The sequence below is a fragment of the Hibiscus syriacus genome, unplaced genomic scaffold, assembly GCF_006381635.1.
Source record: "Hibiscus syriacus cultivar Baekdansim isolate YM2019G1 unplaced genomic scaffold, ASM638163v2 tig00111095_pilon, whole genome shotgun sequence".
Taxonomy (NCBI): domain Eukaryota; kingdom Viridiplantae; phylum Streptophyta; class Magnoliopsida; order Malvales; family Malvaceae; genus Hibiscus; species Hibiscus syriacus.
Window position 1 is genome coordinate 9,535,215 of NW_024062980.1, and position 72,089 is coordinate 9,607,303.

Here is a 72,089-nt window from a genome sequence, read left to right on the forward strand (position 1 = left end):
TAAAAGGCACCATAAGAGATATGGACTGGGAAATATCCCAGTATGTCTTTTATGAAGATTTAGGGTTGTGAAGCTTATCTAAACATCAGATTTCTATAAAACTCAAACTTAAATCTCATAAGTGTATATTTGTTGGATATCCTAAATAAACTAAGGGTTACTATTTCTTCAACCCTAACGAGAACAAAGTGTTTGTTGCTCGAACAGGAGTTTTTCTAGAAAGAGAATTTCTCTCAAAGAAAGAGAATGGTAGAAATATTGAACTTGGAGAAGTTAAAGAACAAAAGATAAATGAACCTGAAGTTGAGCATGTTTCACAAGTTGTTGAGGAGCATTCAATAGATTTAGAAACACAACCACTGCATAGATCCACAAGAGAACATCGTGCACCTGAGAGATTTGGATTTCTCGTTATGACACATGGAGATGTTCTTCTTATGGATCAAGATGAGCCCAGGACTTATCAAGAGGCAGTGTCTAGCCCAGACTCTGAGAAATGGCCTGAACCCATGAGATCTGAGATGGATTCCATGTCAGTAAACCAAGTATGGACTTTGGTTGAACTACCTGAAGGGGTCAAACCTATAGGGTGTAAATGGGTTTTCAAGAAGAAAATCGACATGAATGGTAATGTATAAACATACAAGGGGCGATTAGTCACTAAAGGTTTTCAACAAGTTCATGGCGTAAAATATGACGAAACATTCTCCCCTGTAGCTATGTTTAAGTCCATCCGGATCTTACTCGCAATAGTTACATTCCATGATTATAAAATCTGGAAAATGAACGTCAAAACCACTTTCCTTAATGAAAAACTTGACGAGGATTTGTATATGACACAACTAGAAGGTTTTTTCATTCCAGGAAATGTTGGAAAGGTTTGTAAGCTATAGCGGTATATTTATGGACTAAAGCAAGCTTCTCGAAGTTGGAATCTTCATTTCAACGATGCAATCAAAGAGTTTGGTTTTATCTGAAATGAAGATGAGCCTTGTGTTTATAAGAAGGCTAGTGGGAGCATTGTTTCTTTCCTAATCTTATATGTAGACGACATACTCATCATAGGAAATGATATACCTACTTTACAGTCTGTTAAGACTTGGTTAGGTAGTTGTTTTTCTATGAAAGATTTAGGCGAGGCAGCGTATATCTTAGGAGTCAAGATATATAGAGATAGATCAAGATGACTTCTATGTCTGAGTCAAAGTACATATATAGACAAAGTACTGAAAAGGTTCAGTATGGAAGATTCCAAGAAAGGATTTTTGCCTATGAGACATGGCATTTCTCTTTCGAAGGAAATGTGTCCTTCAACTCAACAAGAAAGAGAATGGATGAATAAGATTCCATATGCTTCGGCTATTGGTTCTATCATTTATGCCATGATATGTACTCGACCAGATGTATCGTACGCTTTAAGCACGACGAGTAGGTATCAAGCGAACCCTAGTGAAAATCATCGGGTTGCGGTTAAAAATATCCTTAAGTACTTTATAAGAACTAAGGATAAATTTCTTGTCTATGGAGGGGAGGAAGAGCTTAGTATAAAAGGTTATACTAATGCCAGCTTCCAAACTGACAAGGATGACTCACAATCGCAATCGGGTTTTGTGTTTTTTCTTAATGGAGGTGCTGTGAGCTGGAAAAGTTCGAAGCAAGACACAGTAGTTGATTCTACAACAGAGGCTGAATACATTGCAGCCAGTGAAGCAGCAAAAGAGGTTCTTTGGATCAAGAAGCTCATATTGGAATTAGGGGTTGTTCCCAGCATATCAGATACTGTAGAACACCATTATGATAATAATAGAGCAATTGCACAAGCAAATGAACCCAGATCTCATCAACGATCCAAACATATTCTTAGGCGCTTTCATCTTATTCGAGAGATCATAGATCCAGGAGATGTGGAAATATGCAGAGTACACACGAATGACAACAATGTTGATCCCTTGACGAAGCCTCTTACACAGTAGAGGCGTGATCATCACACTGAGTAGATATGTGAGTGATTGGTCTTAGTGCTAGTGGGAGATTGTTAGAGTATGCTCAAAGACCAATCATATGATGATTGTAATAATATATTTATTTACTGATTTTATTGAATAAAGGCATTGCCACTATTATTTTCAGTTATGTGCTTGTGTTTGACATAAACTGAAAGATAATAAAGTCCATATAATAACATTATTAAAAGATCCATAGTCAACTATTATTCTGGGCATGGACAATAATAATACGCTTAAGACTAACATGTTATTGATTGATGACAAGGAGTTGTCATTGACATAGAAATGTCAGAATTGATACATTATTATATTGTTAGAGAACAATGTATTGGATTGACCCATCATGAGCATATGTCTTGGATTATTATGTAATGGTCATAACATTGCTCATGGTGATGACTATATGTATGATCCTCAGACTTAAGATCAATGTCATCCCAACATATATTGTTGTATTTTTGATACAGTTAAAAATGCCCCGTAACTGGTTGCACTATGAAGACTGTTATTGAATGTATTTCGATATATATAGTGGGGCGTATATGGTTAAGATAGGATTTGTCCTTCCTACATAATAGGAAATATATCACATGCCACTTGATTGAGAGAGACTAGAAATGCATGGCCATGCCTGAATAAGTTAATATGTGATATCATAAATTATTCGTTAATTATATTCTACTCTAGATATCAAGAAACAATAGATGGGCTATACAAGTGTGACTATTCTAAGACTTGTGTCTATTCTAGATATAAAGGACAAAAGAATGTAATACATAAAAGAGTTAATCACGAAGATGATATGTCGAATCATAATTTCTTGTAACTTAGGTTACAAAGATATATTGCTAGATGTCACTCATTGTATGTAATATTAGAATTGTTCTAATAATTACTGCTAACGTTACAAGAACCTACAGGCTCACACCCTAGGATTGGATTGAGCAAAAATGAAAAATTTGTTGTATGTTACTAAAATATATCTAGAGTTAAGATATTTATATTTGATATACATATGATTTTAATTATCCCGAATATAGTAAGTAAGCATTAAAAGAATGTAATTTAGATTACAACTCTTTTAATGGGTATATATAATTCAGAATAATTAAATAAGTTATTTTTAAAATAAACATTAAATATTATTATTCATATTATAAGTCTTTAATGTATATTTAATTGAATTAATTAAATAATAGTTTATTTATTAATTCGAAATAACTTCAAAAACCCTAAGATGTTAGGGTAATGGATATAAAAGGGTGTGTTAGGTCTAGCAGCCATTTTTTTTAAAAACACACACAGATAAACCTTCAATCGTTTCCTCTCAAAATAGTTTTGGGGAAAACAAATATTGCTCTCAATCGAGTGAACTGAGTAGAAGCCGAGACGTGATTTCGTGGAGGCTTACGATTCGAACCGATCTACACCACCAGCATTCACTGTTGTCCTTGCTGTTTTTCAAGGAACCCGTTGTAAGTATTCACGTCCCTTCTTCCCGATTTTGGTTTTACGTACTTGGATCGCTAGTGAGACCGTCGAGTTTTGTTTCCGCTGCGCCATGGGGTGCGCCGACGGTCCCAACAGAGACTTGTACCTCAAAGTCTCAAGTGTTCAACCCTTTCTAAGAAATAAACTTATGAATATCCTCAAAAGATAAAATGTTTGAAATTGATGCTCTCACACACCCAAGAACACTAGAAAGAAAATACAAATAATGGAATAGCGTTCTACGTAAGACATAAAAGTTGAATACAAATTTGGCTCTAAATGCTCTTTAACTGTTAGAATAGCCTTCGTATCTTTTCTTTGTTGTTTGAAGACCCATTTTATATGCTCTCATTGATTTCTAATTGTTTGTGGTTATTAGAGGGAGTTTGGAGACATTTGAAGATTTAAATTTGCGTATTTAAGGCTACATGTACACAAAAGTTTTGAAACTCTGGGGAAAGTTTTGAAAGTGCAATTGAAAAATATAACCGTTAGACCCAAAGTATCGAAACTTTAACAAAAGTTTCAAAACACTTGAGATAGTTTCGAAACTACATGAAACTTTTGAAACTTTTTGGGCTACTATCTTTGAAAGTTTTGAAACTCTTGTAGAAGTTTCAAAAATTTTGGTCAATACTTGTTTAAAAAGATAGTTTTTGACATTTTGTGAAATATAAGACTTTGAAAATTATTCTAAAGTATCTGAATGATATTTTTAATATAATTTGAACTTAAAAGACTCATTTTAAAGAATTGACAAATTTTAGGGACTTAAATTAATTTTACAAAAATTATTATATTTAATGTTATATTAAAATCATTTATGTTTATCAAACATCTTATCTATCGAGAAGCATGCCTACGGTATCAGTAATGGCATCCATCAAATTTATTTGATTTTTCTAGTTGGCATGTATTATTATTAGTATTTGGTACAAACCTTTCTCATACATAGTCTGGAATAAGTTATAAGCAGTTTTAGGCAGTTATATTGGTTACACTTTGTAGTTATGAACTGCTAGGTTCCTGCCTTAAAGTGGACTTAGTTTGAATGTCAAACAAATAGAAAGGTGTTTTATGTGATTAAATGGATTATGTTTTCGTCTTTAACAATAATATTTTTAAAGAAACTTTTTTTACCGACTTTCAGTAAGGAAAGTTTTATAAGTTTCAGGTGACATCTCTAACTCATGTTTAGTGACAGATACAAGAATGGGGTGTTACATTCCTTTTAACTAAAGTTTTAGGATTTGAAGAGTGATCGCTTATAAATATATATGCTAAGGAAAGAAAATTTGTGGAAGTATACATAATCGATGCAAGTAATATAGTAGTGAGTGAGTATCATCTCCACAGAGATTGGTTGAGAAATTTATCTTTACCACAACTAGAACTAGTGTCACGAACTAATTCCTACTGTCTTGTCAACTTAAAAACTAATATTAACGAAACAAGGAAATATTATAATGATTGCAGAAAAGTTTGGTTGAGGCAAAGTAATTATGCAGAATGCTGGAATAAAATAAAACAAGACAAGTGTTAACTTAAATATAATGCAAACAATCTTACATATTCAGACTTATCACATAGAACTTATGTTAAACTTTTGTATTGACAACAATTATTCTAAGTCTATAATGAATTATTATGACTTGCTAAACCTGCCCAACAAGATTACTAGGTATTCTTAGATGGTTGTTATGGAAATACTCCTCAACGTTAACTACAACCCTTGGTTTGTCAAACTATTGTTGTAGCAATACCTCTCAGCGTAAACTATAGGCGTTGTCTATCCTACTCTAGCATCTATCCCTTTTAGTCATTTGAAACTCACTCCTTATCTCTAAGGTAAACAAGTTAGAACTTCACCATCCTGGATTCATTCCATTGCTCACTTGGATCTATCTTAATTCTCTTGAATATAAGAATCACTATCTAGACAAAAGGTTATCTCCCGATGCTCTTATATTGCCAAGACTTATTTTACCAAAACCCGGGCGATCTCTCGATGCTCTTAAAACGTAAGGTAAAATATTTAAACAATGAACAAAATAGTCATAAGCAAACCATAATTCATCATTCATAAAACGAGAAAATATTATTCAGGAAAAAGAAAGTTTAACAGCAAGTAAGACAGTCATGGTGATATCAAAAATATCCAAGATTCAACGTTTGATACAACCCTAAATAGATAAAGAGATAAGAACAAAGGAAGAACGACTCCCAAAACAGGGGGCTCTATCACAACAATTCTGATCAGCACCACGCCTGCCTTGGTGATCAGCCTCTCTCGAGACCTGATCACCGCTCTGTGACAGTCTGGCTATGAAGGACACCAAGGAAGGTTGGTTGGTATGTGGTGGGAAAGAACTGCAGTTGCTTGCTCATGCCTTAAGTAAAGCTCTTCTCTCTTCTTCCTTGTCTCCCTCTCTTTGGTGGCTATGGCTGGTTATTTATAAGGAAATATCTCATAGGGCTTTGCATGCTTTTGGAGTTTCCTTAAATAGTCGTTATTAAATGCCCATACTTAAAAAGGAAAGGCGGCTGTCAGAATAATTAAGGCTTGCTTGCACGTGAAGTAGGTCATCCAGTTGGCGTGTGACATATGTTGTTTCTTTACACCTGCTTCAGACTTATTCAGATAAACCTTGCCTCTGTAAGATAAATATGCTCCTCACGTTCTTATATGTTCCATTGGCCTTTGCAAATTGATGTTGTCACAACTGAAATGTTCTTCTTCTGTAAGTTTCCTGCACAAACATAATCCAAACAACCCTTTGTCCTCAGCAGCATTAGTCAGACCAAATAAATCTTGCTTACGTAAAACTTATCCACCACAAGCTAACATAACCTATATGCAACTAAATGCAACTAAAATGTTGTGCATACTTTGTTTAGACGAGCAATAACTTAAGTGAAAAGACTGGAAATTGAGTCTTTTTACGGAGTTATCACACCCCCAAACTTAAGCTATTGCTTGTCCTCAAGCAATGTATAATAACTATAAAGAAAAAAATCAAAATTGTCATGGCCAAACAGTGTTAAGAAAATCATATTTTTTGAGATTTCTGTTAGAGTATGCTCAAAGACCAATCATATGATGATTGTAATAATACTTTTATTTACCGATTTTATTGAATAAAGGCATTGCCACTATTATTTTCATTTATATATATGTGTTTAACATAAACTGGAAGATAATAAAGTTCATATAATGACATAATTGTTATTATTAAAATATCCTTAGTCAAGTATTATTATGGGCATGGACAATAATAATACGCTTAAGACTAACATATTATTGATTAATGACAATGAGTTATCATTGACATAGAGATGTCAGAATTGATACATGATTATATTGTTAGAGAACAATGTATTGGATTGACCGGCCACGAGAATATGTCTTGGATTATTATGTGACAGTCATAACATTGCTCATGGTGATGACTATATGTATGATCCTCAGACTTGAGATCAATACTATCCCAATATATATTGTTGTATGTTTTGATGCAGCTAAACAAGCTCCGTAACTGGTTGCTCTATAAAGACTGTTATTGAATATATCTCAATATATGTAGTGGGTATGTATGATTAAGATAGGATTTGTCCTTCCAACATAATAGGAAATATATCACAGGCCACTTAATTGAGTAAGACTAGAAACGCATGGCCATGCTCGAATAAGTTGATATGAGATATCATAAACTATTCGTTAATTAAAGTCTACTCTAGATATCAAGAAACAATAGATGGGCTATACAAGTTTGACTATTCCAAGACTTGTGCCTATTCTAGATATAAAGGACATAAGGATGTAATACATAAAAGAGTAATCACCAAGATGATATGTCGAATCATATTTTCTTGTAACTTAGGTGACAATGATATATTGCTAGATGTCACTCATTGTATGTAATATTAGAATTGTTCTAATAATTATTGCTATCGTTACAAGAACCTACAAGGTCACACCCTAGGATTGAAACGAGCAAGGATGTACAATTTGTTGTACGTTACTAAAATATATATCTAGAGTTAATTAAATATATGTTTTAATAATCCCGAATATTTAATTTCAATTAATTAATTAAATATAGATTTAATTAATTTGAAATAATAAAATTTCCAATATGATTAGGGTAACTTGGATAAAAGAGGATTATTATATTCTAATTAATTAAATATAGATTTAATTAATTTGAAATAATAAAACCCTAATATGATTAGGGTAACTTGGCTATGAAAGGGTGTGTTAGGTGTAGCAGCCGTTTTAGCAAAAAAAAACACAAACACTTCAGTCGTTTTCTCTCAAAATAGTTTTGGGGAAAACTAATATTGCTCTCAATCGGGTGAACTGAGTAGAGGCCGAGACGTGAATTCGTGGAGGCTTTCGATTCGAATCGATCTACACCACCGTATTCACTACTGTTCTTGTTGTTTCAAGGAACCCATTGTAAGTATTCGCATCTCTTCCTCCCGATTTTGATTTTTCGTACTTGGATCGCTGGTGAGACCGTCGAGTTTTGTTTTCGCTGTGCCATGGGGTGCGCCGACGGTCCCAACAGTGGCATCAGAGCCACTTGTACGATCTGATTTTGGGTTAAATTTTTGGTTTATATGATATGTATGAGATGCATGTTCTAGTTTTATTGATTCCGGTTAATATGTTGATATCATTGTTTGAATCGATACCCGCAACGATTAATATGTTAATTTGTTAATATGTTTTTCAATCGATTTGTTGCTGGATGATCTATAGTTATAGCCCTTGTTCAAATCACAATGGTTTATTTTGAAATACGGTCTGTGAGTCGTACCTTTCTATATCTCTGTTGTATTTCTCTTCTCATCTTACTCCCTCGTATGTAAAACGAGTTTCTTTTAAAATTGTAAACCTATGAGGATTCACAAGGAGCAGAAGAATGGCGAAAAGATACCTAGAGAGTAGTCTTAGGCTTTAGGGTTCTTGGTTCTTCCATTAGCTTGGGATGGGCCACCTTAGTCATTGTTTTGGGCTATAACCATTGCATCTTATTTATTGTTATATTTATTATGTATGCAATGCATCAAATGATAAAATAAGAATAAATATTGATGAGATCAATAAGGGACTAATATTAAAATGAATAATGATGAGATAATTACGTAAATCCCTCTTTATAATCTAAGTTAACTTAACCGTCCAATATTTACCCTCGTTAAGGCTTCGATCGATATTATGTGGGCTTTGCCAAAGCATTGACACATAAATCTATCTTGGTTAAATGCGAAGAATAAGCAAGTGATATTCACCGGTTGAAATATTGGTAATAACTTAGCTAGGTTATTCTAATAGGATTAGAAACCTAGAGGTTAAATATTTGGATAAGTCATGAGATGACTTGAACAAAAGTTGTTCACCAAAATGAGGAGTTACATGAGATGTAACTAGTAAAGTGTTACTTACCTAAATAATCACTACGATCACTCCTTGAGAAGGATAAACTTAATGGCATAAACTTCCTTGACTGGTTTCGTAATTTCAGAATTGTTCTCATACAGGAAAGGAATGAATATGTCATTGAGGAACCTGTTCCTGATGAACCGGCAGTTAATGCTTCAAAAGCTGACAAAGACAAATTCAAGAAACATATGGATGATATGTTAGATGTTGGATGTCTAATGCTTGCCACCATGACTCCTGAGCTTCAAAAGTAACATGAGGACATGGTTGCATATGAGATTATTCAAAATCTCAAAGAAATATTGAAGGGCAAGCACGTCAAGAGAGATATGATACCTCTAAAGCTCTATTTCAATGTAAAATGGCAGAGGGAACTCCTGTAGAAGCTCATGTCATCAAGATGATAGGCTACATCCAAACATTGGAAAAGTTGGGATTTCCTCTTAAAGATGAATTGGCTACCGATGTTATCCTGCAATCGTTGCCAGATAGCTTTAGTCAATTTGTCCTTAATTTCAACATGAATGAAATTAACAAGACTTTGCCACAGTTACTTAGCATGTTACAAACTGCTGAAAGTAACATGAAAAAGGTAGGACCTAAGCCCATTCTGATTGTCCACAAGGACAAAGGAAAGAGAAAGAAAAAGGTAGTGGCAAAGTCTAAGGGTAATGGTAAGACCAAGTAAAAAGGGAAAAATGCATTGAAACCCAAAGGGGGAGTTAGCAAAGAAGGAAAATGTTTCCATTGCGATAAGACCGTACACTGAAAGAGAAACTGCCCTGTTTACCTTGAAGAGGTCAAGAAGGCAAAAGCAAACGGAACGTTTGTTTCAGGTATTTATTTTATTGATGTTAATTTGTCAACATATTCTTCTTGGGCATTAGATATCGGTTATGGTTCTCATATTTGTACTTCTGTACAAGGACTGTAAAAGGGAAGGAATCTGGCTAAAGGAGACGTGGACCTACGAGTGGGAAATGGAGCAAGAGTTGCTGCATTATCTATAGGGACATATGTTTTATCTTTGCCTAGTGGACTTGATTTAAATTTAGAGGATTGTTATTATGTGCCTAGTTTGACTAAGAAAATTATTTCTATTTCTTGTTTGGACAAGATTGGCTTTGAGATTATTATTAAGAATAATTGTTTTTTTTATCTCGATAGTGTTTTTTATGGTTCGGCACAATTGGTTAATGGTCTCTATAGTTTAGATCAAGATAAAACAATTTATAACATAAATACTAAGAGATCAAAAACAAATGACTCGAATCAAACCTATCTTTGGCATTGTCGTTTAGGCCATATAAGTGAGAAACGCATATCAAAACTCCATAAAGATGGATTCTTAGATTCATTTGTTTTCTAACAATATGATGTATGCGAATTTTGCTTGTTGGGAAAAATGACTAAAGCTCCTTTTAATAGTAAATGTGAGCGAGCAAATGATTTATTGGGGTTAATACATAGTGATGTATGTAGACCAATGAATACACAAGCCAGAGGTGGATTCCATTACTTCATTACTTTTATCGATGACTTCAGTCGGTATGGGTATATTTATCTTATGCGCCATAAATCTGAAGCCCTTGAAAAGTTTAAGGAATTTAAAAATGAAGTACAAAATCAACTAGGAAAGAGTATTAAGGATCTTCGATTGGATCAAGGTGGAGAATACTTAAGCATAGAGTTTGATGAACTCCTAAAAGAATGTGGGATTGTCTCACAACTTACACCACCTGGTACACCACAGTGGAATGGAGTTTCTGAAAGAAGGAATCGAACACTGTTAGACATGGTTCGATCGATGATGAGTCATAGTGATCTTTCGACTTTTTTTGGGGAAATGCACTTGAAACAGCCGCTTTCACACTAAATCGTGTTCCATCTAAATCGGTTCAAAAGACACCATACGAGATATGGACTGGGAAACGTTCTAGTATGTCTTTTATGAAAATTTGGGGTTGTGAAGCTTATGTAAAACATCAGATGTATACAAATCTCGAACCAAAATCTCATAAGTGTATATTTGTTGGATATCCTAAAGAAACTAAGGGATACTATTTCTTCAACCCTAACGAGAACAAAGTGTTTGTTGCTCGAACAGGAGTTTTTCTCGAAAGATAATTTTTCTCAAATAAAGGCAATGGTAGAAATATTGAACTTGGAGAAGTTCAAGAGAAACAAATAAATGAACCTGAAGATGAGAATGTTTCACAAGTTGTTGAGGAGCATTCAATAGATTTAGAAACACAATCATTGCGTAGATCCACAAGAGAACATCGTGCACCTGAGATATTTGGATTTCTTGTTACGACACATGGAGATGTTCTTATTATGGATCAAGATGAGCCCATGACTTATCAAGAGGCAGTGTCTAGCCCAGACTCTGAGAAATGGCTTGAAGCCATTAGATCTGAGATGAATTCCATGTCAGTAAACCAAGTATGGACTTTGGTTGAACCACCTGAAGGTGTCAAACCTATAGGGTATAAATGGGTTTTCAATAAGAAAACTGACATAGATGGTAATGTACAAACATACAAGGGGTGATTAGTCGCTAAAGATTTTTGAAAAGTTCATGGTGTAGACTATGATGAAACATTCTCCCCTGTAGCTATGTTTAAGTCCATCCGGATCCTGCTCACAATAGTTGCATTCCATGATTATGAAATCTGGCAAATGGATGTCAAAACCGCCTTCCTTAATGGAAAACTTGAAGAGGATGTGTATATGACACAACCAGAAGGTTTTGTCTTTCCAAGAAATACTGGAAAGGTTTGTAAGCTACAGAGGTCTATTTATGGACTAAAGCAAGCTTCTCGAAGTTGGAATCTTCGTTTCGATGATGCAATCAAAGAGTTTGGTTTTATCAGAAATGAAGATGAGCCTTGTGTTTGTAAGAAGGCTAGTGGGAGCATTGTTTCTTTCCTAATCTTATATGTAGACGACATACTCATCATAGGAAATGATATACCTACTTTACAGTCTGTTAAGACTTGGTTAAGTAGTTGTTTTTCTATGAAAGATTTGGGTGAGGCAGCGTATATCTTAGGAGTTAAGATCTATCGAGATAGATCAAGACGACTTCTAGGTTTAAGTCAAAGTACATATATAGAAAAAGTGTTGAAAAGGTTCAGTATGAAAGAATCCAAGAAAGGATTTTTGCCTATGAGACATGGCATTTCTCTTTCTAAGGAAATGTGTCCTTCAACTCCACTAGAAAGAGAACGGATGAATAAGATTCCATATGCTTCATCTATAGGTTCTATAATGTATGCCATGATATGTACTCAACCAGATGTATTACAACAGAGGCTGTGAGATGGAAAAGTTCGAAGCAAGACACAATAGTTGATTCTAAAACAGAGGCTAAATGCATTACAACCAGTGAAGCAGCAAAAGAGTTTGTTTGGATCATGAAGTTTATATCAGAATTAGGGGTTGTTCCCAGCATATCATATGCTGTAGAACTCCGTTGTGACAATAATGGAGCCATTGTATAAGCAAAGGAACCAAGATCTCATCAACGATCCAAACATATTCTTGGCGCTTTCATCTCATTCGAGAGATCATTAATCGAGGAGATATGGAAATATGTAGAGTACACACGGATTATAACATTATTGATCCCTTGACAAAGCCTCTTACACAGCAGAGGCGTGATCGTCACACTGAGTCACTCGGTATTAGATATGTGAGTGATTGGTCTTAGTGCTAGTGGGAGATTGTTAGAGTATGCTCAAAGACCAATCATATGATGCTTGTAATAGTACTTTTATTTACAGATTTTATTGAATAAAGGTATTACCGCTATTATTTTCATTTATATATATGTGTTTAACATAAACTGGAAGATAATAAAGTCCATAAAATGACATAATTGTTATTATTAAAAGATCCCTAGTCAAGTATTATTATGGGCATGGAAAATAATAATACGCTTAAGACTAACATGTTATTGATTGATGACAATGAGTTGTCATTGACATAGAGATGTCAGAATTGATACATGATTATATTGTTAGAGAACAATGTATTGGATTGACCGACCATGAGCATATATCTTGGATTATTATGTGACAGTCATAACATTGCTCATGGTGATGACTATATGTATGATCCTCAGACTTGAGATCAATATTATCCCAACATATATTGTTGTATGTTTTGATACAGCTAAACAAGCTCCATAACTGGTTGCTCTATAAAGACCATTATTGAATATATCTTAATATATGTAGTGGGTGTGTATGATTAAGATAGGATTTTCCTTCCTATATAATAGGAAATATATCACGAGCCACTTGATTGAGTAAGACTAGAAACGCATGGCCATGCTCGAATAAGTTGATATGAGATATCATAAATTATTCATTAATTAAAGTCTACTCTAGATATCAAGAAATAATAGATAGGTTATACAAGTGTGACTATTCCAAGACTTGTGCCTATTCTAGATATAAAGGACATAAGGATGTAATACATAAAAGAGTAATCACCAAGATGATATGTCGAATCATATTTTCTTGTAACTTAGGTGACAATGATATATTGCTAGATGTCACTCATTGTATGTAATATTAGAATTGTTCTAATAATTACTGCTAATGTTACAAGAACCTACAAGGTCACACCCTAGGATTGAAACGAGCAAAGATGTACAATTTGTTGTACGTTACTAAAATATATATCTAGAGTTAATTAAATATATGTTTTAATAATCTCGAATATTTAATTTCAATTAATTAATTAATTATAGATTTAATTAATTTGAAATAATAAAATCCCCAATATGATTAGGGTAACTTGGAATAAAGAGGATTATTAAATTCTAATTAATTAAATATAGATTTAATTAATTTAAAATAATAAAATCCTAATATGATTAGGGTAACTTGACTATAAAAGGGTGTGTTAGCTCTAGCAGTCGTTTTAGCAAAAAAAACACACACAAACCCTTCAGTCGTTTTCTCTCAAAACAGTTTTGGGGAAAACTAATATTGCTCTCAATCGGGTGAACTGAGCAGAGGCCAAGTCGTGATTTCGTGGAGGCTTTCGATTCAAATCGATCTACACCACCATATTCACTGTTGTTCATGTTGTTTTCAAGGAACCCATTGTAAGTATTCGCATCTCTTCCTCCCGATTTCAGTTTTTCGTACTTGGATCGGTGGTGAGATCGTCGAGTTTTGTTTCCGCTGCGCCATGGGTTGCGCCGACGGTCTTAACAATTTCAGCCCTCAACAAAAATATTTGGCCTTAACATGTTCAATAGTCATATCAGTCAACTCCCTTTCCTAGTCATGATTCCTTGTTATTGTGTGTGCGTGATTGTAACCAGACTATGCATAAAGGTAATTAGAAAAAATTAAAGTAAGAACTTCTGGATTGTCAAGGCATCAAATTATCTGTCAGGCTTAGTTTATACTCCTAGTTGTTTATCAATTTCTTATTTATTTATTCACTTTTTTATAGGGGAGTCAGCTCATCACACTTATCGTTCCACACTCTAGGTGAAAGGGAGCATACCTTCCACCCCCAAGTTAGTCAGGTAGAGTCATCCTGTGACTACTTCCATTCACTCATATGCCTTGGCTACTCTTAATTTCTTATGGAGTTTTTCTGTTTATGCCTTTGCACAGAGGAGTGTCCCTTTTTATTTTTCAAGTTTTTAAACACTAGGGAGCTTCACTTTACCCTTAAAATATTTTTGAAGTCTCAATAAATAGAAAGTTCTTTCCTAAAAATTTTGCAGATTACCTTAAACAGAGACAGCCTACAATCGTGTTTGTAAATTTCAAAGAATCATGCCTAGCGTTAGTTCTCTTCCTTAGACAGTCTTACAATAATTATGGCCTAGGCAATCAAATTATGCATTCATCATTGTGCATCCTTAATTCATTCCTAACAATAGACTTAACCTACTTATGTCATGACAACCAAAATTTTCAACCAATCATCATCGATTGCTTTTTTAACAAAGTATGGAAAAATATGGCACAATACCTACCCCAAACTTGAGGAATACGTTGTCCTCAATGCATGATAACTAAAACTACATGATGCTATATGGAGATGCGAAAAAGAAAAAAAACTAGAATGAGAACTTACTGTGGTGGGGTGGCTTGACTGCTATCGGAGGTTGAGAAAGATGAGGAGTTGAGGAGCTCTTCTGTGTCACCTTAGCCCTCCTCTGGTACGGGCGAGACATGGGTTGCCAGTGGTGGCACGTCAGTGGGTACTCTTGGGGAAACCTCTGGAGGGACATTCGATGTCGAGGCGTGGAATGTGCTGCCTCCAGTAGTGTATTTGAGGATGACGCTGGGAAAGGGCGGCAAATTGGCGTTTGTATTCAGGAGAAACTCTTTGAAGAAGGTTGTGCATCCCTTGCCTTGAGATACTAAAATAGATCTCCATGTGATCCTCTAGGCGCCTGATTGTTTCATACATTTCTCGTGTGTACGTACCCACAGTGGCCATTCTAGCCGCGGCAACCGATTTTGCTCCCCACTCCAAACCTTCATGTGGGGTGTTGTCATCGAAAATATCAACTCGGGTACCTTCTTCTTGGTGATACCCTCCTTGGATTTAATGATATCCTCAAAGGGATCATCAGGGACCTTCTTTTTCCTACACAGTGTGGTAATCAAGTTGGGAAACAAAGATTGCTCCGGATCCTCTTAGCACATTCGTGAATTTGCTCAAAGATGATTTCACCAACATCAATCTTCCTCCCATATATTATTGAGTGCAAGAGCATTAGTCTTTTCACGAGCACCGTTATGTTGTGAGACATAGGCATAAGCTTGCCCTTGAGGAAATGGTTCCATAACTTGAAGATCGATTTAAGGGCTCAGCAATCAACTCTTTTCCTTGTTGGGGTATTCCCTTCGAACTTGGCCCAGCCGAAGCATAAATCTTATAGAACTCTATTATACATTTCCTGATCTACCTCAGCCATAAATTTCTTTTGCTACTCTTCCACCTTCCCCAACTTAAAGTATCGGTTGAGTGCAGAGGGGGAAAATCGAATAAGCTTTCTTCGAACATACACTGTGTGGTTAGACAGGTCCTCGAGATGGGCGTAGATCTCCCTTACCATCGTCAATGCTACAGCCTTGGGATAGTGAGCAAACGTCTCCCAATTGTGCTTCTTTATCACGTCCATTACCTCTGGTCCAAACTGCTCTTCATCCTCTGCTGAAAAGACAAATCCATCTTCCAAATACACTTGATGTTTTTGGAGGATTTTGAAGCGTGCTTCGGCTTCGGCTGTTTAGAAACACTCAAAGCTCGATGTTGGGGTTGGGGTTTTTTGTGATCTGGCCATGGTACTTTGTTGGTGTGGCAAAATCAGTGGTGGCGATGGGGAGGATTTCGTTGAGAGAAAGAAAATTTTTCTTGTTTGGTAAAGAAAGAGTGAGCCATGATGAAGAAGAATAAGTTGGACAGGTTTTTTTTTCTTTGGAAAGTAATGGGTGGTTTCGTGGTAGTTTTGTCCTTACACGAGGGAAAAGATTTTTGTATTTAATGAGAAATATTTGATTGGACATAAAGTGTGGAAAAGATCTCTTTCCCTCTTTATTCTGTCGCCAAAACTATGCACCCTAGGGTTTTCTTTCTTTTCATGCATGCTCCAACTCCCCATGCTACCACGTGTGATTTGTATGCCTAAAATAAAGAAAATAAAATAAAACGGATAATGAAAGCAGAAAATAACTTAATTTATTTATGTACAAAATTCAAATTTTTGACGCCTAGGCAACAAAAATTTTTTTTCAAGTAAAGGAAACTCTTGGGCATCATGTGCCAACGATGTCGGTTTGTCGCGCATGACTGGGGATCCTTCGTACTCCTTGAGTCTCTGCCCATTCACCTTGAAGATGGAACCATCGTGTTGGTTCCGGATTTCAATTGCTCCATTGTCATGGACTTAGTGTACGATGAATGGTCCTGACCATCGTGATTTTAACTTGCCTGGAAATAACTTAAGACATGAATTGTAGAGCAGTACATGTTGTCCAGAATAAAATTACCTCGGCAATATTTTTCTGTCATGCCATCGTTTTGTTTTCTCCTTGTATAGGCAGGCATTTTCGTATTTGTGTGCTCTGAATTCATCCAGCTCGTTCAGTTCCAAGAGTCTTCTTTCTCCAAAAAGTTGGGCGTCCATGTTTAACCTTTTGATGGCCCAGTAGGCTTTATGTTCAAGTTCAATAGGTAGATGACACTCCTTTCCGTAAACCAGTTTGAACGATGACATTCCTAGCGGTGTCTTGAACACTGTGCAGTAGGCCCATAGTACTTCATCTAGCTTTGGCGACCAGTCCTTCCGACTTGGGTTGACCACTTTCTTAAGGATCTGTTTAATTTCTCGGTTAGACACTTCGGCTTGTCCATTAGTCTGAGGGTGATATGCCATAGAAATCCTGTGTCGCACTCCATATCGTTTCAGTGCCTTGGCAATCAATTTGTTGTCAAAATGTTTGCCCTCATCACTAATGATAGCTCGTGGTGTTCCAAAGCGTGTGAATATATTTTTATGCAAGAATTTTAACACCGTCTTGGAATCATTTTTTGGTGTTATGATGGCTTCAACCCATTTGGATACATAGTCCACTTCCAAGAGAATGTACAAATCTCCAAATGATGTGGGAAAGGGTCCCATGAAGTCTATTCCCCATACGTCGAAGAGTTTAATTTCTAGAATATTTTGCCATGGCATTTCATGTCGTTTTGATATGTTTCCTGTTCGTTGGCATCTATCACATGACTTATAGAATTCATGTGCATCCTTGAACAAGGTTGGCCAATAAAATACAGACTGAAGCACTTTCGTCGTTGTTCGCATTCCACCAAAATACCCTCTATATGGTCTCCACATTGCTTGAATTGAAATGGTTCATCCCAGTAGAAATGTCGAACACATGTCAAAACTTCTTTTGGTCCTGGCTAGATAAATCAGGAGGAACAATACCACTAATAAGAAAGTTAACTATGTCAGCATACCACGGTGCAGCCGTGAAAAATAATATTTTCTCATCAAGGAAATCCTCTTTAATTTCTGTTATGTCAGGACAATCAAGTTTGTTATCTAGCCTAGGCAAATGGTATGCCACTTAATTTTCTATACCTTTTCTATCCTTAATCTCTAAATCGAACTCTTGTAGTAATAATATCCACCAAATTAGTCTAGGCTTTGCATCTTTTTATTAATCAGATATTTAATGGTAGAGTGATATGTATGCACAATTACCTTAGTGCCTATTAGATATGGCCTAAACTTATCGAATGCAAACTACTACAAAGAGTTTTTTTTCAGTTGTGGTATAGTTTACTTGTGTATCATTAAGAGTAAGACTCGCATAGTATATAATATGAAAGATTTTACTTTTTCGTTGCCCTAGCACTACTCTGACTGCATAATCACTAGCATCGTACATGAGCTCAAATGGTTCGTTCAAATCAGGTGGGATAATAATTGGTGCTGCCGAAAGCTTTTTCTTCAAATCTGTGAAGGCATTCAAACAATCAGTAGTAAATTCAAATGGATGATTTTGTTGAAGAAAATGACACAAGGGTTTAGATATTTGAGAAAAATCCTTTATGAACCACCTTTAGAAGCCTGCATGTCCAAGGAAACTGCGTACACCTCGTACGTTGGTGGGTGGAGGTAGGTTAGCAATCATGTCTACCTTGGCTTTATCGACTTCGATTCCTCGACATGAAATTTTGTGACCCAACACTATTCCTTCGGTCACCATAAAATGGCATTTCTCCCATTTCAGCACTAAGTTGGCTTCTTTACATCGTTTCAGTACCTTGGATAGATTGCCGAGACATCGGTCAAAATCATCACCCGACACGGAGAAATCGTCCATAAATATTTCCATACATTCTTCCACCATATCTAAAAAGATTGCCATCATGCATATTTGGAATGTAGTTGGAGTGTTACACAGTCCAAACTGCATTCGTCTAAATGCATAGGTACCATACGGGCATATGAAAGTGGTTTTCTCTTGATCCTCCGATGCTATGGCTATTTGGTTATACCCTGAGTATCCATCAATAAAGTAATAAAATGCTTTTCCCGCTAACCTATCAAGCATTTGGTCGATAAAAGGGAGGGGAAAATGTTCTTTCTTTGTGGCTTTGTTGAGCTTCCTGTAATCCATGCATATACGCCAGCCCGTGACTGTTCTAGTGGTGAGGAGCTCGTCAAGTTCACTTTTAACCACGGTCACACCACCTTTCTTTGGCACACACTGCACCGGGCTAACCCATGAACTATCGGATATAGGATAAATCACTCTCGTATCCAACCATTTTATAATTTCTTTCATGATTACCTTCTTCTTGATTAGGTTGAGCTTTCTTTGTGGTTCTACCGAAGTTCTATGGTTATCTTCAAGATTGATTTTATGCATGCATATGGTCGGACTGATTCCCTTCAAGTCTGTCATTTTCCCTCCGAGAGCTTTTCTATGCTATAACCAAACATTCAACAAATTATTCTCCTGTTCGGAGGTTAGATTGGCAGAGATTATTACTGGTAAAGTTTCATCAACTCCTAGGTATGCATACTTCAAGTGTGATGGCAAAGTTTTCAGTTCCAGTTTCTTTGCATGTTGTAGGGATGACTCTTGAGACTTAACTTCATCATAATCTAAAGGTTCGAATTTCATACCTGCCTTATTCTGAAGAAGCCTCGATTGATCCTTTGTCTTTCCTCCGTATCCTACATTGGTGTCGTTTTCAGGGCACTCATTGTTCATATTTCCGCTATCAAGGCCATGATTCCCAGAATCGGCTTCTGAAAATAATTCGTTGGGGCCAAAATTATTTTGTTCATGTATCTCGGTTATAGGATTATAATACAAAGTGTTGTATTCATCGAGCCTTAGATATTCATCGCGTCCAAGGATTGTTTTTTCTTCTACCTTATTAATGTATTGGAATTCATCCAAATCGTCCATATATTTCATGGAGTTGAATACATTGATGGTGACACTTCGCTCTCCTACTCGCATTGTGAACTCTCCCTTTTCACAATCTATTAGGATTCTTCCAGTAGCTAAGAGGGGTTGTCCTAGAATGATAGGTGTGTTTTCATCGGCTTCGCAGTCCAAGATGAGAAAATCAACTAGAAATACGAATTAGTCCACCTTTACTATAACATCTTCTATTCTTTCCTCGGGCCGTATATAAGACCGATCGGCCAGTTGTAGGATGACTAAGGTTGGACAGGCGTGATGCCCTTCTAGTTTCATAAATATGGATTTTGGTATCAAGTTTACACTTGATCCTAGATCAACAAGGGCTCGTCCTATGAAGTCATTACCAATTGAGCATGGTATTATAAAGTTGCCAGGGTCTTTTTGTTTTGGTGGGAGTTTGCTTACTGCCGAACAGATTTATGTTACCGTGGCAACACATTCTACCTTCTGTTTCTTCGTAACAATGTCCTTAAGAAACTTGGCATAGCATTTTCTCGATGGTTTCAAGTAAAGGCACGTTGATACACAATTGATCCAGAACATCAGCGAATTTCTTGAACTGGATGTCATCATCATGTTTCTTTAACCGTTGAGGGAATGGTGGTGGAGGTCTCACATTGTCTGCTGTTGGTGCTGGAGAATCTCTGGACGTGGCCATGAATTTCTCATTGTTTGAACGATACTTTTCTAAGCCTTCATTCATTTCTTTATCTTCAGGTGCTTCATCTTGTTCAACATTTTTAGCTCGATCCTCTGATTGTGTTATGCCATGGCGAGGACTGTTCAGGTGTTCTCCCCCAAACTTGTCATCTTGGTTGACCTATTTTCACTCCTTAGTGTAAGTACACTGCATTCCTCCTTCCAATGATGTTTAGTGATCTCAGTATCACTAGGGATATTTCTTTGTGGGTGAGAATGTAATGTCGTAGCTATTTGTCCCACTTGATTCTCCAATGCTCTCAGAGATGAACTATGGCTTTGCAAAAGTGTTGCTTGGCTTTGTAACAAATTTCTGTGATTTTTAATTGTTGCAGAATGTTCGTGCATCAAGGTCTTTGTGGAGGCCATGAATTCTTTTTTCGAAGCCATAAATTCCTGCAATTATAACTCCAAGGAGTTAGTATTGGAATTAGTATTAGAGGAAGAAACTATACCTTTATTGTTTTGCCAGGGCTGCTGATGATGCTGATTCTGAAAATGTTTATGGTCAGAATTATTTTGCTGTGGCCTGTAATTTGCTGCTTGATTGTTGTTGTTTCCTTGATTACTTCATGAAAAATTTGGGTGTTGTCTCCAACCAGGATTGTATGTGTTTGAATAGGGGTTATTATTGTTCCGATTGTAGTTGTCCACAAAATTGGTTGACTCATGGTTTTCTAGACATTCACTCTCATGATAATTGATGTGACAAAAGATGCATGCGTTGGTGGTCACCTTGACTTCTCGTACCTCATTAGGACGTTCCAAAATTTTTAACATATTGGTTATGGCAGAAAGTTAAGCGGCTTCCGAGTTTTTACCCTCTAATTCATATGCGCTAGATGTTTTTCTGCCTGTACCCAAACGTGTATTTGGGAATTGATAATTATTTACTATCCTGTCAATGATGTCAAAGGCTTCCTCGGGTGATTTGTCCAGTATGGTGTCATTTGCTGAGGCGTCTAACATCATTCAAGTTGGTGCATTGACTCTGTTGTAAAACATCACCACTTGCGTCCAGTCATGAAATCCATGGTTAACACATTTGCGAAGTAGAATTTTGTACCTATCCCAACAATCATACAATGATTCATCATCTCATTGGCGAAAACTTGCAATGTCATTGTGAAGCTGTGTATTCATATTGGGCAGATTATATCGAAGCAATAAACTCTTGTTTAAATCTGCCCATGGCTCCATTGAGCTGGAAGAAACTCTGCTTAGCCAGGCTCTTGCTCTATCGCGTAGGGAGTAAGGGAAAAGTTTCAGTTTAAGCACATCTTCATGTACTCCTTGTTATCGAAACAAATCGTTTATTTAAAGGAAATCATGAACAAGCTTCCTAGCATCCTCATTGGGTGAACCACCAAATTGTACAATAGAGTTTAGCATGTTAAACATCACCGGTTTAAGTTCGAAATGAGTGGCTTGTATTTCAGGTGCCACTATGCCTGGATTGAGGTCATCGAGAATTGGGTTCAAATGATCTCATATCATTCTTGGCCTTGCAACTTGAAGATTGATGGATACATTAAGTCCTAGATCTCCATTTGTCTTGCATTTGAATTTGGTTTAATTGTTCTCTGGTTTTTTGGGCACGCAACCTTTTTCTGAATGATTGCTCAACTTCAGGGTCGAATGCTTCCAAAGTCTTACTAGCAGATCTCAAGGTCGTGCAATAATAAAAACCTACAAAAGAAAATAGTAAACTGTGTTAGACTAATATATGGTGACAAGAAGAACTTGTTATGGCGAATGAAAAATTCGTCAGTTGCCAATCCCCTACAACGACGCCAAAAACTTGATCGCTTGTAAATATATATGCTAAGGCAAGCAAGTCTGTGGAAGTGTACACAATCAATGAAAGTAATATAGTAGTGAGTGAGTATCGTCTCCACAGGGATTGGTTGAGAGATTTATCTTTAGCACAACTAGAACTAGTGTCACAAACTAATTCCTACTGTCTTGTCAACTTAAAAACTAATATTAACGAAACAAGGAAATATTATAATGATTGCAGAAAAGTTTGGTTGAGGCAAAGTAATTATGCAGAATGCTGGAATAAAATAAAACAAGACAAGTGTTGACTTAAATATAATGCAAACAACCTCACATATTCATACTTATCACAGAGAACTTATGTTAAACTTTTGTATTGACAACAATTATTCTAATTCTAGAATGAATTATTATGACTTGCTAAAGCTGCCCAATAGGATTACTAGGTATTCTTAGACGGTTGCTATGGCAATACTCCTCAGGGTTAACTACAACCCTTGGTTTGTCAAACTATTGTTATAGCAATACCCCTCATAAAGTGCATTCTAAACAAAATTTAGCTTTAAAATATTGACACTTAAACAAAATTGTATTTCAACAAAGAGTAACAAAAATATTAGTAACAAATGAAATTCAATATATCCAAGTCTAAAATACTTTATGCAATATCCAATGTTGAAATTAAGTGCAGATGCATAAAGCTTTTCAAAAATGTTATGCATTTTAAAAATTTGATATCAAATGTTAGAGAGATATCTTTAACATTTAAAACACATGCATAAACATTTAAAATTTAGGTCAAAAATTTAAAATTTGTAATATCAGAGCATTTGAAAAGTTTATATCAATTGTTAGAGAGATATCATTTGCGTTTAAAATCAATTTTGACCAAAATTAACTATGATTAACTAAAAAATTATGAAAAATCATTAAAACTTTAAAATGTTCATCATAAAACCTTTTTAACATACATGAGATGAAAAACAAAACATAATCATGTAAGATCAAAACTCATGCATGCCAAAAACCAAATGAGTAACCAATTATGCAAAAATAAAAAACTTTTAAGCCTAGAGGTTACCCACTTTTTTTAGAGTGTGGCTAGAGCATCTTAATTTATTCATTTTCATGATCATTGCTTCCACACACCTACAAGGGACATTTATTTGGATTTTGGTATCCAAATTGCTTTGGATCCTTGGACGTTAGTTTCAATCCCCCTTGTTCCCTTAGGAACTCATACTTGTCTAATTTTAAAAGATTTTTTCTCTTTATGGGACAAGTATGTTCCAAATGACCATAAAAATGACAATGTGAGTATTTTGTCATTTTTAAACATAATGAGTTGTTTTGAGAAATTGATTCTTTTTCTTTTGTTAAGCTCTCAAGATTAACTTTCAAATAAAAATTTTCTTTTTCTAAATCATTGATTTTGACTTTTGAAATATCTAAATCATTTTTCAAAATCTCATTTTTAATCTCAAAATAAACTTTTTCTTTCAAAACCAAATCATTTTCAACTTTAAGTTTTGAAATCAATTTATTATATTTGGAATTCATGGTCTCAAATTCCAAATACAACTCATTATAAGCAACTTGTAACTTATCAAAATAATGTGAATTTAAATCATTTGAGTTAGAAGATATCATTGAATCTCCTTCGATGGCCATGAGGAAAAGGTTGGCTACTTCATTTTCATCATTGGAGTCATCTTCATCACTCCAAGCTGCCATAAATGCCTTTTTCTTACTTGATCTATTCTTCTTTAGGAGAGGGCATTCATACTTGACATGCCCCGTTCTATGAAAATCTTTGATTGCTAAGACTTTAAAAAAATAGTAGATCATCTTCCTCACAAGCTTTTTATTAGAGATTACTTCTCCAAATGCCTTGAGATCATTGACAATCACAGAAAATATATCCTTCATATCTTTGATGTCTTCATCGGGTTTCAACTTGAAATTCTCGTAGCTATGGTTGAGAAGACTTATCTTGGTTTCCCTCACTTCATCGATTCCTTCATGAGTGGCTTGGAGTTTATCTCATATCTCCTTGGCATTGAAACAAGAGAAGACTCTTCAATATTCATCCGGGCCTAATTCACAAAAGAGAATGTGCATAGCCTAAGCATTGATTTGGAACTTCTTTTTCTCTCCATCACTCCAATCGTCCATCTTGCCGATTGGAATGGTCTAGCCTTTCATGATAGAGTTCCAAGCTCCTAGATCGTTGGCTTGAATAAAAAGCATCATCATATTCTTCCAATAGGCATAATTTGCTCCATTGAAGTAGTGTGGCTTGTTAATCGGTTGTGAATCTTTAATATAGTATGCACCGGATGTTGAAGCCATTTTTTTGTCGGTTGCGTCAGGAATCGGTAGAGCTTCTTAGAGGATCGTCTCAAGGTGGTTAAACATTCTAATGTGTTAAGCTCTAATACAAATTGTTAGGATTTGAAAAGGCTCAATTGAACAACCGAAAATATGGAAAGAGTGTTAATTGGAAATAATTTGATTAGGGAGTAAGGAGAGCAAAAGATAAGACAATGAACACAAAGATTTATAGTGGTTCGACCTCTCAACCAAGTCTACATCCACTACCTAAGCTCCTCACTTAGGATTTTCTAACAAATCCACTAATTTGTTCTTTCTTTTTCAAGGATCAAGAGTAACCTTTACAACTCCCTATCTTTTCAATTGGCTAAGATAGAACCAAACCCCTTTTACAAAAGGTAAAAAGAAGTAAACAAATAAACCTCTTAAAGATAGGTGTTTACAAAGAATTAAGCTCGCACAAACACAATATTTACAAGAAAAATGAAAATAAGAATGGAAAACTCTTCTCTTGTGTTTGATTGTTTGGATAGGTGTTCTAACCCTTCTTCAAGTGTCCTCAACTTGTATTTATATGTTTGAATGATTTTGTGGCCGTTTCTAGCCGTTGGGGTTTAATTTTCGTGCAAAATAAAGTTACCCAAAACAGAGGGTATCGGTACTCCTAAACTGAGTATTGGTACTACCTTTGTTATATTTAAATCAACTAATCGTTACTAGTTGTTGGGGACTAATGGTATCGATACTATGCCTATGGTATCGATACTACTATGTAGAGTAGTATCGGTACCTCTTTGGGTATCGGTACCATTTTTGCATTCTGAAATTTGAGCAATGCTGGTATTATCGATACTACCTAGTGAGTATCGATATTTCCCTTACCATTGGTATCGGTACCATATGAACAGTATCGATACTGTTCATGAGGTATCGATACTGTAAGAACAATATCGGTACTGCTTGTCCAGAAAATCATTTTGTGCTCAATTCCACTTTTAAATGGACTTTGAATTATTTTTGAAAACTTTGAAAAAAACTTTGAATAAATTCAATTCAAGTCCAAAAATATTTTTTCCTTAATTGTTATATCAAAATATAGTTCAACATAAAGTATCAAATTATGAATTTTAAAAAACTTAAAAGGACTAAACCTAAAATGTAGGCTCTGATATTAAAACTTAACAAGTTTTAGTAATTTATTTAATCGAATAATTAAAATGGAACCTCGAGCTTAAAAGCGAGGATCAAATCAAAAATTCACCTAAATTAAAGGACTAAGGTGAATTTAAACCTACGTGAAAGCTCTAATATTAAAACCTAACCAATTTTAGCAATGTATTGAATTGAATAATTAATATGAAACCTCGGGCATAAAAAGATGACCAAATTAAAAATTCTCCTAAATTAAAGAATAAAATATGAAATTAATCTAAAATGAATGTGATAATATTAATTCTAACTAATTTTAACAATTTATTGGATCAAATAGTTAATATGGAACTTCGGGCATAAAAACGATGACCAAATTAAAGATTATCCTAAATTAAAACTAAATTTAGAGACTAAATTGAAAAATAAAAAATAAAACCTAAAAGATTAGTCTAAATCAAGTAAACTAAATCTGAGACTAAAGTAAACAAACAAAAACATAGACTGGACTTAAAAGGAATTAAACAAATTAGAAACATAAATTTTTATAAATAATATGTAACGAATAAAAAAATAAATAAATAGTTATAAAAAGGAAATTAATGCACAGAATGCAAACTGAATAACAGAAAATAAGAAATGAAACAGATAAAATACAAAAACATAAAATATATTTAAAAGGAAAACTAAACTAAGGGGAAATGAAATCAATAGAGACAAACAGTAAAATAAAAATAAAAAGATTCTCCTAAATTAAAACTAAGTTTAGAGACTAAATTTAAAAAGAATTAAACCTAAAAGTTTAGTATAAATCAAGTAAACTAAATCTAAGACTAAATTAAACAAACATAAACACATGCCGGAATTAAAAGGAATTAAACAAATTAGAAACATATTTTTTAAAAATAATATGCATCAAATAAATACAAAAATAAATGAATAAATAAATACATATAAAAAAGGAAGTTAATGCACATAATGCAAACTGAATAAAAGGAAATAAGAAATAAAATAGATAAAAAAGACAAAAACATGAAATAGATTTAAAAAGGAAACTAAATTAAGGCGGAAATGAAATCAATATGGACAAACAATAAAATAGAAATAAATAAACTATTAAAAAGATATTTTGACCAATATTTTTCGTCGTTGACCGTTATAGTGTTGACATAACAGTTCACGGTAATAATGTAGCAGTCCACTGTGGCTAATGGTGTGGCATATGACATATGAGTTAAATTAATTTTTTTATTTAGTTCGAGAGTCAATTTGACTTTTTTAAAATGTTCAAGGTATTGTTTAATTTTTATAAATAAAAAATATTTTAAATTATAAATATAAAATTATTGAAGTATTCAAAAAAATGAAATATAAAAAATATTAAAAACAAAAATTAAATTATTAAAAAATTAAATATGCATGTTAAAATTATCAACAAAATTTAAAAATTGAATATATAATAGGTTATAAAATAATTACATATAAATTATTAAAAAATAAAAATATATATTTTTAAAAAGATATATTATACATAACATATTCATGTAACATATATAAATATTATCAACACTTATACAGAGTATTCTTACTAGATTAATCTATAATTACAAAATTCAAATTAGTCGACACATATAATTTTTAGATTAGACAAAATTTATTATGTTTTCTAATTATATTTTTGTAAGTATCGACTAATTTAAAAGCTAATTGTATATTAAGTTTTGACATAAAATATAATTAGAATATATAGTAAATTTCGACTAATCTAAAATTTGTAAGTCTCGACTAATTTAAATTTTTTAAAATTTTCAATTAATCCAATACAATTACTTTGTATAAATGTTGATGATATGTCTATATATTACATGTATGTATCATGTAAAATATATATTTTTAAAAATATTTTAAATTATATAATTTATCATGCAACCTGTGATATATATTCAATTTTTTTAATTTTAATAATAGTTTTATAATTTTTAATATGAATATTCAGTTTTTTAATAATTTAATTTTTATTTTTAATACTTTTATATTTACTTTTTTGAATATTTGAATAATTTTATATTTAAAATTTAAAATAAATTTTATTTTTTGAAAAAAATTAAATAAACCCTTGAATTTAAAAAAAACAATTTAAACCTCAAACAAAACAAAAAAAAACTAATTTAGTCCATCTACCATGTCATATGTCACGTCATCAACCATAGTAAACTATCATGCTAGCACCATAGATCGCCACGTCATCATTGTGAATTGTGACGCCAGCACTGTAACAGTCAACGACAGCAAATATTGCTGAAAGGGCCACATTGAATTTATTTTCTGAGTTAGAGGCCCACATTAAGAGAAAGAATACTACAAGGGTCACGATGGTTTTTCTAAAAGTACAAGGGCTTTGGGGTACATTTTTTCCTTTTTGTTATAAAAATAAGTGCTCGAACTATGTTTTGAAAAATGTTTTAGTGTTTAAAGAATTTTTCGCTAAAAATATGTGTTTAATGTCTCAAACGTTATATTTTTAGGTGTTCGTCGTTAAAAATCATCATTAAGTGTTTGTTAAGTGACACATGTCACGTTCTGATAATTTTAAATTTTATTTAAAAAATATAAAATATGTTTATTAAAAATAATATATTATTTGAAAGAAAAGTTTAAAAAAATCCCTCCACCCACCTGTCTCCTCTTTTTCTTTTCTCCCTTCCTCCTTCCTTTTTCTCCTACACCACCGCACCGGCAGCTGGTGGCGTACACCGTCACCCGTAGCTAGTGGGATACACCGCCACCACCAACAAATTTGTCGACGTCTGGCAACCCCTACCCCGACCAGTAATTACCCAAATCTACTGTCGAGCTTCACAAAACAGTAAAAAATTGTTTATTTCCCCTCACTGTCAAATCCTTATCCGGCCAGCCGTGATCATCACCGCTTCCATCAGTGAGAGCACCATCTCACACCGAGGAAAACCCAACCGTCTCCTCATCGAGTAGCACTGCAATTTGTCATGGAGGAAGCTTCGAAGCTCCTGTGAAAATCCAACTGGGGTTATTTTGTAACTTTTGAAAACTTTGGGGCTTTTTATAAATAAATTATTTTTTAAAAATTCTTTTTTCTTTTAAAATAATATTTTTTATTTATAAAATATCACAAAATTAAAAAAATATAATGGTAGACACATAAAAATATAATTGAGAAAATAGTAGACATCTATTTTTAACAAAAAAAATATTTAGACATTAAAATATTTTTTGATTTTTATATTAGGGTAAATTACACCGTTCCTCACTGAAAATTGTAGGTGTTACGAACATCATGATTTTTTCTCTTAAAATAACTATATTTTATGTTGCAGTTGAAGTTTTCAGTGTTGCGATGACCTTGAAAAACATTACAATACGACCGTTACACTGCATTTCAGTCGCAATTTAATATTATGTCAAAACCCCTCCAAAATACCTTCAACCTTTCATCTCCCTTACTCCGAAGACCACGAAAATCGCTCTAATTGCCTCCCGAATGAGATCTCAAACGACCCTGGACGTTGATCGATGAGACCCCAACATGAGGTTCTAATAAGGTAAACAAAATCTAACCCTCTCTCTATTTTATTTCGAAAACCAGAGGAAAAAATGGTACTGTAAACGTTAAAATGGAGTAAAATACCTTCAAAAAAAATTTTGTATTTCTTCTTTCGAAAGTTTTGGGGAGACCAACCGTCTACATGTATTTTGGGGGGTTTATAAAACCCCTCCGGGTTACGATCGGAAATGATAAAAGGCTCTCATTGGAAGCCAATACAAAATTTTCCAACTCATTTGATTTTGTCGCTTCTTACTCGCATGGCTTCGACGAAGTATGGGGAACCATTGGTCTTTCTCGCGTGAAAGGAAGCGTGGAGACTGTTGTTGATGGCTAGAAACTGAAAAGACACAACTGGTGGCTGTTGGAGAAAAGTGTGAAATCCTAATTGTTTTGGGTTGCAATGGATTTGGGTTGGCTGTTAGGTATTAATTCGTGGGATAACGGTTGTAATTAATTTCTCGAAAAATGAATTACTGAAAAATTAATTAATGGAATTTGAATTACTAAAAAATGAATTACTGGAATTTGAATTCTGAAAAATAAATTACATTTTTGGAAAACGTTTTTCGGAAAATGTTTTCCGTAAAATGAATTACATTTTTCTGAAAAACATCTGGAAAACGTTTTATGAAGTTTGGAAGATGTTTAAACTTTTTTTCCACTAGTCGAAGAGTTTTTTAAAAATTATTTATTACAAATATTAAATACAATAAATAATATTATTTATCATAAAATTTATTTATTATTAAATAGTATTTTTATAATTTTATTAATAAAAATATTAATTTTTGTGTATTTTAGTGAAATAAAAATATTATAAATTATATTAATTATTTTATTAAAGTAATAGTATTATATTATATTTTAAAAATATTAATTAGTATATTTTAAATATCTTTATTAAAATATTATTTAAATATATAAATAATATTATTCATTATTAAATATAAAAAAAAATTATTATATATTATTAAAATAAAAATATAATATCTTATATTATTATAATATAATTGATTATTTTATATAATATTAAAAATATAATATTATATTATTATAAATATTAATAAATAAATAAATATTTTGATGAAAATGATATTAAAATATTTTATTAATATTAAATTCATAAAATAAAATTATTTTGAGTATTTATTCTTTGAAGTGAAAAGTTCAGAAAATGAATCCGTAAGTTATTTTCCAAAAAACACAAAGGAAATTTTGTTACTAGGAAAATGAATTACGTTCCGGAAAACAAATTATGTGAAACAAACACTGGAAAACATTTTCCGGAAAACGAATTACGTGAAACAAACACGGAAAAATATTTTTTGGAAAACTAATTACGTGAAACAAATACGAAAATTCAGGAAAAACTAATTTCGTAATTCCAATTACGGCAAACAAACAGACACTAAATAGAAATTTTGTATATACACGATTGGTCACTAAAGTTTGAGTCGAATTTTATTTTTTTTCACTGAATTTTTAAAAATAATAAATTGATCACTAATATTATCGATTTGTAATAAAATAACCGCTCGTGATTACCTAAATGACGAAAAGGTGAGTTGGACCCTTATTTGATTGCCTGACTCTTTTCTTGCTTATTTGACCTGTTGACCGCTTGTCTGGCGTGTTGACTGTTCACCTCTTATGAAAGTTGAACATGCACTATCGTAGAGATCCCCTACCATCACCGTTGATTCAGTTTTTGTTCTATCATCCAACTGGGAAGTCCTCGTTTTGGTTTTTAACGAAACCCCACTGACGTCTCCAGCTTGGGTTCTTTCTCAAACTTGAAGCTTCTCAATTTATCAAGCAATAGCCTCGAGTTTTCTGATGATGAATCCAGAGGTTTGTAGCTGAGTTTGTGTGTTGATCTTTCTTTCAACAATATTTCCGGTGACAACGTGATTCTCTTAAATTCTCCACAGTGGGTGCGGCGAGTTAGAGGTCTTGGAGTTGAAAAGAAACAAGATTAGTGGTGAAATAAACGTCTCAAACTGCAAGAATTTGCAGTTTTTGGATATTTCATCGAACAAATTTTCAGCTGGAATTCCTTTATTCGGAGACTGCTCGACCTTGGAACATATTGATATCTCCGGAAACTATTATCCGACGATATAGCTCGTTCAATTTCTTCATGTTCGAACATTAATTTTTTAAATCTATCGAGTAATCAACTTTCCTATCAGAATCCAGCCTTGCCAACTTCTAATTTGTAATATCTTTAGTCAGCTGAAAACAATTTTCAATGGGAGATTCCTTTGTATCTCACTCAAACTTGTTCAAGTCTTATTGTGCTCGATCATTCTTTTAATAATCACTATGGGTTGATTTCTAGTAGCTTTGGTTCTTGTAGTTTTCTGGAATCATTCAATATGAATCGGCTCCATGGAGGAACCCCTCAAGAGCTAAGGAACATCCGACCACTTAGACTTTGATTCTCAACTTCAATGAGCTAAATGGTAGATGTTGGCCAGATAAATGATTAACGGTCCAATTCACCTTTCCATCAATGAGGTTAACGGCAATTAATGGCGAATAATCATTTTGTTACAAATCGATAGTGTTAGTGACCAATTTGTATCTTCTGAAAGTTCAGTCAAAAAAATGAAAACTAACTAAAACTTTATTGACCATTGTGTAATTTATCCTTATTTTAATAAGGTGTTTATTTATAATAATAAATTAAAAAGAGATAAGAATGGTGAATACACCACCTGTGGCTGCTCTTCACCATTCCATGAACTGACCATCTATGGATAAAAACTATATGCACCTCCAACGCCCACTGTTTGTTTTGCTTCTTGAACCCACACATTGTCTACGTCCGGTAACATAAAAGGAGTGATTTAAATGTGGGAAAGAAAGGTATAGGAGAATGTGAATGTATAAAAAGATAGGGTGTGGCAAGCAATGACATGACAGAGATCGGCTATCAGGGAACTGGCATGGCATGGGAGATGATAGTGGAAATGAAATGATAATACATCATAAAATATGGGGGAAGCATGTATCACTTTCCAATGCATATGGTTAGAAAATAAAGTTGATCAATCTTCTTCTACAACCCAATATTATTTTGCCCTCTTCACTCTATTTCAGATGCATTCACATGTAAGATTATTGAATCTTCTTTTAATATGCAAGATGATGTGCATTTTATAACATCATTTTCTCAATGGGTTACCCCAAATATTAAGAAACAGAAAGTTTAAGATTCATACGTAACTCTCGCAGTCACAGTGAATGCTTCTGCTTCTTTATAACCTCCTAAACATCGAATTCGTATTGATCTGGCCCAGGGCCGGCTCTGGGCAGGGGCAAGAGGGGCACCCGCCCAGAGCCCATAATTTTGATTTATATTAATTTATTATATTTTAATAAATTAAATTAAAAGTAGGGTCTATATATATTAATATATTATTTTTTATATTAATGCAAAGGCCCTATAAATATTAATATTCAATTTTAAATGATTTCTCGTCATAATTACGAGGGCCCAGTTACTATAAATATTAATATTTTATTTCTAATGCAAGATGACTCATAATTATTAGTATAAATTAATGCAAGTTGAATTTAAAATTTTTGGATGTTCTCATCTTATAAACGTTAATGCAAGAGCCAAGGGCCCATAACGGTTACATAAATATTAATATATTATTTCTACATTAATGCCAAATGACTCATAAATATTAGTGTAAATTAATGCAAGTTGAATTTAAATTTTTTTTTGGATGTTCAACGTTAATGCAAGGAGCCAAGAGGGCTAACGGTTACTTTTTTTTATTTCCTATAAATGATAGGAGAACATTGAAGTAAAATCAATTTATTTCTTATTGTTCTCAATTTTCAATTTCTCATATTTCTCACAATTCACAAACACAATTACTTATCATCAATTGTGGTCATTGAAGATATTTTTAAAATCCTAAGTAAGTTCGTGTTTCCAAATTCTTTTTATTTTTATTTTTATTTTTATATATTTCTAAATTATAGATAAACTTATTCTCTTTTTTTTGTTTCATAAATTTTGGATATGAAATGTCAAACGTGGATATGCAGATACTTCATCTTCCTTCTAAGTTCAATCATTACAGTGTTACGAATTTGGCGTATAAATACTTCGATCGAGGATCTTCCCATTTACAGGTGTTATTGTTCTTTTCTACATTAGTTGCATTGTTATATAATGTTTCCTAAAAAACATTTGTCTGGTAGTGAAAAAAGAAAAAAAAAGAAAACAAATAGATGATTTAATAGAATCACAAAAGGGAGCTCTTGATAAATTCTTTAAAAATAGAGTAGGAGAGTCTTCTAATGAAAATTTAAATGATATTGCTGAGAATTTAAATAATCTTGATAGTTATTCAAATGAGTCTAATTTAAATGTCCATAATCATGCACAAAATGAGTCTAATGTTGAAGATGTTGGGATTGATCAACACTTAGTCCCTACTGTAGACATTTATGATCCTAGAAATTGGGGTAATCTTGATAACAAATCTAGAGATATTTTAGTTGAAAAGGGGCCTATAAGAGAATTGAATTTAAAATTTCCCTTAGCCAATAATTCTAGGCATTTTTCATATGCTTATTTTTCTAAAAAGTTGAGTATTGGAGAGATTAGCGATAGAAAATGGTTGGTCTATTCTAAACATGTGGACAAAGTTTATTGTTTTTGTTGTAAATTGTTTACAAAACAAAACAATAAGAGTTATTTAGCAAATGATGGATTAAATGATTGGAAGCATCTTAGTGAGAGACTCGAACAACATGAAAATAGTATTGAGCATATGACTAACATGAATATTTGGAGTGAATTAAGAGTGAGATTAAAAACTAATCAAACACTTGATAAAGATTTGCAACAAGGAATTTCAAAAGAGAAAGAACGTTGGAGGCAAGTTTTAATAAGAATAGTTTGTGTTGTAAAATGTCTTGCTAAAAATAATTTAGCTTTTCGAGGATCTAGTGAGAAAATTTACAATGAGAATAATGGAAATTTTTTAGGATTAATTGAAATGATTGTTGAATTTGATTTGCCTATGCAAGACCATATTAGGCGTATTCAAAGTGAAAATATTCATTATCATTATCTTGGTCATATCATTCAAAATGAATTAATCTCTCTCTTGGCTCATAGTATTAGAACTTCTATTCTAAAGATCATCCAGAAGGCAAAGTATTTCTCTGTTATTCTTGACTGTACCCCTGATGTAAGTCATCAAGAACAAATGACTCTAATAGTACGATGCGTAAATATGTCAAACAACAAAGTAAAAATAGAAGAGTACTTTTTAGAGTTCTTGAAAGTGGATGATACAAATGGATTGAGGCTTTTCAATGAATTAGTAAATACATTGCAATCTCTAGAGTTGAACCTTGATGATGTGAGGGGCCAAGGATATGACAATGGTTCTAATATGAAAGGAAAACACCAAGGTGTTCAAAAGAGATTACTTGAAATAAATCCTAGAGCTTTATATATGCCATGCGCTTGTCATAATCTTAATCTTTCTCTTTCTGATATGGCACATTCTTGTGTTAAAGTTATTTCTTTTTTTGGGATTGTGCAACATATATATTCATTGTTCGCAAGTTCTACCAAAAGGTGGAAAATTTTATGTGATAATGTTCCGGAAACTGTGAAATCTTTATTTGATACTCGATGGGAAAGTCGAATTAAAAGTGTCAAAGCTATTAAATGTCATACTCCTAAAATAAGGTTAGCTTTGTTACAATTATATGAATATTGTGGTAATGACGCAAAAGCAAAAAGTGAAGCAGAAAGTTTAGCTAGTGCCCTTCAAAGTTTTGAATTCTTACTTGGAATGGTTATCTGGTATGATATTTTATTTGCTATCAACACGGTAAGTAAGAAATTACAATCTAAATCAATGTGCATTGATACTACCATAAAGGAGTTGGAAGGTATAATGTCATTTTTGAAAACTATAGAAATAAGGGGTTCGAAGCTAGTATAGATATTGCTAAAAGTCTTGCATTAGATATGAACATAGAGCCAATTTTTCCGACTAAGCGTCGTATTTTTAGAAAAAGACAATTTGATGAGAATGACCACGATGAAGAAATGCAATCAGCAGAGGAGTCTTTTAAAGTTAATTATTTTTTTGTTGTTGTTGATATGGCGCTCACTTCTTTGAAAGATAGATTTGAACAGTTAAAGATTTTTGAAAATTATTTTGGATTTTTAATTGATTCTACAAGGTTGAAGTCATTGGATGACAATAAATTAAAAGAATGTTGCAATAATTTTAAGATTATTTTTTCTCATAATAATTTGTCGGATGTTGATGCAGATGATTTTTTTTCTGAAATGAAAGTGCTGCAATTGACTTTGCCAAATGTATTCATGTCAGCGCTTGAAGTTCTTGAGTTTGTTAAAGCTAGAGATTGTTATCCTAATGTTTCAATTGCTTATCGAATCTTATTAACATTGCCGGTAACGGTAGCATCCGCGGAAATAAGTTTTTCAAAGCTGAAATTATTGAAGAATTACTTGAGGTCAACAATGTCACAAGAAAGATTGAATGAACTCGCTATGTTATATATTGAGAAAAATATGTTGAAAAACATTGATGTTGATACTATCATCAATGATTTTGCATCAAGAAATGCTCGAAGACAATGTTTTTTATAAGTATTTATATGATTAAATATGTTTTTGACATTTTTATATTGTAATGAATTAATATTTATTTAATTTAATAAAAATTAATTAAAATTTTATATTGCATATTTTTTAATATTCTTTTAAATTAGGGCCCATTTTTTAAATTTTACCCCGGGCCAAAAAAAACGTCAGAGCCGGCCCTGATCTGGCCCTATCCAAAACTTATCCAATCATTTCACAGTACTTCACAACATATGGTGTCCCTAGGAAATTCTGCCATAAGCTACAAAAGAAAACCATACAGCATTGAGCAGGGAAAACTTAAAAATTACTACAGCTTAATACAGAACAAGAGAATAACAATGTCTACTCCTGCACAGTGACGAATCAGAATCCTTAACATGCAAAACTCTTCACTTTTTTCTTTTACAACTGAAGGTTAAAATCATGAAAGGGCCTAAGAACAAGAGACCATCTATATCACAAGAGTACTGGATATAAGTTTAGTGTAAGATTAAAAGGTTTTATATGTATAATCATTACATAAAGACTTCCATGCCAATAAATTTAGATGAGTGACACAGGGGGCAAAAGCTAAGCTTACTTTCACAGCTTTTACACAGGCAGAGATGCTTACAAGGCAACAGAAGCATGCAGACTTCATTCACTCTGCAGACTTTACAAGTCATCAACTCTTTCACGTCACTGTTCTCCTTGCTGGGCAGATGAAAATCAATGGCTCTGCCATTGCAGCATGAAGCTGTATCATCAACCTCACTATCACCACATCCTTCCTTACTATACTATACCTACTTTGGGCATAAGCTTGCTGAAGATTAAACTTGAGGGCCGTAATCATGTTTTCATTGTATCTGCCACGGTGTTGACAGGCATCTGCTTCCATGGTTAATTGCTCCATTTGCTTTTCTAGTTCCATATTTTTCTTGTTAATATTCTCCACTTCTTCTTCTTTCTCACGGAGTTTCTGAACAACTCTCTCTTCAACAAGTGAAATTGTCTGAAGTTGACTACTTTGTACCTTCTCTAAAACAGCTTGCCGTAACCGGTCACCCTATTTAAAGAAGCAGGGATTCGGAATACTTTCAGCAAAAATAAAATTCAAAACAACTTGTTGAAAAACATATAATAAGCAAAAGGATAGAAAGTGAATGTTAAAACTAACAACAAATAAATAGATTTCACCACGTGAACAACACTAGAGATACAATCAAATTATCCTCCTCCACTAACACCCTTAGAGTAATTATGCTGCAGGAGCCTCAAAGTCTAACTTAATTATTTAAAATCTGATTTTTAAATTATTAGTTTATGCAAGCCTATGCTTTTTGTTCTTTTAATTATTATTTAATGCGATTAGAATAAGACTCTTAGCCAAAGTTCTAGTATAACTATTATACTAAAGAGTTAAAAGGATTGTTAGTTAGAGTTTTATTACAATTACTCTACTAGAGGGTTATTAGGATCAGTTTTTTATTATTATAAAGTAGGTAACATTTTTATCCCTATTCAATTAGGCCTGCCATCTTCAATTTTTTTAGCTGTTCAATTTTTTCTCCTGATCAGATCCTAGGATTTATATTAGAAATCGCTTTTAAGCCATGGTAGGAGGTACTAGAGGTCAAGAAAGAGGAAATCAAGGCCAGCAAATGAAGTTGTCTGAGAAGAGGCCCAGGATTTTAAGAATTGTCACAGGCTGTACAAGCTTTAAATCGACAGGAAAATGTGGAAACCCAGATAGAGATTCCAAAAAGGTGCCCATGATCCTTTGGATCAACCTGCAACAGTTCTTCAGTCATGCATTTCATCTCAGACAACTCCATTTCCTGGCCTTGATTTCCTCTTCCTTGACCTCTTGCACATCCTACCATGGCTTAAAAGCCATTTCTAATATAAATCTAAGATCTGATTAAGCTCTGATGATAATAAACTGATCCTAATAAATCTCTCATAGAGCATTTATACTAAAACTCTTAGTGATAGTCCTATTAACTCTCTAGTAGAATAGTTACACTAGAACTCTTACCACGAGTCATATACTAGAAATCAAGCAATCTTCAATTAAGATTTTTACTCGGTGCAGAGAAGGGACATTACCCAATTGTAGCATTACCGATAGCAAAGGTTCTCTAAAATTGATTAATATAAATCGAAAAATTTATGTGCTGAAAACATGAAGAGTTCATTTAATTCAATTCCACATATTTTCTCTAATTTCTAGCATAGGCATAAGTAACCCTTCTTTCTATAAGGTACACTGTTATTTTCAGGAAAAGGAAATGCAATTATGCACCTGACGAAATTCACCACATAGTTGGTGAAAACGCAGAAGTGCAGAGGGTTAAGGATATTTAATTGATATTAATTCTACAAAAAGATGAAAATACAATGAAGAAGAAAAGTTATGTCAAAGAAAAGTTCAATAGTTTAAGTAAAATTGAAGAACAATGAATGTTTGCAAGATAAGCGAATGCTGGACTCACTCTCATATCACTTTGCTCATTTGCATGTAGAGAAGATGCTAACACCCAAATACAACAAAATATCCTGAAATGTGTTAAAGTGGAATGTTCCATATCTACCGTTAATAGGCTCAATGGCCATACAAAGAAACTACGAAAAAATCTGAAACAAACAATAAAAAAAATAATTTAGCATTAAAATTTTGGTATTTGATAGACTGTATAGGCTGGATAGTTTGTATAGAAACACAAACTGATCACATATAGTATATAGTAGTATATAGTAGTATATAGTATTGATTGTAGCGGAGTTATCCAAAAAATAGCATTAAAGCATGATAAATGTGTATGCATTCTATGACCACAAAGCCAATTATTGTCCACATACGGGCGCAAATGACATCCTAAAATATAGACGGATGTATACAAAAATCAAGGAAGCTAATGAAACATGATTATTTACATTTGGAAAAATTCATCAAGAAGCTAAAGTCCATAAAGCCAGACCTGAGCTTTGAGCAATTTATCAATCTCTGCATCCTGCCGCTGCAACTCAAGATCAATGTCATTGCCAATGAGAGATAGCAGCGGCGAATCAACCGAAGAAGCCATCCGATTATTATTATCTAGTGACAAACCTAATCCTGTTGAGACCGACCGTGGTTGAAAAAAATCAACAGAAGATATCTGTGAATTGTTCTCCAAAAGATCTTGTTCCTTTAGCTTCTTCCTTTTAGATTCAACCATATTATTCCATTGCAACTCAGCTCCTCCATCACTCCCATCTGTAAGAGGAACCGGACCCGGTGCAAAACCAACAACATGAACTAAACCAATAAAAATGCAACATACCCAATAGTTATAAAAACTTTTTTCGTGAATGAAAAAAAGTCCCAGAAATATTAAACAACGAAGTTCCAATTTTGATGCTCAAAAAGTAAAAATAAAGAAATAATAATGCAGTAGTTTAAGCCAAATACCACTGCCATAACCGGTTTTTGTCCGGGTACGAATTTTTACTTGGCGGGAAAAATAAAGGTATAAATAAATGATTTTGAAAAACTAATGTTTTGGGAGTCCCCATTGACCTTTTAGGTATATCAAATACCTAAAAACAATCTTTAAAAATAGTTTTTAAGAAAACATAATTTAAAAGATAAGTTGATCTGCATATAACCAAAGATTTTAGGGAAAAAAAAAAAAGAATTTCTGGTCGTTTACATTTAATGAAGGATTAGCACCCCTATAACGCCCAAAATTAGTACTCATTAATTATAAATTGTCTCTATTATTAGAAATTTAAAAATTCGGAGATATATTTATAATCCTATTTATTTCAAATTTATTACTATAATTTTAAGAAAAATTACTAATTTATATATATAAATAAGATATTTATTTATTTAAAAATATCAAAAAATGGCTTCTAGGTGCTTTAAGACAGCTCTTTTCTTAATATTAAAAATAAATAAATATTAATAAAATATTTATCTAAAATAATTAAAATATATATATAATTTATAAAAGTAAGATATTTATTAATTTAAAAATATCAGAAAATGGACATCCAATTGCTTTAAGAATGCCCTTTTATAATATTGAAAAATAAATATATATTTAAATATAATTATTAAAAGTAATTTATAAAATTAAATTTATAAATAGGATTTAAAATAAAATAAAATAAATAAATAAATAAATAAATATTATTTATTATATATTTATAATAATAATAATAATAATTAAATATATTGAAAATAAACATATAAAATTAAAATATAACTAAACAGTGACTAAAATAAATAAAATTAAAACTATAGTATTAAAATATAAAAAGTAATAAAACTTGTAAGATAAATAAAAGTATTTGAAATTAATGACTAAATTATAACATAATAAAATTAATTACCCTAATTCATAATTAGTTATTTAAAATTACAGTGGCTAAACATGCTATTTTACCCATTAATTAATTTAGTGACTAAATTAAAATTATATCAAATTCGAATATCAAATTAAAATAAATTAAAACATGCTTTTGGGACTAAAATATTATTTAACAAACTTACAAGCACTAATTATAATATTTACCATAAAAAATATATAAATAAGTCAATGACTAAAATATAAAATAAATAAAATTAAGAGGCCGAACTGAAATAATTATAATTTGAATTCAATGACTAGAATGTAAAGTTATACATTTATAATTTGGTGATTCCGACGATGATCAAAACTTCAAGGGTAAGTTCTCTCTTATTTTTTCGTTCTGATATTTGGTTTTTTTTTTGGTTGTTGTTGGTTCTCTGGCTTCTCTTTTCTTTTCTTTGTAGGCTTGGTTGATGGTTTTATAACCATCATCGGTGTTCGTCTTGGACCGGGTAAAAGGATGAAGCTTGGTGAGTCACCGAACTTGTGGTGACTCACCGAAGAACGGCGACGCGTGTGTGGCTGGTAACGTTTCTGAAGTCCTCGTTTGGGTGTCGTGGCAGCGAGCGTCGACAGTGGCAGCGGTTGGCTGGCGAACGGCGGCCATGTGGCCCTAGGGTATCATAACCCTAGGTTTTCTGTTAGGGCCATCTAGACCGTTGGATCTAAGTCAGATCCAACAGCTGACAAGGAGAGGCGACTGGAGAAGGAAATAAAAACCCTATATGGGTTTAGGGTTTATTATTGGGCCGGTCTGGGTTGGTCTCTTGTAACTGGGTCGGTCCAGTTTTGGGTATGTAATGTAAATAATAATAATAATAATAATAATAATAATAATAATAATAATAATAATAATAATAATAATAATAATATAATTATAAAATAATAATAGTAATAGTAATAAATAAAATAATAATAACAATAATAATATAATAATAAAAACAAATGGATGAAAAAATTAGTATCTTCAGCTGCCCCTCTTTGCTCATTCTTGTGTTAACAAGAATAGGGCAAAGACGAAAAGATAATAAGTTTTTTATCCATTTGACTTCACTTGATTGTGATGGAAATGTTGAACAAATTCTTTTTTGGGATTAATTCTTCTCATTATGAACTTTTCCACTATGGATGACAATTTATCTTCTTCTATGATGTAATCTAGCAAAATGTTGAACAAATTCTTCTCATTATGAACTTCTTCTTTTTCAGATGAGTTCTTCTCATTATGAACTCCTTCTGAAAATGTTGATCTTCAAAAGAGGGGTTGTTAATTTGGCTTTATATGTGATGAATTAAGGCAAGGTTGAATAAGTTCTTCTCATTATGAACTTCTTCTCCTTCTTCAGAGGAGTTCTTCTCATTATGAATACTTCTGGAAATGTTGATGATGATCTATCTCCTTCTGTGATAGAGTCATGCAAAGGTTGAACAAGTTCTTCTCATTATGAACTTCTTCTCCTTCTTCATATGAGTTCTTCTCATTATGAACACTTCTGGAAATGTTAATGTTGATTTATCTCTTTCTGTGATAGAGTCATGCAAAGGTTGAACAAGTTCTTCTCATTATGAACTTCTTCTTCCTCTTCAGATAAGTTCTTCTCATTATGAACTTCCTCTGGAAAAGTTGATCCATCGAATGATGAATTCAAGCAAAAGGTTGAACAAATTCTTCTCATTATGAACTTCTTCTTCTTTCTTCAGATGAGTTCTTCTCATTATGAACTCTTCTTCCTCTTCAGATAAGTTCTTCTCATTATGAACTTCCTCTGGAAAAGTTGATCCATCGAGTGATGAATTCAAGCAAAAGGTTGAACAAATTCTTCTCATTATGAACTTCTTCTTTCTTCTTCAGATGAATTCTTCTCATTATGAACTCTTCCGGAAATGTTGATCCATTGAATGATGGATTCGAATCTTTGCTAAAATTTTTGAAATTCCTGTCAAAAGTTCAACATAGATAAAATGAATGAAAATGCCCCTATTTTGCAAATATCTAAACATGATGCATGAATGTTAAGTTCATATTTATTTGATTTCAAAGTGGTGAACTCGATCTTTCTTCACTTGTGTAGAAATCCAATAAATCTTTCTTCTTTGAAAAGAGAATCTATCATCTTTAAAGAATGAAGATGTAGATATGCCAAACTTAGTTGATAAAGCAAGAGAGCAGTATGTTCTAATTGGACTATAAGGAGGATTTATCCTAATTCCATTCATGTCTTCACATCTAATCAGATTTCAAACAAAGCCATTCAGACCATATCATGTCGAGATACTTAACAACAATCTGTTGTTCAATCTTAGTTGGCTCCACTAGTTTCTTGTTGTTAAAATTTCAGTTTCCCTTTTGTGGAGAAAATCTTCATCATATCTCACTTCAAAGCTTAGTGTTGAAGAAGACAAACTTCATTTTAGATCAATAAATGGAAACACCATATGATCGCAACATTGGTTCAGCACCATAATTACTGGTTCAGTACCATAATTATTGGTTCGTAAAACATTTGACAACACATTCATCATTTCCTATGGCTTCTACCTAGAATTTTTTTTTCTGCTTTTCTGTTTTACTTGCTTCCAAATAATTCTATGATGGTAATAACTTGTTTGCTTTTCAACAATGATTGCAAATATTGATAAGACTTACTTTGGATTCCATGCACTTAAAAGTATTAACATAGAGTAATAACCAGAAAAATTTTTGCTTGTTTCAAAATTATGTTAATTCATTTGCAAGATGTTAATGTGAAAGTTATAAATTGAATTTCAAAAATAAATTGAACTTCAAAAAGATAAAATTGGAATAAATAATAAATATATAGAAATGTATTCAAAGCTATGTCAAACATAGGAATGATAAAAATTCAAATGACTCAACAAATTATTAGCATAAGTATTTCTAAACTAATCAACTTGATATAATTTAGAGCACTGAGGTAAGCTTATGTCTGGAAGATCTCAAACGTTGCCAGAATGCTTGTAGATGTAAAGTTTCTCCCAAAATATCAAACTCTTAAGAGGGTTTAATTGTCAGATGCCTAATATCAACATGCATTTGAGCCGCCCTTTTAGGTTTTCAACTCAAATCCTTCCTTTGGTTGCAAGACGCCCTTTGCGGGTTTTCATCTTGACCCTCCTTTTCTATTTTTTATTATTATTTTTTTCTTTTTTTTCTTCTTCAAGCATAATATTTCTTGACAGAATATGAGTTTATTGGGTTTCTCAGAACTTTTCCATCTATTTCTGCAAAAATCAACGCTCCTCCGGAAAAGGCCTTTTTTACAACATATGGCCCTTCCCAATTAGGCATCCATTTCCCACGGAAATCTTTATGTATAGGCAAGATCTTTTTCAACACTAGATCACCCTTTTGGAATTCTCTTGGATATACACTTTTGTCATGAGACTTCATCATTCGTTTTTTATACATCTGCCCATGGCAAATAGCTTTCAATCTATTCTCATCAATAAGGTTCAATTGATCAAATCGAGCTTGGATCCATTCAGATTCATCCAATTTTACCTCTCTCAAAATTCGAAGTGACAAAATCTCAACTTCAATTGGTAAGACTGCTTTCATTCCATAGACTAAAGAAAAAGGCATTGCCCCAGTAGATGTTCGCATAATAGTTCGATATGTATATAAGGCAAAAGGTAACTTCTCTTGCCAATCTTTGTAAGTTTCAGTAGTCTTTGTAATGATTCTTTTGATGTTCTTGTTTGCTGTTTCAACTGCTCCCTTCATCTTTAGACGATACGCCACTGAGTTTGCATGCTTGATCTTAAATTGTGCACAAAGTTCGGTCATCATTTTATTGTTCAAGTTCAGATCATTATCTGTGATGATTCTCTCTAGCAGCCCATAACGGCAGATTATTTCTTTCTTTATAAATTTGCAAACTGTAGACCTCTTAATATTGGCATATGAAGAAACTTCAATCCACTTGGTAAAATAGTCAATTACCACTAGGATGAAACAATGCCCATTTGATGCTTTTGGTGTGATTGACCCAATGACATCTATTCCCCAGATAGAAAATGGCCAAGGTGTTGTCATTACATGTAAAGGCGATGGAGGTACATGAATTTTATCTGCATATACCTGGCATTTATGACATCTCCTTGCATAATCAATACAATCTGTATGCATGGTAGGCCAGTAATACCCATATCTCATTATTTTTCTAGCCATGGAAAGACCATTTGCATGTGTTCCACATATCCCACTGTCTACTTCTTCAATAATGCTTCTAGCCAGGATTCATCATTTGTTCTGACTTCTTCATTCATGGATATGCATAACAAATCTTCATCTGGAAAATTAAAACTCAGAGACTGATAATCATCTGTTACACGACTGGCCAGAAAATCAGCTATGACACTTCCTTTTATTGCTTTTTGGTTGACATATACGATATCAAACTCAGATAATAACATCTGCCATATAGCCATTTTTCCTGTCAAAGTTGGTGATTCCATTAAGAACTTTAAAGGATACAGTCTAGATATCAGCCAAGTGTTATGATATAACATGTATTGTCTGAGTCTTCGAGTAGCCTACACCAAGGCACAACATAATTTTTGTATTGGTGGGTATTGAATTTCACAATCAGTAAATTTCTTACTCAGATAATAAATAGCTTTTTCTTTTCTTCCAGATTCATCATGTTGTCCCAGTACACATCCTATCAAATTTTCAAAGACTGTCAAGTAGATAATTAACGATCTATCAGGCACTGGTGATACTAAAATGGGGGCATTGGATAAATATTTCTTAATAATATCCAAAGTTTCTTGACATTCATCATTCCATACTTCAGGATTGTTCTTTCGAAGTAACTTGAACACTGGATTACATTTGTCAGTCAATTGAGAAATGAATCGAGATATATAATTGAATCTCCCCCAAGAAGCCTCGAACTTCTTTTTTTGTATTGGGTGGTGGAAGATCTTGAATTGCTTTTACTTTATCTGGATCAATCTCGATTCCTTTTTGGCTGACTACAAATCCCAAAAGCTTCCCTGATGTTACCCCAAAAGTGCATTTAGCGGGGTTGAGCTTTAATTGATACTTTCTCAATCTTTGGAAAAGCTTTCTTAGATTTTGAATATGTTCTTCTTTAGTTCAAGATTTGGCAATCATATCATCCACATATACTTCAATCTCTTTATGCATCATGTCATGAAACAGAGTTACCATTGCTCTCTGATACCGTTGCCCCTGCATTTTTCAATCCAAATGGCATTACTTTGTAACAGAAAGTGCCCCACATGGTTACGAATGTTATTTTTTCCATGTCTTCAGGGTTCATTTTTATCTGATTATATCCTGAAAAGCCATCCATAAAGGAAAACCATGCATATCTTGTTGTATTGTCCACCAATGTGTCTATGTGAGGTAATGGAAAGCTATCTTTTGAACAAGCTTTGTTAAGATCTCTGTAATCCACACATATTCAAACTTTCCCATTCTTCTTTAGTACTGGAACTATTTTGGCTACCCATTCTGGATATTTGGCTACCTGTAGAAATCCTGCATTAATCTGCTTCATCACTTCCTCTTTAATCTGCAACAACATTTCTGGCCTCATTCGTCTGAGCTTTTGTTGAACAGGTTTATATTCTGAATTGATCGGAAGTTTATGGACCACTAAATCTGTACTCAAACCAGACATATCTTGATAAGACCAGGGGAAAATATCTTTGAACTCTTGGAGGAGATCTATCAATTCTCGTTTTATATGTGCTGACAAAGTAGTACCAATTTTCACTTCTTTCATTTCTTCATTGGCTCCCAGATTTATAGTCTCAATCTCTTCTTTGTGAGGTAAAATCTGTTTATCTTCTTTTTCTACCAGTCTTAACAATTTGGTAGGAACATCACATTTTACTTCATCCTCACACTCATTGATTTCCTCCAAATATATGGGCCGTTCTAAATTTATCTCATGATTAAATTTAGGAATAATCATGCTATTAACATTGTGATACCTACAAATTTAAATCGGACATATTTCCGAAAGGATATAGTAAATTTATGAAATAAATATAAAGAATGAGAAATAATGAATGTAAAAATATATAAAAATGTAAAGTATAAAGAATGATTGCCATTTGAGATTTTTAAGAAAACTTCTTATATTTGATATTAAGTGAGCTTAACAACTGCCCTTACAAGATAACAAAAAACTTTTTATATTCTTGGGCTAAAACATAAAGATTGGTTCTGAGTATTACTTTGTGTTAATACTAAAAACTACAGGGAGATCTTCAGCAGTCCAATTGTTTAGCGTTTCACCAGGAAGGCAAGGGCGAATTCCAGCCAAGTATTTTCCAGTCTTGTGGTCATTTGTGATCATGTTGATAAATAATCCTCCTATAGCTTCTTCAATTATGTTTTGATCTTTTGTCAACTTTTCTACTTTAAGAGCATCAACAAGTTGTTGTTCTACATTAACCATTCCTCCGGATTTGAATGTGGACTTCAGATGAGGGAAAGACATGCGTTCACAAGGAATTTCTTCTCCCTTCAATCTTGCCCTTCTATTTTCACCTCTTCTTTTCATCTCTTTGTTCCTTTGCGAAAAATTAGGCTTAAATCCAAGCCCAAAACGATCTTTCTTCATCTTCATGCTTATAGGAACTGAACCTCCCTGAAGATTCTTTCCCAAACCTTTCCCGATTTTAGCTCCTATGCCTAAAGTCTGTCGTACAGTCATCTTAGTGCAATCAGACAATCTGGGATGTGGAACTTTGCTTCCCTAGGCAATAAAGGTCATATTGAAAATTCCAAAGCTCGGAAAGAGCATTCGAGAGCATAATCATTGGTTTCAATATACAGAGCATCACTTATCACAGACGCAATGATTTCTTCCTCAACTCCTACGAATATCAGTTGATCGTCAATAACGAACTTCAATTTATGATGCAACAAAGAAGAAACAGCTTCTGCAGAATAAATCCATGGCCGTTCCAATAAACAATTATATGTAGGGTGGATATCCATTACCACAAAGTCAATATTGTACACTACGGGACCTATCAACAGTGGTATTTCCATTTTTCCTAGCACTTCCTTTTGAGTGCCATCAAAAGCTCATACTATGTTCTGATAATTCTTCATGTGCAATTTATCCACCGGCATCCTTTGAAGTGTGACCAAAGGCATCAAGTTAAGAGTGGATCCATTATCAATTAGTACTCCTGGCAACACATGGCCATGACAATGTGTGGTAATATTCAAAGCTTTCACTGATCCCATTCCACCTTCAGGTATTTCATCATCAGTGAACGTTATATAATTATCAGCAGCTATGTGCCCCACAATCCTGTCAAGCTTGTTGAGAGATATATCTTCAGGGATGAATGTTTGATTGATAACTTTCATCAAGACATTTCTGTGTACTTCTAAATTCATCAACAAATCAAGAATTGAAATTCGCGCTTGTTGTTTATGTAGCTGCTCAACACACTATATTCGCTATGTTTCAAAAATTTCAAAAATTCTTGTGCTTGTTTTTCCTTTACGGGCTCATTGACTGTTGGCGGGGATTCATCATCAAATACCTTTTGGGGTATCATTGTGGCTTTTCCCTTTGCTTTTGCCTATTCTGATGCATTCGATGTCTCGGGAGAATAACACCTCCCACTTCTTGTAAAGAATCCGACTTCACTTACTGCTTTAGATGTCGAATCTACACTCTGTACTTTCTCTTCTGCTTTTTCCAGAGAAACATATCCTCCTACCATTGAAACATTGGTAGTATAATTCCAAGGTACCCTGTGGGTATCCTTATATGGAAATGGTAAAGGAGTTGTGATAACCACTTTCGATTCACTGTAGATGATTTAACAGTAATAATCACGGGATCACTTGTTTTCTGCTTAGGTTTAGAATCTTCTGATGCGCAAACGTCATCTTCTCTTTTTCCTGAGTCTTCTTCAAAGAACTCTATTTCTTTGTTATTCATCAGGTTTTGTACCAAATCCCTAAATTCAGGGAATAATTGAATTCCATATCCCTTTTCTTGATGGTATTCTTAATAATTTTCGTTTTCATTATGCTTTGGCTTGAATTGTTGCTGAATCATATCAGATAGGGAGAGTTGTTGAAATATCCAACCAAAAGGAGATTTAATTTTAGAAACATCAATTTTTGCTTTCCTTTCATTCTCTTCTTGGATTGCGTTCACATTTTTGTCTCCATGATTTGGCAGTGGATGATTTGATATAGCTGGTGAATTGAATTCCAATTTTCCAGTATTAATCAAATTTTGGACCACCCTTTTGAATGCCAAACAATTTTCAATATAGTGACCCGTAATTCCGTCATGATAAACACAGTGTGCTTTCACATCATACCATGGAGGGAATGGTGGTTGTATGGGAATCAAAGAATAGGGCCGTATGACATCTGCCTTTAACAGCGAATTATATATCTCAACATAGGGTACTGGTAATGGTATAAAAGAAGGCCTCTCATTTTCCCTGCAAGATCCTATGGATTCCGTTCGATTAGTGTTTGTTTTCTCCTTCTTAACCCTTAGATGGGTTATTGTAACACTTTTCAAGGTGTCCTTGTTGTAGGCGTTCGCATTGTTAACTTCATTCTCCTTTTTTTCGATACATGGGTCTTTTGGAACCAGACCCTTCACTTGATTTCATTTTGCCACTTTTCATGAAATTCTCAATGAGTTCTCCCGAAATAACCAAATCTGCAAAATTTATGGTTGCATTCCCCATTAAATGGCCTAAATATGGGGCCTTTAAAGTGTGGACGAACATCACTGTGGCTTCTTTTTCTAATAGTGGTGGCTGAACTTGGGTTGTTGTATCACGCCATCTCTGGGCGTACTGTCTGAATATTTCAGTGTTCTTTTTCTCCAAATTTTGGAGAGTCTATCTATCAGGGACCATATCTGTAATGTGGCGGTACTACTCTAGAAATGCTTTTGCCAGATCTTTCCATGATCTAATGTTGGCTTTGGTCAATTGAGTATACCATTTTAAGGCTGGTCATGTCAAACTATCTTGAAAGCAATGAATTAACAATTTCTCATTTTTCACATGACCTGCCATTCTGCGACAAAACATGGTAATGTGGGATGAAGGGCATGTAGTACCATCATATCTTTCAAATTCAGGAACTTTGAACTTGATGGGGAAGATTAGGTCCGGGACCAAACTCAACTCACTAGCATCAAACCCATAGAACGATTCAGTTACTTCTACGGATTTTATTCTTTCCTCTAAGCTCTTGATCTGTCTAGATAATTCTTTATTGCCTTTTTCTTTCTCATTCAACTCATTTAAATCTAGAATTAGATGCTCATCATTAAAATCTTCAATCTTCATATCTGACATAAAAGGATTTTTGCTTGAAGACGCAAGATCCACTTGTTGATTTTCATTAGGTTTGGTCTCTTGAAGTGCGGAAGTGCGAGCATGGATTTGCACAGGTGTGATACCATAATGATAAACTGGTTCTGGTGGGAAACCTAATGGATACATAGGTTCCTGGTCAAAAGATACAGGATTTTCATGAATTTTTCCAATGGCAGCTTGCTTTCTGAGCATATATTCTATTTTCTGCATCTTATTGTCTTGTGAGTTTGCAACGCTGACTTCAATTTTCTCTAACTTCATTCTCATTTCTGCTTGTTCTTTATTATGTTGTTCCTCAAGACGTTGTATTTTATCCTCCATTTTCTTAGTCGTTTTTCTAGTACCGTAGTGATGTTGAATTTCTAGTTTGGCAAGGATAACTGCGATTGAAAATCCTTTTCATATTATTTTTTCGAATTTTACTTAGTGAATGTTTATCTTAATGTAAAATAAAAATTATACATAAAGAAAATAATGCAATGAATGTATGCAAAATGAATGTATGCAAAAGGTATTGATCCCAAAAAGTTAACTGTCATAGAACAACTTCCATCAGCATAAAAAAGTTTCTATATAATAATTCATAACTACAGATAGGACATAGCTTTCCTATTAAGCTCTATGATTTCCTTCAACAGCCATGATATCTTCTTTCCAAACTTAGAAACTGGATCAACGTAATGCTCAATAATCTTTGCTTCAGCAGCTAACTCCCCAATATATCTGGCAACTTTGCTCATTTGTACCATGGCCTCGAATAACATATTGTTTCTTTCTTCACTTCTTTCTTCATAGAAATTAGTAGATTTTTGCCATTGTTCATTAGTTCCCTCGAGAGTTTGCTCTAATTCAGTGATTCTGACTTGATAATTGTGCAGAGTTTTTTCAAGATCTCGGATTCGTCTTCGTAGTGAATCGTTCTCCTCATAACTCTCTTTAAGATCAGTAGGTCCTATACGAACCTTCTCTTGGAATAGTGATTCTTCAAGTTGCAAGATGTAAACATTAAACTCTGTGCTCTTGTTTCTACATTGATCTATATCTTCTTCAAGTTTTGTTCGTGCTTCTTGTGTCCTTTGATTGAGCTTCTAGATTTGCACATTCTTGTTTCTACATCTTTGCATCCAATTTTTGGCCACCTCTTGCTCTACTTCGAGTCTGGTATTGAAGTTCTTTCTCTCCAACTCCCATTTTCCTTTTGAACATCGAACTCTTCAATCCTTTGGCCTCTAACTTCAAGTTCGGTAATCATATTGTTCATTTCAGCTTCAAATCCCTTGAACAAGGTATTTTTCTCATCCTCAAATCTTTCAAGCATGACATTCTTCATTTCTTCTAATTCTTTGGCTCGATCCCTTTCTTTCTGCATTTCATTCATAATCTCGCGACTTTCAGCTTTGTGTTTTATAATTCACTCCCTTTTGTCAACCTCAAGATCTTCCATTTTTTTGCTTTCCTTTCTCAAGGCTTTTGAGTAAACGGCTATTTTTTCCTTTCAAATCATCAACTCGACATTTCTCATTGTTCAATTCTTTGGTCATCTGTGTTGTTGCTCTGCTCAATCCTGATGCTCTCCGGGATTTGTGTAGCTCATGGTAATTCTTCTTTAACGTTTTGAACTCACCATCAACTTTTTCTTTGTTTTCCCTCAGCATTGCACATTGTGCTGAATGAAAGTCAACGTCGACGCCCAGCATAGCTTTATCTCGTCTCATTTGTTCTAATTCTTTCGACCAACCTTCTCTTTCTGCTTCAAACTCAGCTTTCAGGATTTCTATCTCTGACAGGACTACCCGAATGCGATCTTCCATAGAGATATCCTCATTTTGGTCTGGTAGAGGAATATTTTCATTTTTCCTGACAGACTTCTATTCCTCATAATCAAAAGTTAACATTACTTTTGTTGCTTTGGCTCGAATACAGAAAGTTGTTTTCCAAGCATTAACAACATCCATGATGTTTCTTTTGTAATTTTTGCTATGAAATGCGAACTTAGACGAATGTAACCCAGCAGTAACAGGAACAAATTGACGACCCTCGTACTGTCTTATAACCAGAAGTGGTGCATATCCAATTCCTCCCCACAAACCGAGAAACATCACCCAGTTGTAGTCACCACATTTGTAAAAGAACTCCCTTTGTATTTGCCAAGGGGCACGCCAAACGATGTCATTGCTTTACAGATTTCGAAGGGCATTTATCCACATGTCTTTTGTGATTTCTTTTTGCCATTCTTGCTCCAGAAATTCTTTCAATGGTGAGTAGTCTGTATTAAAGCGGCGATAAGAGACCTTTTATGTCCTCCAAAAATGGCTACGGATCCAGACATATAATAATTGTGCACATCCCGAAAATCGTCCAACTCCCAGCCTTCTGCAAGCGCTTAACGATCAAAAAGTCTCTGCTAGAATTGCAAAGAAGTATTGATCTTTTTAGGTAGTTGTTCAAACAAATCTACTACTGCAGCTTCAATGTATCCCAATGCTTTCGGGAAGATGACCATACCATATATACCCAGAGCAAAGAGATCAAATCGTACTTTATCATCTGGATGACTCTGAATAATTTCTTTGATGTTGGTCGAGGCAATGCCTTCGCCTTCGCCCTTTTGTTTCGTACGGGCTATTACCCATTCCTCTCGTACTCCTGCAATCTTTGCTAATTTAACTCGGAAAGATTGAGTTTTAACTAACCTTGAATAAATTCGATTCTCCAAAGCCCCTTCTATATGTAGCAAAGTTGTATACTCTTCAATAGTAGGAACCAAATCCTCTTTATTGAACATGAAGCAATTATATCCTAGATTCCAGAATTTAATCAGGGCTCGAAGCAAGTCATCATCAACTTCGACATAGAGCAAATATGGGATGTCCCCGTAAGACTGATAAAACTGCAGCTTTCTATTTGAATCCCAACTCTCCCAAATGCCTCTCAAATCTTGCATATCATTTTTTTTAGAGAAACCGGAGCATAACTTGTTAACTCAGGTACATAATCATCCTGCAGACTGTCTCCCCCTTGCCTTTGTAAATCCCCGAACGACTATCTTACTTCTGAATTTGGAACTATTTGGTTTGAACACTTTTTATCCATAGATGAAGGTTTTCCAATGAGACGATTAACTCGAAGATCAATACCTTTAATCATGTATGATGCTATGCAAACAACAAAAATAAAAGAAAACATAAAAAAGAAATGAATTAGTTCAAATAATAGGGAAGGAAAAATTAAATTAATGTCTACCCAACTATTTTTTATTTAAACATGCTTTCTACATAACATAATCTAAATTCTCATGCAATTTATTCAGTAGGAAAATAAATAAATAAATTAAAAGGAAAAAGTTAGAATTCATTTCTCCTTTGTGTACACCTATTTTGGACAAAATTTCAGAATGTCTTCATATCAGAAGAGTTTCTAGGGTTTACTATATACAGAGTTTCAATTCTAAGAGTAAAGGTACTCAAACTGTCCTTGTTGATGCCCCCTTGGGCTGCCAACCCTCAATCGTAGTCCACTACAGACTTAAGTGGATCTAGTTCAATTCGAGGGGACAAATTTCCCTATGCCTGACACGGAGAATGAATTCTCACGAAGATATAGGATATATGAACCCCGAAAGTTACTTGCTGGGTCTGACACAGAGGATAAATTCTCACGAAGATGTCGCTTTCACTCCCACTTAAAAGGGACAAGCTTGATTATAAAGCTTATGTTATGCAATGCAAGTGTTGTGTGAGAGGATAAATTTTCAAACCTTTGACAAAATAAAAAATAAAATAAAATAAGGCATTAATAAATAATATAATAAAAATTATGAAAATCATAAATAATAAAAAAATTTGAAAGAAAAGAATTATAAATTAAATAAATATGAATTTCAAATTTCTAATTGATAGAGACAATTTATAATTAATTTCAAAGCTTGACCAGTCCCCAGCGGAGTCGCCAAGCTGTCGTAACAGGTTTTTGCCCATGTACAAATTTTTACTTGGCGGGAAAAATAAAGGGATAAATAAATGATTTTGAGAAAATAATGTTTTGGGAGTCGCCATTGACCGTTTAGGTAGGTCAAATACCTAAAAATAATCTTTAAAAATAGATTTTAAGAAAAAATAATTTAAAAGATAAGCTAATCTGCGTATAACCATAGATTTTAGTAAAAAAAAAGGAATTTGTGGTCGTTTACATTTAGGGAAAGATAGCACCCCTATAATGCCTAAAATTGGTACTCGTTAATTATAAATTGTCTCTATTATTAGAAATTTAAAAATTCAGAGATATATTTATAATCCTATTTATTTCAAATTTATTACTATAATTTTAAGAAAATTTACTAATTTATATATATATATATATATATATATATATATATATAAGATATTTATTTATTTAAAAATATCAGAAAAGGGTTTCTAGGTGCTTTAAGACAACTCTTTTCTTAATATTAAAAATAAATAAATATTAATAAAACACTTATCTAAAATAATTAAATATATATATATAATTTATAAAAGTAAGATATTTATTTATTTAAAAATATCAGAAAATAGACATTCAGTTGCTTTAAGACTGTCATTTCTTAATATTGAAAAATAAATATATATTTAAATATAATTATTTTTCTTAAAAGTAATTTATAAAATTAAATTTATAAATATTATTTTAAATAAAATAAATAAATATTATTTATTATTTATTATATATATATTTTTATAATAATAATAATAATAATTAAATATATTAAAAATGAACATATAAAATTAAAATATAACTAAACAGTGACTAAAATAAATAAAATTAAAACTATAGTATTAAAATATAAAAAGTAATAAAACTTGTAAGATAAATGAAAGTATTTGAAATTATTGACTAAATTATAACACAATAAAATTAAATATCCTAATTCATAATTAGTTATTTGAAATTACAATGGCTAAACATGCTATTTTACCCATTAATTAATTTAGTGACTAAATTAAAATTATATCAAATTCGAATATCAAATTAAAATAAATTAAAACATGCTTTCGGGACTAAGATATTATTTAACAAACGTACAAGGACTAATTATAATATTTACCATAAAAAATATATAAATAAGCCAGTGACTAAATTATAAAATAAATAAAATTAGGAGGTCGAACAAAAATAATTATAATTTGAATTCAGTGACTAGAATGTAAAGTTATAAATTTATAAGAATTGCGGAAAGGGTTTTACCCTTATCATATTACACACAGGCCTCTCCCCAAAACGATGTCGTTCGAGGAGGGGTATTTAAACCCTAAACTACACAGCCTTAAGGCTATTTTTTCATTTCTTCTTCTCCTCTCTCTCTAAAACCGAGAGAAGGAATTATCTCTGCCTTCTCTCTAGGATTTCCTCACCGGAGGGAATCCGGTCATCGGACGGCAACCGTCTACCGCCGCCAAGCGGTGGCCGAAAAATATTATTTTACACAGAAATACAGCCCCGATATCCCTAAGGCCGAATCAGGCCTTAGTTTCCCCTAAAAAACTTCTAATCGGAGTAGATCTAAGAAAATACCTTCGGTATTTTCTGTTCTCCGGCGATGTTTGGTTCTTCCGGCGATGATCGAAGCTTCAAGGGTAAGTTCTCTCTTTTTTTTTTCGTTCTGATATTTGGTTTTTTTTGGGTTGTTGTTGGTTCTCTGGCTTCTCTTTTCTTTTCTTTGCAGGCTCGGTTGATGGTTTTATAACCATCATCGGTGTTCGTCTTGGACCGAGTAAAAGGCTGAAGCTTGGTGAGTCACTGAACTTGTGGTGACTCACCGAAAAACGACGACGCGTGTGCGGCTAGTAACGTTTCTGGAGTCCTCGTTTGGGTGTCGTGGCAGCGGCAGTGGCAGCGGCTGGCTGACGAACGGCGGCCATGTGCCTCTAGGGTATCATAACCCTAGGGTTTCTGTTGGGGCCATCTGGACCGTTGGATCTAACTGACAAGGAGAGGCGGCTGGAGAAGAAAATGAAAACCCTAGATGGGTTTAGGGTTTGTTGTTGAGCTGGTCTGGGTTTGTCTCTTGTAACTGGGTCGGTTCAGTTTTGGGTATGTAATGTAAATAATAATAATAATATTAATAATAATATAAAATAATAATAGTAATAAATAAAATAACAATAACAATAATAATATAATAATAAAAACAAATGGATGAAAAAATTAGTATTTTCAACCACTAAACAAGTTCGAATTTTTACTTATAAATTCAATAGAAAAATAAAGATCAAAATAATAAAAAAAGAACAGAAGGGTATTACAAGGAGGGACATAAGGAGGATGCGGAGACGAATCTAGTAAATCAGGCGTATTGTAATAAGCAAGTGGCGGCGGAACCTGACCATCAACTACGTATAAGTTCCTGAGATCAAACACAAATAGAAACAAATTGTAATTTCAATTTAGGATTAAATCTTTTTTTCTGTAGTAATTAAAGATTGAATTTTGAGGGTTATTTACCTGAAATTCTTAGATTGTTCTTGTCGTTGAGGTTGACAGTGTTGTTGAAACTGGTGATGAGGGAAAGCCATCTTTGGGAGGAACGAATGTTCTGGAAACTAGAAGGCTAAACGGAGATCAATATCTCTTTAATGGCGTAGAGGTCAATGCAGAATATTCTTTTTATTTCTATTTTGACCTCGTTATTTATTTTATTTAGGGATTGGACTCTTCTATTCCTTTAATTTTCTAAATGGCCCCTCCTTGTTTTGTTTCTTATGGATTAGGCCAATTCAGAAAGGTAACAATTAAAAATTAAAAGTTTATATATACATTTGATACATGAATTAGGCACATTCATTCAAGTTAGTACTTAAGGAAATTTTCTCTTGAGTTAGTATATCATCAATTTTTTCAGTATTGTTATTAATGGTGTTAACTTTTATATTGTGATAATATAAGATTGTGTTATGTGTTAAAGATGATTTCATCATTTTTTTCAAAAAGGTATTTAAAATAAAAATATATTAAAAATTATTCGATTTTCCTTACCAATTTCTCTCCAATCAACTACTCTAGTGTTTTTTTTTGTTGGAAATGTCAACTACTCTAGTATTGAAGTTTGAACTCAAAATATTTTGATATAATAAATGTAAATTGTTTTTGAAATTAATTGAGTATATAAAAATAATATAAAATTCAAACAAACTTAAAAACTATGTTTTAAATTGATTTTTAACTTAGCTGAACTTTTCAAATTTATGATCATTTTCGCAATTAAAAATTAATTTTTACAAGTTTTATGGCAAACAAAATCAATCTCCTCACAAAATGATTAAACAAATAGAAATACGACTGATCCCTTCAACCCTATTAGTGAAAAGGATAAATCTCTTTTTCTTAAATGATTAAATATACACAAGGTGTCGAGCGTATGTCTTTGGTTTCAATTTAGTGCTTAATATTTATTTCGTTCCAGTTCGGTATCTAACGTTTCATTCCATAACTCAAATTGGGTCAGGCCATGATGGAACGTTAATTTTGGTAGTTAAGTGACACTTGTCACAACCTGGTAATTTTAAAAAATTTATTTAAAATTAAAAAATTAAAATTATATATATATATATATATATATATATATATATATATATATATATATATATATAAGAAAACACAAGTTTTGAAATAAACACAAAACTTTGAAAACCTTTATTTTAATCCCTAAACTCACGTTGGTCGTCGCCTTTTGCCATCGACGAAGCTCCATCTGACCTCCCCTCGGCGACCAAAACCCCCATAAAAGCGTGATCGATCGACGGTCGATTGAACGTTGAAATCGTGTGGGATCACGATTTTCATCCTAGGATTTGCGGGATATAAAACGTTGATTCGTCATTGATTGGCCGTCGATCAATCACGATTTCATGGGGGGTTTTGGTCACCGAGGGGAAGGGAGGTCGAGTGGAGCTTCCTAGACAGCAAAAGGCGGCGGACGGCGTGGATATATGTGTTGAAATAAAGGTTTTCAAATTTGTGCCTATTTCAAAATTTTTGTTTACTTTTTAAAAATATATATAATTTTAATTTTTTTAATTTTTAAAATTACCTAGTTGTGACATGTGTCACTTAATGGAGGAAGTTAACATCATTGACGGCTCGAACACCTAAATGAGTAACGGAATGAAATGTTGGTACCAAACTAGAACGAAATAAATGTTGGGTATTAAACTGAAACCATACGGAGTTGGGGTGTTGAAAAATACTTATTCAAACTATTTGATCCGTCGATCAACTGACCTAGTTAAAAATCATTAGATATTTATAATAAAAAAATATGAATTTACGGATTGAGTACTCGACCTACTATTTTTATGGGTTTTCGGCTCAGACATGATACACAAAATTTCAACTAAATACTCAATTACTCGTTACCTGTCACCACGGTCCACTGTCGCATACCAGTTCCAACCCCTACTGCAAATTACACTCAAAACAAGCAGTGAGGCGTAATCTAAAATAGCTGCTAGTATATGCCTTTATTTATTTGTATAGCAGATTAATGTAACTTCGGAGTGAGGCGTAATCTAAAATAGCTGCTAGTATAAGCCTTTATTTATTTGTATAGCAGATTAATGTAACTTCGGAGTGAGGCGCAATCATAGTTAAAATTGCTCAAGTATTCATTCGAGTCTGAACTTAATTTTTGCAAACATTAAATCATTGTAAGGACTGTTTTTAGTTTGTTAATTTATATTTTTCTTGAGAGTGAACCAAGGCAGCGGAGACTCCTCATCCTCAATACGCAGAGGGGATTACAAGGACCGACCAAATCGATGATGAATTCACATGGCACATCAATAGCAGAAGAGATTGTTTGGACCTATACTAATTACACACCCCCTTAACACCTCCTTATATCCTCTGCCAAGTCGAGGATTCCAAAATTGTAAAGCCACCTCTCCTTATGAGGAACGACCCTCGACGAAGGACCACTCACTACTACGAGCATCATAAGCAGATGGGACATTAAACCGAGCGATGCGTATTCCTCAAGTGCACGGTGGAGACTATTAGAAATGGGGCATTTGTCCCAATTTGTGCAAGGAAGTGGGCACCGAAATGAGGTATAGACGATACATGTTCGGGGAAGCATCGATTAACATCTGAGTGATAGCTGGTAACCCCAACAATCGACAACTAGCCTCTAACTACAGAAAGCATACCGATGACGAATCTTCAGGTAAACCCCAAACAGGTATAGAGAATATCTCCCTCCTTATACTCTGAAATGTGAAAGTATCCTAATTTTACATCGAACATCGAAGTTATCATTCCTCTACTTAGATACTAGAATTCTTTGACGATATCTTTCCTGTAATGGATGCTCATATCTGAGTACTCTGCTTGTTTCTGAGAACATTTAAAAACGTTGGAAACTCTCCACAGCATATTTATGGGCATAAAAATAAGGGTAAAGTATAGTAATGGTCACTGAACTTTTCTAAAGTTTTCATTTAAGTCCCCCAACATTTAGTCCGTTTGCAATATGGACCCCAACGTAACCGACCATTCGAAGCCGTTACACTGTCGTTAGTATGTTTGCAATATGGTTACTGAACTTTTCAGGCGCTTGCATTTAGGTCCCCAACTTTTAAAATTTGCAGCATAGTCATCAATTTCATTCTAAACCCCAAATTCCTTTTCAATCTCAAATTTCCTTTTTCGCTTCTCTCTTCTCATTTCTAGCGTAACTTTTTAGTCGATGATGCATGGAAAATTCTAATATAACTTTGAATTATGTGGAGGTGTTGACTTTAATAAGGGTCCATTGAGAGAAGACCAGACCAAGGGACTATCAGGACCATCAACGATTCAAGGTGTAATGTTAGGTACAGGTCATCTCTGGTGAAGCATAAATGTTCGATGAAATGCTTGTGAAAATAAATAGGGTTAGAAATGCAGAGTTAACAAATACTACTAAGAAGAACTAAGTATCATTGTTGAAAGTCACCAACAAAGCTGTAATTATTTTGTATAAATGACATATAATAATTTATTCGTTTAATCATTGTGGTTAAAGATTTTCCAATGGATAATCAAATATAATAAACCCCAAACAGCGCATTCACCTCTCAGTCTCTTTCACAACTCAAAAGACATCATGACAGGGTCAAGTAGCTGCTCCAAATATGCTACCCTATCATGACGACTTTCGAGTTACGTGCATGCAGAATTTTCTTCTAAAGCTATAATTCAATACAATTCAACTGTAAAATTTCAAAAACATGTAAAAGATCCAATTCATTCACTATATATTAGTCTCACAATCAACATGAACTTATTAAAAAGAATACAAGCTCACAGGACGCCGAAAACCACAAGTCGGATCAATACAATTCCCAATAAACTAGTACTAGCAGCCTCTCGAATTAAGCCTGGCGATTTCACTATGTCGATACTCACAACCAATTCCCTAATTTAAAGAAAAACCAAACAAGAAGATAAAAAAAATTAGCATAGGACCCTATTTCACTTCTATTCTGATGGACTAAATATCTTTCATAAGGAGTACTAAAAGTTTTGATTAAGAAGAAAGAAAGAAAATTAGATGGTTTTGGTTCGAAACTAACACTGAATATCTAGATCATTGACATGCAGTTCCAGAAACATAAAAATTTCAACAAAAAGCACACAATGCGAGCTGAAATAGGAAAGTTCGAAAGAGAAAAATCTTACTTCCAGATAACCCAAAAGAGAAAATAAATACCTTATTACAAGTGAGGGAAGAGGCTAAGAAATAAACGCAATCGGTGTTGCGTTCTAGCAATTCTTCCTCCATTTTTTCTTTGTAAATAAAAAGTTGAAAGACAGAGCACTGCTTGGATTTACAATTTTACATGGCGGAAAATTGAAGAACAAAAACCAAACGAGAGTGCATGCGAGCGAAAGAGACTGAGATGTGAATGCGCTATTTGGGATTTCATTATATTTGATAATCTGTTGGAAAATCTTTAACCACAAGGATTAAACGAATAAATTATTATATGTCATTTATAGAAAATAATTTCAGCTTTGTTGGTGACTTTCAACAATGATACTTAGTTTATCTTAGTAGTATTTGTCAACTCTGCATTTCTAACCCCATTTTTGCTCACAAGCATTTCATCGAACATCTATGCTTCACTTGAGATGACATGTATCTAACATTACACCTTGAATCGTTGATGGTCTCATAGTCCCTTGGTCAGGTCTTCTCTCAATAGGCCCTTATTCAAGTCAACACCTCCATATAATTCAAAGTTATACTAGAATTTTCCATGCATCCCCGACTGAAACGTTACGCTGAAAATGAGAAGAGAGAAGCGAAAAAGGAAATTTGAGATTGAAAAGGAATTTAGGGTTTAAAATGAAATTGAGAATTGTGTTGCAAGTTTTAAAAGTTAGGGGACCTAAATACAAAAGCCTGAAAAGTTCAGTGATCATATTGTAAACGTACTAACGGTAGTGTAACAGCGTCAAACGGTCGGTTACATCAAGGACCATATTGCAAACAGACTAAATGTTAGAGGACTATATTGCAAGTTTTAAAAGTTGGGGGACCTAAATGAAAGCTTTAGAAAAGTTCAATTGCCATTACTATACTTTACCCTAAAAACAATTGCACCCGGTCCACGATTTGTCTACTTGCTTTTTGACAAAGTAACGCTATTAAATGTTGGACCTAAACACATTCATAAAGCTTTGAAAATGCTACTCTCTACTATTATCCTAGAAAAGCATTGAGAATACTCTGCGAATCATACGCATAGGTGTTCAGATAACTCCGTCCATGCCAAGAGTCGGTAGTTTATCTTTGTATCCGACTTAAGACGTTACAAATCTCTTTGTTAATCTCAAATCAAGTCATTGTATGACTTTCTCATGATCAAGGAGAGAAATGTTACACCTCTTTCAATGGACAATACCTCTAATATTTTAGGAATCCTACGTTATAACCCTTTTTATTTGACTAACGATTGTAGTTCTAAACTTTGATTCAGATACTGGCAAACCATCACTGACAATTTAACATGTTAACTTGATCAATTTACTTTATCGACCTACAAGCAACAATCATTATTTTATGACTAACACTTACACTAAATTTGACACCTACACGTACCAAGGATCAATATATAATCCTGAAGTTATAGAGAGAAAATGATTTTTTTCTCTCTATTTCTTTCTTCTCCTTGAAGCCTCTGCATTTTTATTTTAAGTATTGTTTATTATCTTCGATGTGCTAAGAAAATAATCAGTTACAATTCTATGTTCATAGGGATGGCAATGAGTCGAGTCAGATTTTTGTCTACTCCGACTTCTACTTGACACTGTAAAATTATAACCCGATTCTTACTCAACTTAGAGTTTAGTATTATTTAATTTGAAGCGACTCTAAAAATAAAGTATAAACCTGACTCCAAACCAGTCCAATATATAGTACAGAAAAAAAATACAAAAATTCTCAAAAATACCTTAACGACACCAACGTTCTTCTTTTTTACTACGAATTCAAAATCCCTAAAAAAAACAGAGATTCTGAATTTTCGGTTAGGTAAAAATCTGCACTAATGCTTCTCCTTTTCTCTTCATACGTAAAATATATTGATTTCCTTAAACTAAAATTTTAAAACAAAAAAAAACAACTATAGTAAAAATCATTCTAGATTTTATAGTAGAAATTCATAAATTACAAAAGAAATAATAAAAAATTATTTTTTATATAAACAAAAATAGATATTACAAAGAAGTTTAAATCGAAAATCAAATAAAAGAAAATATCATAAAACTCATAAATTAAAAAACTCAAATCTTTAAATAAATTAACTCTCAAAATTTAGTTTTTTCTTTGAACAAAAATGGAAAAAAAAAATTAAAATAGAGAGAAGATCAAGTAGATAACGAAACAAAAAATTAACTAAAAATATGTTACTAGGGATGGTAGACAGGTACAATTTCATGGATTTCGCATCATACCCTCTAAAATTGGGGTGGGAATGGGTATAAGTTTAGTGGGTAGTGAGCGGGTGTAGATGTAAAAAGTCATACCCGCTGTGGGTAGTGGGTAGGTGATGGATTTGAGACCTTACTTGCCCTGCATCCGTGTAACACCCCCAACCCGTATCCGACCCGGATACGAATCCGAGGTATCACATTGACTTTTCAAAATCATTCGCTTTCATAAAATAATTGAAAATAAAATTTTATATATTAAAATTAAACTGAATAATTTACATAATTACAATAAAAAAGATTTATAAAATCAATCAGAGCATATACCATTTCAACTTATAATTACATGCCAACAATATTTCATATAACAAAAGAACCTACTATTTATAATTCTTCTGATCTGATTCTGGTAATGATATACAGTCCCAACTTCTTATCCTTGCTCCTCAGATTTCTTTGATCATACGTGTGAAACACTTATGCACTAAGTCATAGACTTAGTGAGGCATAGAAAATGTATAGTAAAACTCTCATTACTTGTTCATATTCTAAATATTTCCTATAATCATTTAAAGAAACTATAAAACATTATCATGTCCTTAAACATAGTGCACATATAAATATATATGTATGTTATCATCAGCATCAATCATCATCCATATCATGATAATAATCATTATTCAAAATCAAATAATCATTTAATGCATATAATCTTGCAATTAACATTTGTAAAACATCATACAATTAAAATACATGACATTACACATAGTTTATTTATGTTATCTCTTTTATTAGCCCATGGCATACTTTTGAGAACTTAAGGTATGTGCGTGCATTGAGGTTGTGCACAAATGATGTCACCACAGCTCGTATAAATTGCACCGAAGTGCCACATGGAATGTCTCAAAGGACCACCTAGATGTCCTGAAGGACCACATATATGTCCCGAAATGACTACGTAGAACCCTCGACTCTTGGCATGCCAATTATACCCTTAGCTCTCATAACACATACTTATGGGCTTTACTGTTTACACATTTCACATTTTCAATTTTTCACATAGTTCTGTATCACATATATTATATCACATTTTCTCATAGTCACATAGATCATCACATAGACATATACTCACATAGCTCATGGCACATAGCTTATATCATTCTCATGTAATCACATAGGTCAATGTTATTAAACTTATCTTACTTTTTCATTTACTCACATAGGTCATTTATTTCAGTTCACATAGATTACAATGTAGACATGTATTCACATAACTCATGTATAGTAATGCACTTACCAAATAAACATATGCATGTACTCATGTACAAAAAGAAATCATATTAATAATACACTTGCATTCAATAAATCATGAAATCAAACATTGGAAATAGACTCATCGCAAGTCTTTTTTCCATATGATCATATTTCATATTAGCATGCACTCACATTAGCCTCACTTAGTCCAAACTAAGAACTTAGCACCTTAGATTTGTCTTACAACTTTGAATCGTCCAGATCTTACTTTCGATCAATATCTACACCAATATACGATCTAAATAAATATCAAAATTAATAATACTATAAATCAATCACCAATAACTTGAGCTAAACAAAGCACTTAATTCATAATTTCCATATGAATAGTATCGATACCCTAGGTACAGTACCGATACTTCCCTATTGTGGTATCGATACTACACTTAATTATTGATACCCTTATTACATTTTGGAATTCGACCTTTAAAATGGTACCGATACTTAAACATTGGTATCGATACCCTTGGTACCGATACTACTATTCCAATATCGATACTCTATGAAGGGTTTATCTACTTGCTTTATAGTACCGATAATGTTCATCCAGTATCGATACCTAAACCCAAACATCACATATATTTGTTTTGGGGTATTGGTACTGTTCATCCAGTACCGATACCCCTTGCCCAGAAATCACATTTTCCCTTTCGAAATTCTACCAAAACCAATCATAACCCTTACTTTTAACTCCTTTCAAACCTTTAAACTATAGCCTACTTATTGCGACTAATTTACCACACTATAACAAACTTTAACATCCAAATTTTCCATAGAACACTTAGAACCAAAAATCACACCAATTATTCAACATGTTCTAAATCCATTTCTATTACTTCTAACTTCTTAATTAGACCATTGACAAGTCAAATATAACCTCCAAATTCATTTACAAACTCTTTCTCAACAATTTACTCAAAAACTCTTTTTACAAATTTCTCCATAACTTATCCATCTTGTAGTTTTACTCAACATTAAGCTTTTCTTAAGCTTATGTATCACCTAGAGACCAAAACCCAAACTTAAAATTCAAGAAACAACCAACTAAAAAAATTCTTACATTTAATCAAGCACTCACGGTGAAAGAAGAAGAAGAGACTAAACTTCCAGACTTTTCTTTCATTCTCCCTTTACTACACGTGGAAATATACAACACCACAATCAGTTTTTAATTATTTCTTTATCAATTGACCAATATGCCCTTTCCACTTCCAAACTTTTCTATCAAATCCCACACCAAAATACTCCAATTAAGTCCTTAAACTTTTAAATTTTCCCAAATTGATCATAAAGTTTCAAAAACTTACATTTTAGTCACTATCATTATTTTGGGGATGTTACAATCCTCCTACTGCATATCCACTCATCCACTAACTACTCATATAAATTTTTTATCATTATGAATTTAAGTATAATTTCTGATATTATTCTATAAATCTTAAGATTTTATAGAACATGATTTGTAATTTAACCAAATGCTAAGGTATAAATATTTTTAGAATTGAAGATCATCATTTCTTCTATCTCAAATTGGTGGGGATAGGCGGGTACATATGGGAACGTGATGAGTAGTTGATATTTTGTTAGGTAGTGGTGTGGGGATGGATCTGAAAATACACCCACGTGGACGGGTGTGGATTAAAAATTTTGTCCATTGTGGGTGGTAGATACAAAAATATTGGGTGGGCATAAGGATGCGAAAAGGGGTATCCACACCCTCCTCACTCGTTTTCCATCTCTATATGTTACCATTCAAGTTAAAATATACAAAAAATCATGTAGATTATGTAGAGAAATAAAATTTGAGGGGAAGAATTAATGAGAAGTTGAGAGAATAAATCAAACCTGTCGTAGAAGGACAAAAATGAAAAGATAAAAACCTTGAAACATTATACACATTTTTGTAAATAAGCTAAATTGTATATTATAATTTAAAAATTTTAGATTGAGTCAGGTCAGATATTTTTTACCCTAAATTCAACCTCGAACCGAACCCAAAAATATTGCACACTAAATCCTATCCGACCTGATTTGAACACAAAATTTTAAAGAAAAAATTTGTTTCAGTCGGTCGAGCTCCGTCAGAGTCGAATTAAGTTGCCATACCTATCCATTTAAATTAAAAGAGATATAATGTTTATAGTCAACATAACACACATGATTACCATCAACAAAAACTTAATTAATGGCCGAATTGGAATTTTTTTTAATGTTTTTTTAAATTAGATTAATTTAAGTTTAATATAGATATTTTTTTATTTGGGTTAAATTTAGTTAGATCTTAATAATTTAATGGGTCAAATGTGGTTAAAAATAGTTTTTTTCTTAATTCTTAATGGGTTTGAGTTTAAAAATATGTATTTAATATATATAATATATTAAATATATTAATTTTTGTTTATTTTGATTAATTAATTGATTTCGATCTGAATTAACCATTAACTGAATATTAAAAAACATTAATCATTTCTCGATCGAACAAATTCGATTATCGACCAAATTAATCAAACTAATTTAATTCAATCAATTAATTCGATTAATTTCAAGAAGTAAACACTCGGGTTTATGTCATTAGTATCTTTTGTTTTATAGAAGGAATTAACATTAGGATGATTCTTTTGTGCATGACAAGCAGCGACGAGTATCACTAACGACGAACACCATTAATTTAATTTATTAAAAAATTCAAAGGACTCAACGTATAATTATAAAATAGTTAAAAATTTAAGATAAATTATTTAAAATAAAGGGTAAACTATACTAGTGACCACCTAACTATTGGCCTTTTTCATTTTGACCAATATTTTTGATTTTTTTTTTCAATCTGGTCACTCAACTATTTAAATGCATTCAATTAAGTCGTCCGTCGTTAATATTTAACGGATAACTGATGTGACATTTAAAATATTTTGTATAATTACACATTTAGTCACTGTTACTTACATATTCTATCAATTTGGTCCTAATTTTAATAAATTAAAATATTTGATATAATTACACATTTGGTCACTATTATTTATAACAAAACAAAATATTTACTAAAAATTCCATTTATGGTTATCAAAAGCATCCCGTCAATGGATTAATTTAATTACCAATAATTATTGTTCAACAGAAGCACAATTGTTTCATAAATCTACATGCATGTCACGAATTTTCAACAACAAAATTGTTACAGTTAGGAGTACAATTACCGAGCCAAACTTATTAAAGGAGTTGAAACACAAACCAAGTTTCAAAATCAAAGAAGCACAATTGTTGCATAAATCTACATGCATGTCAGCATTTCAACAGGGAAATTGTTACAATTAGGAGTGCAATTACCGAGCAAACTTATTAAAGGAGTTGAAACTCAAACCAGATTGAAAATCAAACTCAAAATTGAACCGATCACTATCCAAACTCGATTACAGATCGTCTAAGTAGAACATAATACAAACTCTAATTACAACCCATCTTACAATAACATAATATAATCATATGAACATGGATTAATTTAATTGCACACAAAACTTATCAAATACAAATATTTCAACAAATATATGAAGTGTCTAAGGAACATAGATTTTGTTTTATTATAAATATAGAATATGCCGTAACTTTTAAAATCTTTTAAAATTAAAAAGTAGAGGGTTAAATTTATTTTTTTATTAAAATTAAGACCAAATTGATAAAATATATAAGTAACAATGACCAAATGTGTAATTATACCAAATATTTTAACTGCTACATCAACTTCTCCATTAAATATTAACGACAAGTGGCTTAATTGAATGCATCTAAATAGTTTAGTGACCTAATTGAAAAAAAATCAAATATATTGATAAAAATAAAAAAAATCAAATATATTTTATCATTTATTTTAAATAATTTATCATTAAAATTTTAATTATTTTATAATTATACGTTGAATCTTTTAAAATTTAAATTTTTATAAATTAAATCAATAATACTAATGATCACCGCTACTAGGGGTGTAAACTAGCCAAGTCGAGCTCGACTCGAACTCGAAAACTTTAAATGTAAGCTCGACTCGACTCGAAAACTCACGAGCCTACAATTTTCAGGCTCGAATTGAACTCGAAGGAAAATATTGAAACTTGACTCGAACTCGAAAAGGCTCAAATTCAGAAAAAAATTCAGAAGCTCAATTGAAGCTCGAGACTCAAGCTCGATTGAAGCTCAAACTCGCCCACTAAGTATGTTGAAAGGAGGTAGCTGCCGTTTATTTATAATACCAAATAAGTGGTCCACTCATGTACTTCCCCAATGTGGGATATTGCTTCAGCACAATTCTACCGAGCTCTCTAACCTGATTCAATGTTGTGAGCCCTCCTCTTCTGAATTAGTTCTATTTCGTTTTATAATTGTTCGTGAAGTTTTTTTCTGTTGGGTTTTATTCACTTACATTTTTGGAAGATTTATGATAAATTTTGGTTAAATTTGGAATGATTTGCTATATAGTATACAGTAATTGTGGAGACAGATGAACAAAGCAGTAGGGTTTGCATTGGAATGCAGATTCTCTGGAATTAGAGTTCTTAGGTTTCCCGACGAAATTGTAGCCTTAGAAAGAAGGAGATAACCTTTCTACATTATAGTATCTTCATTTTTGATGCCATTGCTGTACACTTTATTTTCGATTTGAAAATGGTTAGTAAGAACTGCAGTATGTTCTTATGAATGTAGATTCAGTGGAAGGCTAAATTTAGCTGTATAAATTGTAAATGCATGTTATTGAAATGTTCAAAAATTGATGTTATCTTCATTCTTTTTAACTACAAATATCGACAAAGAACATCATCGATTTGCTCCATTTGTTACCTATGAACAATCCCAGAAGGAAGTTTTAAAGGTTAACAGTTTCGAAATTCGTTTTAAATTATCTTAGATGCAGTCATTGCCTGATTCCGTTGAAGTTGCAGAAATTTAGTACAGTTATCATTTGCAATATGCTTTTTCAATTCAATTTTGAAACGGAGCATACCCCTTTTCGACCAATCATGTCTGCATCCTAGTAGATTGATGATCCAATCATGTCATTAAATATTTTCAATTGAAAAATGCAAAAGCTAATTATTTTATTCACCAGTACTGTTAGTTTGATTGATGATCCAATGACCAAAATCTTGGATCATTACTAATGGCTGGGTCTCTTTTTTCCACAGGCGTAGCTGCATAATTAACTTCATGTCTTACCAATCATGTCACCAAACATTGAAAACTGGAAAAAGAAATCAGATAACAAGTTAGTCACGTCGATAACAAGTTTAATTTTATTAATTTAATTATAATTCTAAAGTTAGTATATTTAACTTAAATTTATCATCACATTTAGGTTTATTTTAATTTAGTCTCTATTTAGAATTGTTTTCTTTATTTAGTTGTGTATATTTATTTTGCATATTGATATGTTTATGTATAAGTATGCGAATGATTTATTTAGGAGTCACATAACATCATTTTGCATAATTTGTATGTTACCTTCATGTGCATAACTTAACCCCTATTACATAATCAGATTAAGAGTTTAGGGTTTATGGGTTAGGGTTTAGATTTAAGATTTAGGGTTTAGGATTTATTACAAAGACATTAATTAATCGACTTGGTACCGATTTATGAGATAAGTACAATATAGTATCTTGATATTAAATGCTAAAACCCTTGATAATTATGATATTTGAACTCGAAACCTCAAAATATAACAATAATTTAAAAAATTAATTATTAAAAATATTATCATTAGAAATATATTAAATATTTGTCCGATAAATACTTTTTTATTAATTTAAAATAAATATAAGAATATTTATTCAAAAATAATTTTTAACTATTTTCAATTTTTCTATTGTTTAGCTATTTTTTTCTTATTTTTTATTTTATTTTTCGACGTTGTCAAGTACTTGTTCAGTAAAAAATTAAAAAAAAAAGAAAAAAATCAACCAAACACGTGCAATTTAACATGTGCTTAATTATATGTGCTTTTATTTTTCTTTTAGTAATATACAATGTAACAATTAAACTTAGATTGGTTAATTAAAAAAATTAAAATTTAAGAGTAGTTGTATTATGGAATTTTTAATATATATTTAAAATTTTATAATTATTAATAGTATATTTTTAATAATATAATTTTAAAAAATCTAAAATTATAATATAACATTTTTTTTCGAGTTGCTCACGAGCTTTTTGAATCGAATATCGTGTAACTCGTTTCGGCTCGTTAAGAACTCAAGTCGAACTCGAATCCATTCGATCTAAATATTTATCAAACCTTGATCAAATCGATCTCGAATAACTCGAGATCTGTCTCGTCTTATTCGTCTTATTTACTACCCTAACCGCTACTCATCAAACACAATAGAATTTTCCCATTATAAAACATAAATATTTCTGTCTTTTACATCTTAAAAAAAATTAAAAGTCATAGCTCACAACAACTGACAAATCCCCGTACGTGGTCTTCTATCAATGGGCAGACGGGCAGCTCCAATAAGTCCACAAGCGCGTTTCTCACTCCCTGCCCTTGCCCGCTTAGCTGTATCTCATTCATTTCCCACTTCCCTTCAACAAAAGTAAGACTAGCAATTCTGAAAGAAAATAAATGAAGAAACCCTTTTCGACGTGTCTTGTATGTAATTGGATCTGTCAGTCAATCGTATGTGCAAGATTTCTTGAGGGAAATGGGGACATTGAGTTTCTTGGGATCGAAAGTTATGACACATTCGATCTTCTTGTGGAACTTTGGCTTCACCAATTTGCCCAGCACATAAGCTCTTGTTCGAACAACGAAGTTGAGTTTAAATGAAATCGGAACCGATGTTGTCCCCGTCGAACTGCTCAAACTCGCTCCACCTCCGTACATAGGAACCTTGTTTCCCATCACTGTTACAGTTACAGGCCTTTGGCTCTTCCTGGATTGATGAAAATTCTTCATCTGAAACACCGAAATGGAACGAAATCATGAGGTTTTGATCCAATGTTAAAGTAGATTTCTTTCGGTGTTTTTCAGGTGGAGGGGACTTACGGTTCCTGAAGCAACGGTGAGCAGAGAATATGATAGATCTAGGGGAGTCGCTGTTACATGGACGCCAAAAAATGTTCCAGTGTTGCGATAAATGAACTTCACTGTTGAATTCATGGTGATCATTTCGGTTGCCACACCTGTGAAATCTGAACCAGCTTGGATCTTGAATTCCTCAATTTTTATACTCTGCAACAACAAAAAAGGATTAAAACCCATATAGGAATACAATCCAACAAGATGAGAAGTATACTGAGATTACAAATTACCTTCATTATGATCTTGGGTTTTTGTGGCCTGCTAGCCCCCCAGAGAATCAAAGAAAACATGGAGAAGAGAATAAAGAAGCCAAGAACAAAAGCTAGAATATAGCATCTTCTGGGGAGACTTTTATCGCGCTCTCCATCTGCAAGCAGTCCTTCTTCTTCAATCATATCGTATTCTTTCCACTGCTTTTGTCCCTTTCGATGTGCTCCCCTAGACGAGCCGTCGTTCTGCAAGACCTTGCCGGATCCGGGCTTAAGCGACCCCGAAAACCGACTCGACGAGGACTCACGTGAGTGGCGCCCCACGGAGGAATGGGAGTGCGGCGGTGACCCCGCGGGGCTCAGGATCGGCGTCGAACGGAAAGACGTTGCGGTCTTTTCTCCGTCATGGGAATCGCGCGATGGGCTCTGCACGTAATAAACCGGACGCCGCGGAGACCTGGTTGGCGATGATGTGTCGAGGCTAGTCACCTCTGAGTCTGTCTTGGCGTGCATCTTCGGCGGAGGTTCTCTCACCCAAAACTGACCAGGAATCTGTCTTTTGTGTTGGTTTATGAAGTAGATGTTCGTACAATTTCAGGGTATGTTTTTATTTTTGTGGATTTGGG

The 72,089-nt window shown here is 33.1% G+C and overlaps 1 protein-coding gene and 1 pseudogene across 1 annotated transcript; both read right to left on the reverse strand.

Moving 5' to 3' along the window:
- Window positions 1-36,672: 36,672 nt before the first annotated feature.
- On the reverse strand, window positions 36,673-56,477 carry LOC120152588 (annotated as a pseudogene).
- Window positions 56,478-70,837: 14,360 nt separating this feature from the next.
- Window positions 70,838-72,061, reverse strand: LOC120152589. The gene is made up of 3 exons (XM_039164784.1): window positions 71,485-72,061; window positions 71,219-71,404; window positions 70,838-71,128 (listed from the first exon to the last, which is right to left on the reverse strand). The coding sequence occupies exons 1-3, from the start codon at window positions 71,974-71,976 to the stop codon at window positions 70,844-70,846; spliced, it is 963 nt and encodes a 320-aa protein (XP_039020715.1). The 5' UTR covers window positions 71,977-72,061; the 3' UTR covers window positions 70,838-70,843.
- Between the last annotated feature and the right edge of the window lie 28 nt (window positions 72,062-72,089).

Coding starts and splice junctions, on each gene's coding strand:
- LOC120152589 (XM_039164784.1), bottom strand. CDS start 71,976: ATGCACGCCAAGACAGACTCAGAGGTGACTAGCCTCGACACATCATCG. Junction 71,405..71,484: donor AACCCAAGATCATAATGAAG/GTAATTTGTAAT, acceptor TTGTTGTTGCAG/AGTATAAAAATTGAGGAATT. Junction 71,129..71,218: donor TCACCGTTGCTTCAGGAACC/GTAAGTCCCCTC, acceptor TCGGTGTTTCAG/ATGAAGAATTTTCATCAATC.